General features: G+C 46.3%; 2 protein-coding genes across 2 annotated transcripts; both read right to left on the bottom strand.

The window, feature by feature from the left end:
• Positions 1 to 17,686: 17,686 nt before the first annotated feature.
• On the bottom strand, positions 17,687 to 67,801 carry SNX18 (sorting nexin 18). The gene is made up of 2 exons (XM_038765766.1): positions 66,272 to 67,801; positions 17,687 to 18,258 (listed from the first exon to the last, which is right to left on the bottom strand). The coding sequence occupies exons 1-2, from the start codon at positions 67,782 to 67,784 to the stop codon at positions 18,005 to 18,007; spliced, it is 1,767 nt and encodes a 588-aa protein (XP_038621694.1). The 5' UTR covers positions 67,785 to 67,801; the 3' UTR covers positions 17,687 to 18,004.
• Positions 67,802 to 67,826: 25 nt separating this feature from the next.
• Positions 67,827 to 71,759, bottom strand: LOC119944578 (keratin-associated protein 10-6-like). Its single transcript, XM_038765573.1, has 4 exons — positions 71,746 to 71,759; positions 69,486 to 69,904; positions 68,351 to 68,975; positions 67,827 to 68,247 (listed from the first exon to the last, which is right to left on the bottom strand). Exons 1-4 carry the CDS (start codon positions 71,757 to 71,759, stop codon positions 67,827 to 67,829), a joined length of 1,479 nt encoding a protein of 492 aa, XP_038621501.1.
• Between the last annotated feature and the right edge of the window lie 330 nt (positions 71,760 to 72,089).

Here is a 72,089-nt window from a genome sequence, read left to right as displayed (position 1 = left end):
TCTGATGATCTTGAATCTACCCTAGCGCTTACTACAGTGCTTGGTACACGATAGAGGATTAACAAATACCACAATTATTACTCTTAGGACAGATTCTCTAGTCATGAGGCTCAAACCCTTGAGGAACTATGATCCCATCTAAAGCACTGAGAATCCCAGCCTTTGCACTGTTTTAAGGTTGCTTAACTTGGAGATGATATTAAAGCACCACGGAATGTTTCGAAACAGCAATTTCTCTGCTGTCAGGGGAAGGGCTAAGTGATAGTAGTGCTTTTCCATCTCTGGTTGCCTTGGAGATCCAGCGCTTAGTACGGTGCCTGGCCCATTAGTTAGCACTTTACAAATACCATAATAATTATCAGTATTATTATCATCCATTTGCCATAGACCACCACCCTGCCTCCCTTGGATAGTCCAAAAAAGTCCATAAAAAGATGATAATAATAGTTATTATTATTATGGTATGTAAGAGCTTATTATGTGCTAGGCACTGTTCTAAGTGCTGGGGTAGATTTGAGATAATTGGGTTGGACACAGTCCCTGGCTCACAGGGGGGCTCACAGTCTTAATCCCCATTTTCCAGGTGAGGTAACTGAGGCCCAGAGAAGTGAAGTCACTTTCCCAAGGTCACACAGTAGAGAAGTGGTGGAGCCGTGACTAGAACCCAGGCCCGTGCTCTATCCACTAGGCCATGCCGAAGGGAGACGAGGAGGAGGAGAAGGAGGTAGAAGAGAGGTAAGAAGGAAACAAATAGACAAGAGGTAGGCAGGCAGAAGAGAAGTCCAAGGAGACTCAGACATAGAAAACACAAACACATTCACATCCTCACATGCTCAAACGTATGTACGGACACAATACCCACATATTATACACACAGAGGCTTCATTGGCAGTGGGTTGGGACCCAGACTGTAAGCCCGTTGTGGACATGGATTGTCTCTATTGCTGTATCGTACTTTTCAAGCACTTAGTACAGCGCTCTGCACAAAGTAAGCGCTCAATAAAAATGACTGAATGAATGAACCCTGACCTTTCTTTTTGAGATATTACTCAATTCACACCTCAACTCTCTTCAAAAACCACCACTGGCTTCCTGTGTTTCTCCAGATCAAATGAAAACTCACGACAGTCTTCAAGGCACCACCAACTGACCTTCCCTTCACTTGCAGCTCTAACTCCCTCTCATCGTTTCTCTGGAGCCAACCAACCTTCTAACTGTACCTTGTTCCTGGGCCTCTCGCCTCCTTCTCCTCACAGTTTCCCTGGCCAGTAACTTCCACCCTCTTCAATATCAACAGACCACAGCTCTCTGCACATTCAAAGCCTTCCTAAAGCTCCACCTCCTCCAGGAAGCCTTCCCTGAGGAACTGAATCAATCATATGTATTAATAGCATCATTACTGTTTAATAATCTTTATCAGTAATAAATATTCATTTTATTGAGCACTTACGCTGTGCAGAGCACCGTACTAAGTGCTGGGGAGAGGCCAGTGTAACAGAGTTGGTAGATACGTTTCCTGCCCACAGTGAGTTTACTGTCTTGACGGGTAAATGTTCATGCTATTTGATGCTATTGATGCCTGTCTACTTGTTTTGTTTTGTTGTCTGAGCCCCCCTTCAAGACTGTGAGCCTGTTGTTGAGTAGGATTGTCTCTGTTGCCAAATTGTACTTTCCAAGCGCTTAGCACAGCTCTCTGCACACAGTAAGGGCTCAATAAATATGATTGATTGATTGAATGAATGAATGATGGACATTAATATAAATAACTAAATTAGGGATATGTATATAGTTTCTGTGGGGCTGAGGGAGGGGTGAATAAAGGGTGCAAATCTAAGTGAAAGGGTGATGCAGAAGGGTGTGGAAGAAGAGGAAATGAGGGCTTTAGTTAGGGAAGGCCTTGGGATAGGTTTTTAATAAGGCTTGGAATCAATCAATGGTATTTAGTGAGCACTTATGTGCAAAACACCACACTAAGCGCTTGGGAGAACACAACAGAATTAGCAGACATGATCCATGCCCATAACGATCTTACAGTGGAGAGGGGGAGGCAGGCATTAATTTGAATACATAATTTCTAATATATAACTTAAAGATATGTACGTAAGGGCTGTGGGGCTAGGGTAAATATCAAATGTCCAAAGGTCACAGATCCAAGTGCATAGAAGATGTGGAAGGGAGAGCGAATTTGGGGGAAGAAGGGAATTTGGGGAGAGTGACTGTCTGTTGGTTATGAAGAGGGGAGGGCATTCCGAGCCAGAGAGGCAGGATGTGGGCAAGGGATCGGTGGCGAGGTAGATGAGATTGAGACATAGTGAGTAGGTTGGCATTAGAGTAATGAGGTATGTGGGCTGGGCTGTAGTAGGAGAGCAGTGAGGTGAGGTAATAATAACTATAATTCTGGTATTTGTTAAGTGCTTATTATGTGCCAGGCACCGTACTAAGTGCTGGGGTGGATACAAGTAAATTGGGTTGCACAGTCCCTGTCCCACATGGGGCTCACAGTCTTAATCCCCATTTTACTGATGAGGGAACTGAGGCCCAGAGAAATGAAGTGACTTGCCCACAGCAGACAAGTGGCTGAGCCAGGATTAGAATACATGACCTTCTCACTCTACACACTTTGCCACGTTGTTTATAATAATAATAATAATAATAACAGTATTTGTTAAGCACTTACTATGTGCTGAGTGCTGTTCTAAGTGCTGGGGTAGATACAAGGTAATCAGGTTGTCCCACATGAGGTTCACAGTCTTAATCCCCATTTTACAGATGAGGTAACAGGCACAGGGAAGTTAAGTGGCTTGCCCAAGGTCACGCAGCAGACAAGTGGCAGAGCCGGGATTAGAACCCATGTCCTGTGACTCCCAAGCCCGTGCTCTTTCCACCGAGCCACGGGACAAGGTGATTGAGTGTTTAAAAGCCAATGGTATGGAGTTTCCGTGTGATGGGCAACCCCGGGAGGCTCTTGAGGAGTGGGGAGAGCTGGACTGAATGCTTTTGTAGAAAAATGATCTGGGCCTCAGAGCGAAGTATGGGCTGGAGTGTGGAGAGCCAGGAAGCAAGGAGGTCAGCAAGGAGGCTGATGCAGTAATCAAGACAGGATAAGTGGGATGAGAAGCGACATGGCCTAGTGGATAGAGCACGAACCTGGGAGTCAAAAGGACCTCGGGAAAGTCACTTTTAACTTCTCTAAACCTCAGTTTTCTCCTCTGCAAAATGGGGATTATGACTGTGAAACCTATGTGGTTCAGGGACTGTGTCCAACCTGATTATCTTGTATCTCTCCTGGTGCTTAGAACAGTGCCTGGCACATAGAAAAGCACTTAACAAATGTCATACACACACACACACAAAAAGTGACGGAGCCGAGATTAGAACCCTGGTCTCCTATCTGGGCCATGCTCTTTCCACGACGACACACCCCCTTCACATTTCTACATTCACATTCATTTTCGGTGAGGTAGGCTTCTATGTTTTTATTGCTCTCCTCAAGGGGAGGGCGGCTCCGGCTGATAGGAGGGCTAAGTCTTCGGTGCAGTCGTGCCTGGCTGGGCTCCACAACTTCCAGAATTCTCCTCCAGCTTTTTGATTCCACAGGCAGCCATCTCTCCCCGCCGCCATCCAGAGATTAGCCCTCACAAAGGCCAGAGCCTTATACTAAGGGCTGAGGAGATAATGTGGTAATTGGCTAAGACCCACACGGAGCTCACAGGCCAAAGAGGAGGACAGGAGTGGAGAGTTATATACAAAAGTCAACAGCGAGAATTAATGAGAACTAAGACCGACAGGCAATTGAAAACAAAAAAGATCAACAGTCCAAAGTCTAGCAGTTTGTTGTTTGACAAGTCGATCTTCTGGCAGCGTTCCAACCAAACTCTCCTGAGAGAAATGGTGGCAAATTTCCTGACATAGTCCTAAATGCTGCCTGGCCCATGTAGCACACAAAGATTCTAGTATGAATAATAATGATGGTAATACTTGATTTCTCCTCCCCTCACCCTAAAGTGCATTCACATCAATTCATAATTTTAGCATAAGTTAAGCACTTACTATGTGTCCAGAACTGCTCTAAGCCCTGGGGCAGATACAAGTTAATCAGGTGGGATCCAGTCCCTGTCCCACTTGCGGCTTGCGGTCAGCATAGGAGCTAGGGAGGGGCAGGTGTGATTCTCTACATTTTACAGATAAACACATTGAGGTCCAGAGGAGTTAAGTGACATGGTCAAGGTCACACATTGTGCCAGTGGTGGGGTTAGACTCAAACCCAGGTCTCCTGACAAAGCCCTGTGCTCGTTCCATTAGGCCACAATGAACCCTAGACTGTAAACCCGTTGTTGGGTAGGGACCGTCTCTATGTATTGCCAATTTGTACTTCTGAAGCGCTTAGTAGAGTGCTCTGCACACAGTAAGCGCTCAATAAATATGATTGAATGAATGAATGAATGAATGAACTCCAGTGTCACCTAACCCTATTGGAGTCCTTGATGAAGTTATTGTTTCCATGGTGGAAGGGGCATTGCGACTCATAGAGACATTACATTGCTATATTCTACCCTCTTGAGCACTTAATACAGTGCTCTGCACACAGTAAGCTCTCAGTAAATATGACTGACTGACTAACTAGCAAAACAACATGGATTAGTGGGAAAAGCCAGGGCCTGTAGACAGGGGACCTGGGTTCTAATAATAATAATAAGAATGATAATAATAATAATAATAATAATAATAATGTATTTGGTGCTTACTATGTACTAAGCACTGTACTAAGCGTAGGGGTGGATGCAAGCAAATCAGGTTGGACACAGTCCCTGTCTAATGAGGGGCTCGCAGTCTCAATTCATTCATTCATTCAATCGTATTTATTGAGCGCTTACTGTGTGCAGAGCACTGTACTAAGCACTTGGGAAGTCCAAGTTGGCAACATATAGAGACGGTCCCTACCCAACAGCGGGTTCACAGTCTAGAAGGGGGAGACAGACAACAAAAAAAACCATATTAACAAAATAAAAAATAGAATAAATATATTCAAGTAAAATAAATAGAATAATAAATACGTACAAACAGATGAGGTAACTGAGTCCCAGAGAAGTTAAGTGACTTGCCCAAGGTCACACAGCAGACAAGCAGAAGAGCTGGAATTAGAACCAATGACCTTCTGACTCCCAGGCCCATGGGTTCAAATCCCGACTCTGCCATGTGTCAGCTGTGTGGCTTTGGGCAAATCACTTAACTTCTCTACCTCAGTTACCTCATCTGTAAAATGGGGATTAAGACTGTGAGCCCCACGTGGGACAACCTGATCACCTTGTATCCTCCCCAGCACTTAGAACAGTGCTTTGCACATAGTAAGTGCTTAACAAACGCCATCATCATCAATATACCCAACTCTTACCTGCTGTGTGACCTCTTCATCAATGGTATTTATTGAGCGAATACTGTATGCAGAGCACTGTACTAAGGGTCTGGGTGAGTACACTACGGAGTCGACAGACAAGTTCCCTGCCATCCACGGCTTACAGTCTACAGGGGAAGACAAACCTTCATATAAATACTCTGTAATATAGGGAAAAAGAAGTGAATCTCAGTACAGTGCCTGACAAACAAATACCATTAAAAAAAAGATCAATTGGTTACTGAGTGCCTGTTGTATGAAAAGCAATATATTAGGATTTTCTTCATCTTCCCATCCAAAACCTGTCCTCTTCAAGACTTATCCTCTCCTATCACTACTGTCCTCTCATTCATTCATTCAATTGTATTTATTGAGTGCTTACTGTGTGCAGAGCAATGTACTAAGCGCTTGGAAAGTACAATTTGGCAACAGATTAGAGATGATCCCTACCCACCAACGGGCTTACAGTCCAGACAATCACTGTAGTCTATCATTGTAGACAACACCACCATCACACTTGGTCTCACAAATCCCGAAACCTTGGCATTGCCACTGACTGATCTCTCTCATTCAACGCACACATTTAGTTTGTCACGAAACCCCATCGGTTCTATGTTCACAACAGCACCAAAATCCACCCTTTCCTCTCCTTCCAAACTGTTACTATGCTGATCCTAGTACATTTCGTATTCTACCCAACTACTGCATCAGCCTCTTCGCTGACCGCCCTTCTTCCCCATCTAGTCATACTTCATTCTGCTGTCCAGATCATTCACAACCAACCAATCACATCATATCTCCCCCTCCTCAAAAACCTCCAAGGGTTACCCATACACCTCCACACCAATCAGTGGTATTTATTGAGTGTCTACCATGCACAAAAGCAACATACTAAGTGCTTGGAAGACTACAATGCAACAGAGTTGGCAGACACGTTTTTTACCCACTAGACCTTTCCAGGCTAGGCGAGAAGGCAGACGTTTAAATAAATTAGTGATATGTACATAAATGCTGTGGAGATGGGGGTCAGGTGAATAGTAAATGCATAAACGGTAGGTATAAGGGCATAGGCAAGGCATAAGGGAGAGGGAGAGGGGGAAAAGCAGGTTTAGTAAGGAAAGACTTCTTGGAGGTGTGATTTTAGGGGAATTTTGATGGAGGGGAAAAGGTGGACTGTCATATATGAAGTGGGAGGGAGTTTTGGCCAGAGGGAGGTTGGCAGAGGGATAGACTATAAGCTTATTTTGGGCAAGGAATGGGTCTGTTTATTGTTATATTGTACTCTCTCAAGGGCTTAGTACAGTGAGAAGCAGTGTGGCTTAGAGGAAAGAGCACGGGCTTGGAATTCAGAGGTTGTGGGTTCTAATCCTGGCTCCACCACTTATCAGCTGTGTGACTTTGGGCAAGTCACTTTACTTCTCTGTGCCTCAGCTACCTTATCTGTAAAATGGGGATTAAGACTATGAGCCCCACATGAGACAACCTCATTTCCTTGTATCTACCTCAGCGCCTAGAACAGTGCTTGGCACATAGTGCTTAATGAATACCATCATTATTGTTATTATTATTATTATTACAGTGCTCTGCACACTGTAAGCACTCAACAAATACAATTGAATGAACGAATCAATGAATGAGATCGAGTCACACAAAGTAGCCTGGTGATGGAGAAGTGGAGTGTGCAGGCTAGCTTCTAGTAGGAAACTGGCAAGGTAAGGAAGGAGGGGAAGAGTTGATTACGTGCTTTAAAGCCGATGGCAAGGACTTTCTATTTGATGCTGAGGTGGATGGGAAACCACTCAAGGTTCTTGGGGAGTGGGGAAATGTGGACTGAACAATTTTTAGAAGACAGATCCAGGCAGCAGAGTGAGGTAAGGATTGGAGGGGGGCGAGAGACGGGAATATGGAAGTCAGTGAGGAGGCTGATGCAATAATCAAGGTGGGATAAGATAGAGCTTGGAATGGCTTGGTAGCAGTTAGAGCAGAGAGGAAGGAGCGATTCTACAGATGTGGTGAAGGTAGAACCAACATGATTTGGTGACACTGAATAAGTGAGTTTTATGAGAGAGATGAGTTGAGCAAAATGCCAACATTATGGGTTTGGGAAATGGAGGAGAGTGGTGTTGCCTACAGTAATGGGAAAGGAAGGAAAAGTCAGAGTTTGGGTGAGAAGATGAATTCTGTTCTGTTTTGGACATGGACATCATACAAACACCTCACCACCCGCTTTAAGGCACGGAATCAGCTCTCCCCCACCCACTTCACCTTACCTCACTGATCTACCACCACCCAATCCGCACATTTTATTCCTCTATCACCAACCTACTTTCTGCAACTCAGTCTTGTCTACAGCACTGCCCACCCCTTGCCCAAGTCCTTCCTTAGTCTGGAACTCCCCCCACCCCCCTTCATATATGACAACTCACCCCTCTCACCGCTTTCAAGACTCACCTAAAATCACCTCTTCTCCAAGAGGCCTTCTCCTACCTGCCCTCCTCTGTGTCATCTATAAACTAGGCTGTGTACCCCATGTGCATTTTGGAAATAATAATAATAATGGTATTTGTTAAGTTCTTACTATGTGCCAGGCACTGTACTAAGTGCTGGGGTGGATACAAGCAAATAGGGTTGCTTTCAACCCCCATATTCAGTCTGTCACCTAATCCTGTCTGTTCTTTCTTCACAACCATGTCCATAGTTTACTCATTCCTTCCTATCCAAAGTGCTATTATGCTGGTCTAAGCACTTGTTATATCCCAAATCAACTACTGCAGAAGCCTCTTCACAGACACCCCCTGCCTCCAGCCCAGTCCATTCTTCATTCTGCTGCCTGGATCATTTTTCTATGACATTATTTTATGCATTCATTCATTCATTCATTCAATCGTATTTATTGTGCACACCTCCCCAATTCTCAAAAACCTCCAATGGCTATCCATCCATCTCCACATCAAGGAAAAAACTCTTAACCATTAGCTGTGAGACACTCCATCTACTCCTCCTAACCGTAAATTATTTTGTGTCTCTTCCTGTTACATTGAAAGCTCATTGAAGGCAGGGATTATGTCTTCTACCTCTTTTGAACTCTCCCTAGCACTTAGTACAGTGCTCTAAAAATACTTTGGCTTGATCGCTTTGCTTTCTCCTTTCTTGAGAAGCAGCGTGGCTCAGTGGAAAGAGCACGGGCTTGGGAGTCAGAGGTCATGGGTTCAAATCCCTGCTCTGTGAACTGTCAGCTGTGTGACTTTGGGCAAGTCACTTCACTTCTCTATGCCTCAGTTACCTCATCTGTAAAATGGGGATTAAAACTGTGAGCCTCCCGTGGGACAACCTGATCACCTTGTAACCTCCCCAGTGCTTAGAACAGTGCTTGGCATATAGTAAGCGCTTAAATACCATCATTACTATAATTATTAATTTGAAAAATCTCATCCCTCAGCATAGAGGAGGCTTGAACAACGGAGTCAAATTATTTTCTCTTCTTGTAGATTTTCTTTTTCAAAGCCTAGATGACCTGCTACACTGAAGATGGAAATGCAGTATTCACTGAAAACCACATATTGTTTCAAGCCCCAGTTTCTCTTGCTTTCTTCTTTCAGTTGCCCACTTTATTTGTCTTTTTAACCACAAACAGGGTTACACAGACCTTTCCATGCAACTAACTATTCACTGTGTTGCCTGGGTACTTTATTGTCTTTCTGTCAGCATAAATGTTAAGCTGACTTTCCATATCAGTTATTTTCTTAATAGTATTTACATAGTTATATTAAAAGCATTAACCGCTTTACTAATTTCCTCATCACTATTTTTTAAGGTATTTGTTAAGCACTTACTATGTGCCCGGAAGTGCGCTAAATGCTAGGGTAGACACAAGGTGATCAGGTTGGGCACAGTCCATGTCCCATATGGGGCTCACAGTCAACCCCCATTTTACAGATGAGGAAACTGAGGCACAGAGAAGTAACATGACATACCTAAAGTCACTCAGTAGACAAGTGGCAGAGGCAGGACTAGAACCCAGGTCCTTCTGACTCCCAGGCCCAGGTGGATAAATTTAGTCAAATACAGTTCAAAAGCAAAAGGGAATCTGCATATTCATTGAATCACACACAGTCTATTGCATCACAAATTAGTAATCACCAGTCACTTTTATGCTCATGGAAAATGCTACTTAAATTCTGTAGTCACCATACAACCTTTGGTTGAAGACACGGCATCAGAGCAGAGAGTGAACCATCTGATAAATATACAGCACAATGCTGCTACTATTACTACTAATAATAATGATTAGTATTTGTCAAGTTGCCTCTCAGGGTAGCACCTGGAGAATTTCCAGTATTCTACCAGTCTTGACTACAGGAGGGAGAGTGAAGTACAGGCCTACCTACCCATTCCATCCCCAGCTTGGCCAGTGGCTAGCGAGTGGCAGGCAATCTGCTACAAGTCAAAACTCCCCTGCGCTGGGCAGCAGCGGCCTGGGACAGAGCCGAGGGCAGAGACTCATTTACCACGTAGGAGGAGGCAATGAAACCACTTCCAGATTTTTACCACAAAAACTCCATGGATCCACTAAGGGAATGATTACAGATGGAGGTGGGGTGTTCTGGGAGAGCTGTGTTCATGGCGTCGCTATGGGTCGAACCCGAGTCGACAGCATAAGACAACAACAACATATGTCAAGTGCTTGCTATGCGCCAGACACTGTTTTAAGCACTGGGGGGGGGGGGAGGGGAGGGGAAAGGGGGGACACACAGTCCCTGTCCCAAATAGGTCTCATCTTAATCCCCATTTTACAGATGAGGTAACCGAGGTACAGAAAAATTAAGTGACTTGCCCAAGCTCACAAACAGAAAAGTGGCGGAGCTGGATTAGAATCCAGGTCCTCTGACTCTCTCAGGCCTGTCCTCTACCCATTAGAAAATGCTGCTTCCCCAACCTGTGATGCTGAGCTAGAAGCAGCTGTTTTATCATTTCCCTGAGGGCAGAAATCCATTTTTCTGGCATTCATCCAACTTTCAAGATACTCTCTCACTCCTCCTCAGAGTCAACTCACATCTGCTAGTACACCATCTGGATTAGAAGGCCACGATTTGCTGTTACAAAAGCTTGAGTGGTTAAGAGGACTTCACCTAATCTGTCGTTCACAAAATAAATGAGCGTAATGAGATTCCATCCAAACGATCTGAGACAAAATTCTGCACAGCTGGGGATTCGTTAGAACTCCAGAAAACAATTGGCTCATAGGAAGAAACATTACTTGGCACCAAGCGAAACTATCTACAACCCGACGCCAGATATGAGGTGACCTGATGAATGAAAAGCGAGGCTTTTTTTTCATGGACCTTAGATATCTCATTGCCTTGCACCCGCATCTACTGGCCACAGATCTGCTTCCTGCTGATAAGTGCCATAATAAAGACCCAGCAATTTCTACTTGGCAGTCGCGGAGCCGATGTGAATCAGGTATTTTCATTCTACACGCCAGCCATTCCAAATAACAAACTCTTTTTCTAGTTCAAGTGAGACTGACATTCCACCTTCTTATAAAAGGGAACGGGCATTTGTCAGTCAGAAAAAGAAGTCAAATCCACTTTTTATTCATTCATTCAATCGTATGTATTAAGTGCTTACTGTGTGCAGAGCACTGTACTAAGCACTTGGAAAGTACAATTCGGTAACAGAGACAAACCCTGCCCAACACCAGGCTTTCAGTCAACCAAGTACAACACAGTCTCTGCCCCACGTGAGGCTCACAGTATAATTAGGAGGGAGAAACTCTTTTAATTCCTACTTTAATGATGAGGAAACTGAGCCTAGAGAATTGAAGTGACTTGGCCAAGCTCACGCAGCAAAGGGGTGGAACCGGGATTAGAACCTGGGTCCTCTGACTCCCACACTCATGCTATTTCCACGTGGCCACGGTGGCCCACCCCTGCTTCGGGTCCAATAACCAGAACCATCTGAATAACTTGACGCGGAGTGTCTTGTTGCCCTGTCGTTATTAAGTCTTACAGAAATACCTGCTCTCCCTCCCGCTTAGTCTGTGAGCCCCAAATGGCACAGGGACTGTCCCCAGCTATTGTAGCGGAATTGATTCAGCCATTTCCAGCACTTAGTACAGTGCCTGGCACGTAGTAAGCGCTGAACAAATACCACAGGTTTTTGTTTTTTTTTATGTTTCTGGCCTGGTTATCTTGTATCGACCCCAGTGGCTACCACCAAGTAAGTGCTTGACAAACACGATTATTAAGGCAGACTAACTTTCAATGGCAAAGCAGTCCAAAATGCTTGGCAGGGAGAGTCCTCTTTCTGTGACATAATGGAATTTGGAAACAAAAAAAAATAATAAAAGGAAGCAGGGCGGCGGGGGACGTTTGTTCGACTAGGCATTTCAGATAAGAGCGGAAAAACATTTAGAGCCAACCAGGAAATGACTTTCCACATGAAGTCAGAGAGGAGGTATGCCAGGGAGAGTGAGGTTTGAGTAGCATGCACCACCCAAGACTGAATTGTTTGCCACAAAGTGAAACTCAATTATTCTTCAATCACGAAAGGAACCCTGATTTGCTCCTGTGTCATTTCCAGGTGGATGGGAAAGGTAATCTAACATTGACTTCCAGGTTCCTTTTGCCCCATTTTTAAACACACCAATGAGACCCGCAAATAATCATGGATCTCTTTGAAGACAAGTCTGAAGTAAAAGGAAGTTATTTATCAGCCTACACCCTGAGAAAAAACGTGGCCTATAGGAAGGAGCCCAGGGCTGGGAGTCTGAGGGCCTGGGTTCCAATCCTGGCTCCGCCATTTACCTGCTGTGTGACCTTGAGCAATCAAATCAATTGTATTTATTGAGTGCTTACTGTGTGCAGAGCACTGTACTAAGGGCTCGGGAGAGTACAACCTAACAGATGGTCGACACATTCCCTCCCCACAATGAGTTTACAGTCTCCCCATTCAAGTCACTTCTCTATGCCTCAGTTTCCTCATCTGCAAAAATGGGGGTGTTAAATCATCTCCCTTCCCCATGTGAAGCAGTGTGGCTCAGTGGAAAGAGCACGGGCTTTGGAGTCAGAGGTCATGGGTTCAAATCCCAGCTCCACCAATTGTCAGCTGTGTGACTTTGGACAAGTCACTTAACTTCTCTGTACCTCAGTTACCTCATCTGGAAAACGGGGATTAAGACTGTGAGCCCCCCATGGGACAACCTGATCACCTTGTAACCTCTGCTGCGCTTAGAACAGTGCTTTGCACATAGTAAGTGCTTAATAAATGCCATTATTATTATGTGACTGTAAGCTCCATGTGGGACAGGGACTGTGCCTGAACTGATAACCCTGTACCTACATCTACCCAAGTGCTTAGTGCAGTCCTTAACAAAGAATAATCACCTAATATTATTATTATTATTATCATCATCATCAAATGCCATCGAAAAAACCCCCATACAACAAAAACAAAACAAAAAAACCCAAGGTCCTGGGATGTAACCAACTCACATCCACTGAAGTAATGCTCCCAGAAACACAGCTCCACTGGTTGAGATGCGAGAAAGGATAAAGGATAAAAATAGCTCCTTATTGAGAGCTTACCTCCTCCAAGAGGCCTTCTCAGACTGATTCTCTTTTCCTCTGCTTCTCACCATCCCCCCCGCCCTACCTCCTTCCCATCCCCACAGCACCTGTATATGTTTGTGCAGATTTATCACTCTATTTCACTTATACATATTTAATATTCTATTTATTTTGTTAATGATGTGCATTTAGCTTTAATTCTATTTGTTCTGACAACTTGACACCTGTCAACGTTTTGTTATGTTGTCTGTCTCCCCCTTCCAGACTGTGAGCCCGTTGTTGGGTACGGGCCGTCTCTATATGTTGCCAACTTGTACTTCCCAAGAGCTTAGTACAGTGCTCTGCACACAGTAAGTGCTCAATAAATAAGACTGAATGAATGAATAATAATAATGATGGTATTTGTTAAGTTCTTACTATGTGTCAAGAACTGTTATAAGCGCTGGGGTAAGTAAAAGCTAATCAGGTTGGACACAGTCTCCATCCCACATGGGACCCCCCATCTTAATCCCCATTTTATAGATAACTGAGGCCCAGAGAACTGAAATGACATGGCCAAGGTCACACAGCAGACGAGTGGCCGAGTCTGGATTAGAACTCAGGTCCTTTTGTCTCGAGGGCCATGCTCTATCCACTAGGCCACGCTGCTTCTTTGTTTGGGTACCCTGTGACAGCAGGATACCAAAGAGCTACTGAGTACGTCAAGACCTGAAAGGGACCTGAAACTTGAAGAGGGTAGAAGAATTATTTTGAAGACAAGATGAAGCACAGTTCCCAAAAAGGAGATATTTCTGTGGAAAACTGGGAGGCCACTGCAGCCAAAAAGCCCTCTTGTTGGGTAAGAATTGGGAGAGGGGGCTCGCCCAGAGCAAAGACTTTGTGAGGATTGAAAACACAAGGAGGTAACACATACCATAGTACTTATAAATTGTTATATTGATGCCTGTGCTCTGCACACAGTAAGCGCTCAATAAATACGATTGATTATAAATTGTTACATTGATGCCTATCTCCCCCTCTGGACTGTAAGCTCTTTGTGGGCTGGGAACGTGTCTGCCAACTCTTTTGTATTGTATTCTCCCAAGCGCTTAGTACAATGCTCTTACCCACAGTAAGCATTCAATAAATACCACTGATGGATTGATTAGGCAAGGAGGACAAGTGACCTTGAAAGGGGCAGTCTTGTTCATTCAATCGTATTTATTGTTGGATTTATTTTCCTCCCCCTGGCCTGGAATGCCCTCCCTCCGCTCATCCGCCAACCTAGCTCTCTTCCTCCCTTCAAAGCCCTATTGAGAGCTCACCTCCTCCAGGAGGCCTTCCCAGACTGAGACCCCCTTTTCCTCTCCTCCTTCCCCTCCCCCCAGCACCCATATATATGTTTGTACAGACTTATCACTCTATTTTACTTGTACATATTTACTATTCTATTTATTTTGTTAATGATGTGCATCTAGCTTTAATTCTATTTGCTCTGACGACTTGACCCCTGTTCACATGTTTTGTTGTTTGCCTCCCCCTTCTAGACTGTGAGCCCGTTGTTGGGTAAGGACCGTCTCTATATTTTGCCAACTTGTACTTCCGAAGCACTTAGTTCAGTGCTCTGCACTCAGTAAGCGCTCAATAAATATGACAATGAATGAATGAATGAGTGAAAAGGGCAGAAACTGGAATATAGCTGGTCAACAAGGGAGCTGAGGAGAGGAAGTAGAGGCAGTGAGAGGTCATGGGCTCCACACTGGCTTTTTTAGTCACACGTGGAACTTTCACCACCAGTGGTATTCCTTTCAAATATACACACATACCTTCATATTTGTCAAAAATCTGCTAAGTCTGCACTATTACAGTTCCTGTTCCTACAAAGCTAATCTTTTAAATTCAACGCACGTTGGAGTGGATTTGAATCAAACGATTAAAGCTGCTTTTATGTCTTACCTGTTTAAAGCCATTTCTGGGCAAAACAAAAGGATCGTTTTCTACAACTAGGTTCTAAACTTTGTTCAATGCCAAAGAAAAATGAGGGGGTGGAGGGCAGACACAGTTATCGCTTGAGAAGAGTTAAAACAGCAAGATAAGAACAACGATGAAGAACACAAATCAAAGGACATGATGGTTTATTTGAAGACATTGTACCACTCTGATTTGGGGTACCCAGCATACAGATGATAATGATATGGACATCTCTTGGATATGAACATTCCAGTAATAGCTGTTCCGGGAAACCCAGCTTTCCCAGAGGGCCGGGGTTTCACTCTTGCCGAATTCCGCCTTCAGGAAGACTCATGTGGTCTCGTACTCACCATGCCAAATGGTATCCCCATGGACACCATCTCTTCCAACACCTTGTCGTGCTGTAGACAGACGGGCTTGTGTTGTCTGAAGAACGTTCCCCTGATTCTCCTGTCGAGTTCCGGCTAAAACACGCAATCTGGCGGAACCAAGTGTACTGAAACATTTCAACAGGGCCAAGATCGTTATGGAAATAGAGATCTCCTGTCCCGTGGAAACGAAGGATGACAATTCTGGCATTTTATGCCCCATTACTAAATGAATTTAAATGCTTTAAGAACCACTGACCCAATAAGGTGAATAGACTTGTTAAAACCACCGACTTCTTTGTGAGAAGGCTCCACCTGAAATTACATGTCCTTGAACGGTCTAACGGCTTGAATATTTTACTATTCTTCAGGCTGTTTTCTTACTTGGCCGAGGAACAATCTTGCAACAGTCTGATAACTTCTGTGCTGATTATCAGTTTTGGTAATATTTTTGTTCAAAATTGTAAATGAAAAGGGTGGCAAGGTAAGGGGGTCCTTTCAAGTCGATTGGAAAGTGCTTGGAAAACACAGGACTTATTTGGTCAGTGTAGACAGCCTTAGAAATAAATACTTTCAACAATCTATCAAGATTATTTCTTTGGGTGCCTACTTTGTGCTAAGCACATTCATGGTCCTTTTAGAGAGCAGAGGTCCTTTATAATACATGTTTATGTGGAGTAATCAAGAATATATTATCTGCAAAATTCTTAGAAGAATGCAAAAAATCTGATCCTCTTCCACTGAAGTAATATGCATCCCTAGGTTCTACAATGCTCTCCATGTTAGAATGCCCAAGGCTCAACAGAGAATCAATTTAGCTCAGGAATCAAACAAAAATATTGTGGTCAAGCTCTCTGCCTTAACCTGGGTATGCCCTCTTTGGCTTATCTCTGTTTTGAATTTATCTGATATCTTCCTTCACTATCTGTCTCCCAGCAGGGATATTTGCAAATCACTCTTGGGAGCATCAAGCTTGTCGGCCTTGACTTTTCATTCGCTCCAGATGAGCAGATAGGGTTTTTGATAAACCCCGAGAAGAGGAGATTTCTAAACCAGCATAAACTGGACTTCAGAAACAGAGATTCTCATTTTTCAGGGACAAAGTTCATCTAGTTTCAAATTCATTAAGAAACAAGCCATTTCTCCAACCAAACCAACGTTACTGTTCAAACACTTCTACCTTTATTGTGCTTTGAAAGTTATGTCTCTTCAAAAACCCATTTTTTTTAGCAAGTTTTTCCACAACTGCAAACTAATAGAAAAATGGTCTTCATTTTTCAAGACCAATTTTCCTCTGTTCTTAAATTTCAGTAAAATACCTCAATTCTTTTATCCACCTGGGAAAATGATTCTTGGTCCCTTAATTCGGGCATTTATAGCACTGCTTCATCATTTTAAAAACTGAATTACACTGACATCCCTGAAAGTTTGTGATTAAATAAACCAGTGAATCACAGTGTTTCGTTGGTTTTGTTTTGATGGTATCTGTTAAGTGCTTACTTACTATGTGCCAGGCACTATATTAAGTGCTGGGGTAGATACAAGATAATCAGGTTGGACACAGTCCCTGTTCCACCTAAGGCTCACAATATTAATCCTCATTTTACAGATGAGGGAACTGAGGCCCAGAGAACTAAAGCGACTTGCCCCAGGTCACACAGAGGATAGAGTGGCGGAGCCAGGATTAGAACCCAGGTCTTCTAACTCCGAGGCCCAGGCTCTAGCCACTGGATGACCCTTCTACAGTGGCGCCTCAATTCTATCGGTTAACAGTGTAGATCCATTTTTTTAAAAAAAGAATCATACCATAACAATATCCAAATTATAAGAATATACTCTCAAAGGAACAAAGAAAAAAGACCCTACGAATTATTACAGACTCTGTATTTGTATTCTCCATTTTCTAAGACAAGTTCTTTACAACTTGACTGTCAGTCTGGTATCCTAATTTAGAGAAGGGCTTAAGAGAGGCAAGATTCTGATGCTGGTGCAGTGATTTAACTTGAACATTTACAGTTTTGCTCTGCATAATAAATAGTCTTCAATTCGCAGCTGGGGGCAACGATTTCAGATCCTGCATTATCAGCCAGCATTTTGGGAGGAGATAATACTTGCACAACTGATGACAATTGATTCTTTTCCAGTCAATATGAGGTTACCAGTTTGTCATTCCATGCACCCACACTTCATTTTTTCAATTGTAAAAATGTGGCTTACAAAACAAAGGGGGGAAAAAAAGAGTCTAAAGGCACAAAGTCGCATAGCTGCTCTAGTATTAGGAGTCTGTAAACAGAGAATGGGTTGAATTTCGGTAATCCAAATCTACAAGAATAAAAAGGCATCCCAAGCAGGCTTTCACCTAGCCAGTTTCTTTTTAAGACCCTTAATGGGTTCTGAGGTCTACAAAGTATGCACTAGAATACCATACTTGAAAAAGCAATAAGGCAAATAGTATAATCATTATTCCAAAAGAGTTACAATGGTAGTGTAGGCATACATAGTATAACTTAGTTACAATGGGTGGTACTGTTTCTATTACATAACCAGATTAACTGTGTCTTCCCTACATAATTATAGATTCAGCTGAGTTCCATTTGAACACAAAACCATCCTTGTATCACCCCAGAACCGTTGGCAATAGTTCTCTGACAGCAGTTAATCACACCCCTGCTGTTTTAAATCATCCTCCTTTGGAGAAAGGTCCCCAATTCCACGTCTGGAGATTAGACACTGTCATATTTGTGAAGCGCTTCTTCCAACTTTTGGGTCACTTTTTGGAAAAATATGATTTGCTGCTGTAAGAAATGCTGCATTTGGCATTTAAAGTCTCGCACTCGGATCTGATGGAAGTGGTGGATCTCGGCCAGGGTGGCAAAAGAAATAGTATTGCAACGATCCTGAATGCCATCTGCCTTCTGGACCTCCATCTTCCCTTCCTCTACGTGCCGCTTACTCTCCTTTACTTTGGTAAGAGCGCCTAGAGGAAAGGAAAAAAAAAGGAACATGAAACACAAAGGCGCCTTGGGACATAACGATTCTACGCAAGTCCTTTCCTTTAGAACGTCGCTATATTTCTAGAGCTGTCCATTCGGGCTTTGAGGTGGTCTGTGGTGGTTAAAGGACAATGGGCTGAAACCCTGCCGAAAAGTCACGTAAGTCAGAAAAATCTGAACAAAACCCTCTCATTGGCCAATTCTGGACAGAACAAGGTAGCTAGATTCCCATAGATATTACCCCAAAATTGTAGTGGTTTCCTTAGGGTCCTCACATCTCATGACATGGCCTTAAAGAATTCCTTGAAATATGACTACTATTTTTCCAGAAGAGAATGACAGAGGGAAAAGACTGGATGTGTCCCAAATTCCGGCAGTCTGTAATGTCCATTCTCCGTGCTTTACAGACATATGCCCAATGTAGACTTAAAAAAACACCCCTAAAATTAATTATAAATCACCGATTGGGAGAATAGAACTGAAGTCCTAAACACAAAGAAGATCAAGGAGGCAAACAGCAGAAGTAGCAATAGTAGACTGTAAGCTCATTGTGGGCAGGGAATGTGCCTACCCACTGTGTTGCATTGTACTCTCCCAAGTGCTTAGTACAGTGTTCTGTACACAGTAAGTGCTCAATGAAAACCTTGATTTCTATTACTATTACCACAGCGGTAATAGCATTAACTGAGCAATCACTAGGGCACAATGCATTGTACTAAGTGCCTGGAAAGTAACCACCAGCATATGACATTCCTTGCCCACAAGGAGCTAACATACAGAAAAGCAGTTAGAGTAATCCAAATGAATAATAATGATGGTATTTAAGTGCTTACTATGTGCCATGCAATAATTGAATGAACAATAATTGAATGGACAACTAAATACATACCTACCTATATCCATCTGAGATTCTCCAAGCACTCCAAATACACACAAAAAAATGTACAATGGATTATTGTAAACCCATCTGGAATGCCCAGAAGCCATACTCCAAACTTTGGATATACGAATATAAGGACCTGGGTCCTAATCGCAGCTCCACTACTTTCATTCATTCATTCATTCAATCGTATTTATGGAGAGCTTACTGTGTGCAGAGCACTGTACTAAGCGCTTGGGAAGTACAAATTGGCAACAGAGACAGTACCTATCCAACAACGGGCTCACAGTCTAGAAGGGGGAGATGGATAACAAAACAAAACAAGTAGACAGGTGTCAATACCATCAGAATAATTAGAATTACAGCTATATACACATCATTAATAAATATAGTAAATATGTACAAATAAAACATAGTAATAAACATATACAAGTGCTGTGGGGAGGGGAAGGGGGTACGGCGGAGGGAGTGGAAGCGATGGGGAGGAGGAGGAAAGGAAAAAGGGGGGGCTCATTCTGGGAAGGCCTCCTGGAGGAGGTGAGCTCTCAGTAGGGCTTTGAATGGAGGAGGAGAGCTAGTTTGGCAGCTGTGCGGAGGGAGGGCATTCCAGGCCAGAGGAAGGACGTGAGCCGGGGGCCAACAACGGGACAGGCGAGAACGAGGCCCAGTGAGGAGGTTAGTGACTGCAGAGGAGCGGAGTGTGTGGGATGGGCTGGAGAAGGAGAGAAGGGAGGGGAGGTAAGAGGGGGCGAGGGGATGGACAGCCTTGAAGCCGAGAGTGAGGAGTTTTTGCTTGATTCGTAGGTTGACAGGTAACCACTGGAGATTTTTGAGGAGGGGAGTGACATGCCCACAGCGTTTCTGTACAAAGATAATCCGAGCAGCAGAGTGAAGTATAGACTGAAGCAGGGAGAGACAGGAGGATGGGAGATCAGAGAGGATGCTGATGCAGTAATCCAGTCTGGATAGGATGAGAGATTGAATCAGCAAGGTAGCGGTTTGGATGGAGAGGAAAGGGTGGATCTTGGCCATGTTGTGGAGTTGAGACCAGCAGGTTTTGGTGACGGATTGCATGTGTGGGGTGAATGAGAGAGCGGAGTCAAGCTGTGTGACTTTGGGCAAGTCACTTAGTTTCTGTGGCCTCACTTCTTTCATCTGTAAAATGGGGATTAAGACTATGAGCCCCATGTTAAACTCTAAACTCGCTAGGGGCAGGGAACATGTCTGCTAATTCTGTTGTATTGTACTCTCCCAAGCATTCAGCATAGGCTCTGCACCTATTAAGCACTCAATAAATACAACTGATAGATAGACATGGACTACTTCCAACTTAACTCCCCCAGCGCTTAGTACAGTGCCTGGCATGTAGTAAATGCTTAACATTCATTCAATCGTATTTAATGAGGATTTACTCTATGCACAGCACCGTACTAAGTGCTTGGAAAAGTTCAATGCATTAATAAACAGACACATCCTGCCCACGATGAACTTACGGTCTAAAGTGTAACAAATACCATAAAAAAGGAATATCTGAAAATGACCTTAGATTGAAAATAAAAAATTAGTCAAAGAAACAAAAGACCTTAACTCCTTTAGGAGTTTTTCTGGAGGTCTTGGTCTCAACCTCCTCCTCCAGAGTTCTCCACAACTGAGGGCAATTCAATTCAATCATATTTATTGAGTGCTTTCTGTTTGCAAAGCACTGTACTAAGCAATTGGGAAAGTATAATATAACAACAAACAGATGAATTCCTGCCCACAACCAGAGGGAAGTGAAGGGTGCTGCTATTACTGTTCTGAAAAATTCCAGGTCGCCTTGGTTAAATTTTGGTTCCCAATTTGAGATGAGACTTCAAGTTGATTTCATTTAAAAAACAAACAAAATAAGTAAAACCTGTGTATTTTGGTCCAAGCAGACTTGAGCCTTTTCTGAAAGGTTTTAGTAAACCAAATGATTCACTCTTAACTGCTTTTCAAGAACCTTCTTTGAGAGTAGGGCTTTTTGCCCATCTTCCTCATCTCCTCATTCTTTGAGGATGCAGGAATAGTTCCCTTTGAATGGAAGTAAGGGAATCTGGGATGCATTTTCTGTGTGGTTGCTTGTGGCCCCTTTGGAGGCCAAATATTTAACACAGCCAAGCCAGGTAAGAAGATTTGTAAATATAAATTCTCTTTAAAAAGTTTTAGAAAAAAATGTTCTGACATTTCTAAAATTTAAAAGTCTAGAAGGCATTATTGCCCTTCAAAGCAACACTGGTGCAAAGTTGCGTTTTGTTCTAAAAGAAAACCAGAAAATTTCCACTTTGAAGAGAGTTTTTTGATGTCATTGATTCAGAAGAAACAGAACCACCCAGAACAGGTAACAATGAAGCCATAGAACATGAGGCCATTTGATTGGCAGCTCTGCCCTCCCTCTATTAATCCCCATGAAAGAAAACTGACCCTCTCTGACACAAGAGATTCATTTATACTCTCGGTGCTTTAAGGGTCCTCTTCTGAGGTGGCAAATTCCACTGCCCCTTGCTAAAAGAGAAGCAGCATGGCTCAGTGGAAAGAGCATGGGCTTTGGAGTCAGAGGTCATGGGTTCAAAACCCGGCTCTGCCACTTGTCAGCTGTGTGACTTTGGGCAAGTCACTTAACTTTTCTGTGCCTCAGTTACCTCACCTGTAAAATGGGGATTAAGACTGTGAGCCCCCCGTGGGACAACCTGACCACGTTGTAACCTTCCCAGCGCTTAGAACAGTGCTTTGCACACAGTAAGCACATGATAAATGCCATCATTAATTAATTAATTAAAAACAACCTGGCACATTAGGTTCTTCATTACTACTCTTTGTAATATCCCATCCAACTCACGGAAGCATGCAGAAGCATCCAGTGGCCTAAAAATTGACTTCATCATTTCCTTGCCTCATTTTTTGGCACAACGTTTGCAATCCTAAAGCTGGGGTGGGGCTATTACAAGGGGAATTGAGCCTAACAATAAGGGGAGAAGAAAAAAAAGAGAAAAGGAAGAAAGAGAGCACTTGAGAATGTTTCTTCCAAGTGCTGCATGCAATACACACTCAATGAATTACGGTAAATCCCCTTTTTTCCCCTTCCTATCCTGGAGTTCATACACACCCCAACCTGATACCTGCCAACATTCTAACCCTACTCATTCATTCATTCCTATTTACTGAGCGCCTACTGTGTGCAAAGCACTGTACTAAGTACTTGGGAGAGTACAACGTAACAAGAGACACATTCCCTGCCCACAATGAGCTCATCACCACAAGCACTGCTTACCAAAATAATCTCTTACTTCCTCCTCAAAATTGGAATGGGAAGGGAATTATTCAGGGGAGGCAATTATGCGAGTAATTTTGGTACCATCTTGGTATTCAAAAAAAACACAAGATAGTTCCCAAATCACGTTCCAAACTCTTCGGCTTATTCCTAAGAAAATAACAAAAGTGGGAAAATTCCACAGAAATAACTGTCAGAGAGTCTACCCAAGAAATACAAAGTCCTCAAGATGAGACAGAACTTGGTCCAATTTAAAAAAAAATCTTTCTAAAAACGCAAATCAGTAGGGTCCAAATTCTAAAAGTGTGTGCTTGGGTAGATGTGACAGCATGAACCTCTTAAGAGAGAGGTTCCAACTTGTTGCCAACTTGTACTTTCCAAGCGCTTAGTACAGTGCTCTGCACACAGTAAGCGCTCAATAAATACGATTCATTGATTGAGAGACAGGTATGAGAGGGTGAGAGAGGTTGTGTCTCTGTGAGAATGTCAGAGGATGTGTGTGAAAGTGTCTCTGGACATAGGATGCAATGAGAGATGAGGACTGGTAAGGGGCTGGCAAAGTGGCTAGAGCCTGGGCCTGAGAGTCAGAAAGTCATGGGTTCTAATCCCAGCTCCACCACTTGTCGACTGTGTGACCTTGGGCAAGTCTTTTCATTTCTCTGGGCCCCGGTTACCTCATCTATAACACGGGGATTGAGACTGTGAGCCCCATGTGGGACAGGGACTGGGTCCAACCCAGCGCTTACTACAGTGTGCAGCAATAGCAAGCGCTTAATGAATACCACAATTATTATTATGATCAAAGAGCTCACAGGCCAGAAGCTGCCATTTTAGGCCTTTTCAACCCTGAATGGAAATTCTCAAATCTTGATAGGGAGCTGGGAGGAGGCAAGATTGGAAATCTGGCTTCAACAGCTGTGGGGTGACCGTTCCCACTGCTCCACTGTTGTTGATGACTCTTTATATGACAGTGAATAAGAAATGCGGGATGGGAAGGGGAGGACAACTGTGAATGTGTGTTTTGCAGTTCTCCCTGTCACCCTCTGATCTCGGGAATCTCTAACGGGAACTCCCAGCTGTTAACACTGTAAATGCAAGTTTAAAGCAGTCTTCTTCACCAGTTGCATCTTAGGAAGTTGCCTCAAGTAGCCACGGTGGTCTTCCCTATTCCGGTTACGCCGCTGTTTTTTAGGATGCCTGCTGAGCCTATATTCAATCTATCACTAAATCCTGTCGGTCCCACCTTCACGACATCGCTAAAATCCATCCCTTTCCTCTCCATCCAAACTGCTGCCATGTTAATCCAAGCACTTATCCTACCCCTCCTAGATTACTATACATCAGCCTCTTTGCTGAACACCCTGCCTCCTGCCTCCCCCTACTCCAGTCCATACTCTGCTGTCCAGATCATTTTTCTACAAAATCTTTCAGTTCGTGTTTCCCCGCTCCTCAAGAATCTCCAGTGGTTTCCCATCCACATCTGCAACAAAGGCAAATTCCTCACCATCATCTTTAAAGCACTCAATCACTTTGCCCCCTCCTACCTCTCCATGCTACTCGCTTTCTCCAACCCAGGCCACACGCTTCACCCCTCTAATGCCAGCCTACTCACTGTACCTCCATCTCGTCTAACACGCGCCCACCCCTTGCTCACATTCTGCCTCTGGCTTTGAATGCCCTCCCTCCTCAAATCCCACAATGCCTCTCCCCACCCTTCAACGCCTCACTGCAGGCACATCTCCTCCAAGAGGCCTTCCCTGATTAAGCCCTCATTTCCTCTTTTCCCACCCCCTTCTGCGTCACTCTGACTTGTTTCCTCTGTTCACCCTTGCCCCACAGCACTTATGAACTTATCTTGAATCCTATGCACTTATCTTGTATCTACCCAAGCACTTAGAATAATGCTAGGCACATAACTCATTCAATCGTATTTATTGAGCACTTACTGTGTGCAGAGCACTGTACTAAGTGCTTGGAAAGTACAAATCAGCAACACATGGAGACAGTCCCTACCCAACAACGGGCTCACAGTCTAGAAAAAGGACAACCAATACCATAAAACTATTCTGGGGATACAGACAAAATAATTAGGTCAGACACAGTCACTGTCCCAAACGGGGCTCACAGTCTAAGCAGGAGGGATGAGAAGACTGAACAGGCCCAGAGAAGTTAGGTGATTTGTCCAAGAACACAAACAATACAGCAGGTAACTGGAGGAGGCGTAATTAGAATCCAGGCCTGGACTCTTTCCATTAGGCCACATCGCTTCCCACTCTCCCCACTTCTCTTTCCCTTTCCTCCTCTTACCATCCTTTCTTTTTTTTTACCCCTTTTCCTTCTCATCCTTGTTCTAGCCTTCTCCTTCACCCATCACCCTCCCTCACAGTCCCCACAATTTGGCCCAAAGCAAAAAGCTCACTGCTCTGTTGTTGTCACTAATGACATTGAGAAGTTCCTTTTTTAGGGATAAATCTCAACACAGCCACAAAGGAAGACAAACTTAATGCAAATACATTTGCGTTCAGCTATATCAGCTACCGAACTTAATTTTAAATCATACAAATGTAACAGGAACGCAATCACCTATTGTTAACATGCAAAATATTGGGGTGTATACTGAAAATGCAATTCTGGAATCTATTTCACATATTTCTAATATCAAGACCTCCAACATTAGAGTAGTATTTATTCGACAGGTTCGGCATCTGAACAGTGAGGGAGAAAAAAAAAAATCGATGGATGTTTAAAAGAAACACTTTTCAGTGTATCTGTATATTGTTCTACTGTATTCTCCCAAGTGCTTAATGCAGTGCTCTGCACACAGTGAGTGCTCAATACAATTGAATCAACTTTTGGAACTCGACAAACTCAAAGCAATCAATCAATGGCATTTACTGAGTGACTACTTTGTACCTCTTTAAAGCAGTGTGTACCTCTTTAAAAATCAGCTGCAGAGATGAGACAACTAACTGAAAAAATAAAACATAACATTACAACATCTTTCAAGAATCTTCTCTACTGCACTTTTCAGAAAATCCAAGAGGACTATAAACTAACTCAGTAAACTCAGGCTGGCGAACAATGGGCCACACACATTTCTATCACAACTTCCAGGGAGAAAAATTCAAAGCTTTCAAATGTTCTTTTTTAACCCACTTATTCTGAAAAAACAGAAACACTGTCACAGGGCTATGAAAACAGATGGAGGAAATGAAGGAATAAAAAGGAAGGCGTAGCTAACTGTTGGAATATATAAGGAAAAGTTCTAATCCCTGAAGATTAAAAAATCCAGTAAACAGTGACATCAAAATATAAATTACACAAGATAAATTGGTGACAGAGAAGGAGACTGCCCAAAGGGGACACAAAATAGACCCAGATGAAAACCTTTTCCCTACTGTTATAAAGTGGAGACAGATGGGACTTGTTCTATAAAATTACTACGAGCTTATTAAGAAAAGGATGTGATTTAAAGGCATTACTTAGACGGTTAGCCCCATGAGGGACAGGGACTGTGTCCAACCTGATTAACTCCTATCTACCCCAGGACTTAGAACAGGGCTTGGCACATAATAAGCACTTAACAAGGAACATAATAATAATATATTCTCAAATAATAATACTATGAGAAGCTGCCAAAATGGCTTTCAACTTGGGATGATCACAGCAGATCCATGTGTAAGGAGACCTGACGAAGATTGTAGTTGACCCATCTCAAATTTGGGGTCCATGAGGCTCCCACAACCCACTGACAGAACCAGTAAAGGGGGGGGGGGGGGCGAGGGAGAAGACAGATTGATGGAGCTGAGGCCACAGGGCCACGTTTCTCTCTCCCACCTCTGCTTCAGACTAAAGAGCCCACCACCACCACCACTGGCAGGGTCTGCCCCCCAAGGTCTCCCAAGGCCCTGGAGCCCACCATTCCCCTGCCCCAGGCACCACATTGAAAAATACCCAGTAGCATCTGCAGGCTGGAGCAAGAGCCAGCTGCAAGGAGAGTCACAGTCTAGGCTCCACATCCTCTTTTCTCTTCCAGACACTTCAATCAACTGCATTTACTGAATGTTTACTGGGTGCAGAGCATTCATTCATTCATTCAATTGTATTTATTGAGTGCTTACTGGGTGCAGAGCACTGTACTAAGCGCTTGGGAAGTACAAAGTGGCAACATATAGAGATGGTCCCTACCCAACAACGGGCTCACAGTCTAGAAGGGGGAGACAGACAACAAAACAAAACATGTGGACAGGTGTCAAGTCATCAGAATAAATAGAAATAAAGCTAGATGCACATCATTAACAAAATAAATAGAATAGTAAATATGTACAGTTAAAAATAAATAGAGTAATAAATCTGTACAAACATATATACAGGAGCTGTGGGGAGGGGAAGGAGGTAGGGCGGGGGGAGGGGGAGGAGGAGAGGAAAAAGGGGGCTCAGTCTGGGGCACTGCATTGCAAAATGGGGATTTAGACTGTGATCCCCATGTGGGACAGGGACTGTGTTCCAACTTCATTGCCTTGTTTCTGCCCCAGTGCTTAGAACAGTGATTGGCACATAGTAAGCGCTTAACAAATACTTTAATTAATACTATTACTTTTGTAAATACCCATAATTTACTTTGGTCTCCCTGTCTAGACTGTAAGATCCTTGTGAGCAGGGAACATGCCTCCCAACTCTATTGTATTGTACTTTCCCAAGTGCTTCGTACAGTGCTCTGCACACAGTAAAGTGCAAAGCACTGCATTAAACTCTTCAGAAAGTACAACGTGAGAAGACAGACCACGGGCCTGGGAGTCAGAAGGACCTGGGTTCTTATCCCGGCTCTGCCGCTTGTCTGCTGTGTGACCTTGGGCAAGTCACTTCACTGGGCCTCAGTGACCTCCTCTGTAAAATGGGGATTAAGACTGTCCCACCTGGGACAGGCACTGTGTCCAATTTGATGGTCTTGGATCTACCCCAGTGCTTTAGTACTGTGCCTGGCACATAGTAAGCGCTTAACAAACCCCATTAAAAAACTAAGTTGGTCAACACGTTCCCTGCCCGCAGCAAGTTTACAATCTTGCCAGTTGGCTGGAAGGGAAGACTATCTAGGTGAGTGTGTATGAATGTGAGGGGACACATGTGAGTGTGTGGGAGAGTATGTGTCACAGCATGTAGATAAAACATGTCCCTGGCCCTCTCTATAAATATTATTACTCCTAGTAATCAATCAATCAATCAATCGTATTTATTGAGCGCTTACTATGTGCAGAGCACTGTACTAAGCGCTTGGGAAGTACAAATTGGCATCACATAGAGACAGTCCCTACCCAACAGTGGGCTCACAGTCTAAAAGGGGGAGACAGAGAACAGAACCAAACATACCAACAAAATAAAATAAGTAGGATAGAAGTGTACAAGTAAAATAAATAAATAAATAGAGTAATAAATATGTACAACCATATATACATATATACAGGTGCTGTGGGGAAGGGAAGGAGGTAAGACGGGGGGATGGAGAGGGGGACGAGGGGGAGAGGAAAGAAGGGGCTCAGTCTGGGAAGGCCTCCTGGAGGTGAGCTCTCAGCAGGGCCTTGAAGGGAGGAAGAGAGCTAGCGCGGCGGATGGGCAGAGGGAGGGCATTCCAGGCCCGGGGGATGACGTGGGCCGGGGGTCGATGGCGGGACAGGCGAGAGCGAGGTACAGTGAGGAGATTAGTGGTGGAGGAGCGGAGGGTGCGGGCTGGGCAGTAGAAGGAGAGAAGGGAGGTGAGGTAGGAGGGGGCGAGGTGATGGACAGCCTTGAAGCCCAGGGTGAGGAGTTTCTGCTTGATGCGCAGATTGATCGGTAGCCATTGGAGGTTTTTGAGGAGGGGAGTAATATGTCCAGAGCGTTTCTGGACAAAGATAATCCGGGCAGCAGCATGAAGTATGGATTGAAGTGGAGAGAGACACGAGGATGGGAGATCAGAGAGAAGGCTAGTGCAGTAGTCCAGACGGGATAGGATGAGAGCTTGAATTAGCAGGGTAGCGGTTTGGATGGACTAGTACCCCTACTACTGCTAGTACTTCTACTATCAATCAATCAATGGTATTTATTGAGCACTTTACTGTGTGCAGAGCACTGTACGAAGCACTTGGGAAAGTACAAGAGAGTTGGGAGGCATGTTCCCTGCTCACAAGGATCTTACAGTCTAGACAGGGAGACCAAAGTAAATTACGGGTATTTACAAAAGTAATAATATTAATTATAGCATTTGTTAAGTGCTTACTATCATCATCATCATCAATCGTATTTATTGAGCGCTTACTATGTGCAGAGCACTGTACTAAGCGCTTGGGAAGTACAAATTGGCAACATATGCCAATCACTGTTCTAAGCACTGGGGCAGAAACAAGGCAATACAGTTGGACACAGTCCCTGTCCCACATGGCGATCACAGTCTAAATCCCCATTTTACAGATGAGGCAACTGAGGCCTGGAGAAGTGAAATGACTTGCCCAAGGTCACACAGCAGACAAGTGACAGGGCTGGGATTAGAACCCACAACCTCTGACTCTCAAGCCTGTGCTCCTGCCACTAGGCCATGCTGCTTCATGCCATGCAGCATGGAAAAGTGTTGTGGGGCTGAGGGTGGGGTGAATATCCACTGCTTAAAGGGGGCAGATCCAAGCGTGTAGGTGTCATAGTCCTACGAGAAGCAGCATGGCCAAGTGGCTACAGTCCAGGCCTGGGGGTCAGAAGGTCATGGGCTCTCATCCCAGCTTGGCCACTTGTCTGCTGTGTGACCTTGGGCAAGTCTCTTCACTTCTCTGGGCCTCAGTTACCTCATCTGTAAAATGGTGATTGAGCCTGTGAGCCCCATATGGGACACGGACTGTGTTCAACCCAATTTGCTTGTATCCACACCAGCGCTTAGTAGAGTGCCTGGCACATAGTTAAGCACTTAACAAACACCATTATTATAATTATTATCATTACTACAGACAAGAGAGGGAATGGGGGAAAAGAGGGATTAATCAGGGAAGGCCTCTTGGAGGAGATGGAATTTTAATAAGGCTTTAAAGGTGGGGGTGTGTCAAATAATAATTATAATAATGGAATTTATTAAGTGTTTACTATGTTCAAAGCACTGTTCTAAGCACTGGGGAGGTTACAAGGTGATCAGGTTGTCCAACAGGGGGCTCACAGTCTTAATCCCCATTTTACAGATGAGGTAACTGAGGCCCAGAGAAGTTAAGCGACTTGCCCAAAGTCACACAGCTGACAACTGGCAGGGCAGGGTTTTGAACCCATGACCTCTGACTCCAAAGCCCGTGCTCTTTCCACCGAGCCATGCTGCTTCTCTAAATGAGCCCATTGTTGGGTAGGGATTTTCTCTGTTGACAAATTGTACTTTCCAAGCGCTTAGTACAGTGCTCAGCACACAGTAAGTGCTCAATAAATACCACTGAATGAATATATGAAGGGGAGGGACATTCTCGCTAGTTCCCACTACCACCACCACGTCTGTTTACTGTTGCACTATACTCTCCCAAGTGCTTAGTACAGTGCTCTGCACATGGAAGCACTCAATAAATACCACTGAATGAGCTGAGTGAATGAATGAATACTACCATTCCACCACCCTGTCTCCTCTTCTCTCTCCCTATCTTTCCTGTCTTCTCCCCCTCATTAATCTTGGACCACTGTCCCAAACCTCCAAAGCCCTAATAATAATAATGGCATTTATTAAGCACTTACTATATGTAAAGCACTGTTCTAAGTGCTGGGGAGGTTACAAGGTGATCAGGTTGTCCCACAGGGGGCTCACAGTCTTCATCCCCATTTTATAGATGAGGTAACTGAGGCCCAGAGAAGTTAAGTGACTTGCCCAGAGTCACATGGCTAACAAATGGGAGCTGGAATTTGAACCCATAACCTCTGACTCCAAAGCCTGTGCTCTTTCCACTGAGCCACACTGCTTCCCGTACTACTTGCTACCATCTTATTTACCAGCCCTTAAGGAAGAGCACTGCCTTTCTCCTCTTCATTCAGTCGTATTTATTGAGCACTTACTGTGTGCAGAGCACTGTGCTAAGCGCTTGGAAAGTACAATTCAGCAAACTAACAATGATGCATTTAAGTTACTGACAACTTCACAGACGATCGACAGCTTTTGAAGTTCGGCTGCTATACGACTGGAGCCTCTCTGAGGCGGTTCTTGATGGATACAAAGGGAGACGGCCCCCACTGCCTTTTTCCGGTGAGGTAACAATGCCCCTCCCGACCACCACCAACTAGAGAACGTGACATCTTTCACTCCGCCATTCTACCCATCGCTACTGCTGAGAAGAAGCGTGGCCTAGTGGATACAGTGTGGGCCCGGACGTCAGATGGGCCTAATCCCGGCTCTGCCACTTGTGTGCTGGGTGATCTTGGGCAAGTAATTTCACTTCTCTGGACCTCAGTTACCTCCTCTGTCAAATGGGGATTCAGACTGTGAGCCTCATGTGGGACGGGGACTGTGTCCAACCTGATTTGCTTGTATTCACCCCAGTGCATTGAACATAGTGACCTCCAAATGGGTAGCCATTCCCTCTTCTATAGGCACTGGCCAACCTCTGAACATCACCTTAATTGACAATAATAGTAATGCTAGCATTTCTTAAGTCGGAAGATCATGGGCTCTAATCTGATCGCCTGATTACCTTGTATCGACTCTCGTGCTTAGAACAATGCTTGGCACATAGTAAGCGCTTAACAAATATTATTATTAATAATAATAATAATAATAATCCAGGCTCTACTAATCTGCTGTGTGACCTTGGTCAAGTAACTTCACTTCTGTGGGCCTCAGTTACTCCATCTGTCAAATGGGGATCGGTACTGTGAGCCCCACATAGGACAGGGACTGTGTCCAACCCAATTTGCTTGTGTCCACCCCAGTGCTTAGTACAGTGCCTGGCATTAGAATTTGGATTAGAATTCGGGGCGCTCGGGCTCTTTCCACTTTCACCTTCAACCTCTCACCATGGGCTCGTTTTCTTTCTAGCTGTAATCACGCAGAGAAAACATGGACTTTTCAAGAATTAGAACTTCCCCTTTTCTGGCTTCCTCTGGAATCATCTCCCTCCGGCCTATGACTTTCTCACCCCTTTCGCCCCTAAGCAGACTGCCTGCTTTTCCTTACACGCCACTTGCGACAGGATCCTTTTCAGTCGGCTTCCGCCCCCTCCATTCCCCAGAAACCGTCTCACCACCAGAATCATAAGAGATTACTCCCCGGAAATTTTCCTCACAACTTTGGAAGTGGATCAGGGCTGTCTTCTCAATATCCTCTCTGCCCTAGACTTCCGGGACATAACTGTGGCTTAATCTGCCTATCTCCTAGCTGCTCTCCGAAGCAAATTTATTAAATGTCCCTTTTGTCTTTTCAGCCTTTTTCTCAAGCCACGCTCTGTGTCTGGAATGTCCTCATTCCAACTCAGCAAATTCACATCCTCCCATTGTACAATATACTCCTGAAATTCCACCTACACCAAAACACAGCCTTAAATCATGTCTGTCGTAATTATTAATCTCCATGTTTTATCGTATCCTTCAAACATTTAGGCAGTTTTGGGGTCACCTGTCCTATCCCCTTCCCCATTCAGCAAGATCAACGGGGAACTGGCACAGGCTCTGTGGCTTGGCAGTCAGAGGATCTGCGTTTTACTTCCCTGCCTTGTGACCTTGGGCAAGTCATTTCATTTCGTCTGTTCCTCAGTTACCTCATCTGTCAAATGAAGATGAAATCAATCCTCTTCCCTCGATTTAGGCAGAGAACCCCATGTGAGTCTAGGACTGGGTCCAACCGGATTATCTTGCATAATAATAATGATAGCATTTATTAAGCGCTACGTGCAAAGCACTGTTCTAAGCGCTGGGGGGGGGATACAAGGTGATCAGGTTGTACCACGGGGGGCTCACAGTCTTCATCCCCATTTTACAGATGGGTAACTGAGGCCCACAGAAGTTAAGTGATTTGCCCGAAGTCACCCAGCTAACAAGCGGTGGAGCCGGAATTAGAACCCGTGACCTCTGACTCCCAAGCCTGGGCTCTTTCCACTGAGCCACGCTGCTTCACGCTGCTTGTATCTACCACAGTGCTTGGAAAGCTAAGTTTAGTTATCCAGCGCTTAGAACAGTGCTTGGCATATAGTAAGTGCTTAGCAAATGCCATTATTATTATTAAGCTAGTAAGCGTTTAATGAACATACTATAGTAGCAGTACTTGGTAAACCAGTTGTCTGTTCCTATGGGCAATGCTTTCTAGCTCCAGGGTTCCGGGAATGATGTCATTGCCTTTCTCATCCTTGGAATGCTTAGTTGAAGGAGGTACTCTTCAATTCATTCCATCGCATTTATTGGGCACTTACTGTGTACAGAGCACTGTACTAAGCGCTTGCACTGTACTAAGCACTTAAAAGAGAGGTGATACCTCATATTCAAAGTTCTCCCCTGAAGGCCTCCAACCTGTTAAGAGCATTCAATTCTTCCTGACACCCATTTTCCTTGCATTTCAAGAGAAATCACTAGCTTAATGGTTAGAGCACAGGCCTGGGATGGGAATCAGAAGGATCTGGGTTCTAATCCCAGCTCTGCCACTTGTCTGCTGTGTGACCAGCACTTGGTTTGATGTAATAATAATCATGATGGTGGGACTGGTTAAGTGCTTACTATGACGCAAAGCCTTATTGAAGGCACATCTAATAATAATACTAATAACACTGGTATTGGTTAAGCGCTTACTATATGCAAAGTGCTGTTCTAAGCACTGGGGTGATACAAGGGGATCAGGTTATCCCACGTGGGGTTCACAATCTTTATCCCCATTTTACAGATGAGGTAACTGAGGTACAGAGAAGTTAAGTGAATTGCCCAAAGTCACACAGCCGGCAATAATAATAATAATAATAATAATAATAATAATAATAATAATGATAGCATTTATTAAGTGCTTACTATGTGCCAAGCACTGTTCTAAGCGCTGGGGAGGATACAAGGTGATCAGGTTGTCCCACGGGAGGCTCACAGTCTTCATCCCCATTTTACAGATGAGGGAACTGAGGCCCAGAGAAGTCAAGTGACTTGCCCAAAGTCACAAAGCGGACAGTTGGCGGAGCCGGGATTTGAACCCACGACCTCTGACTCCAAAGCCTGCACTCTTTCCACTGAGCCACGCTGCTTCCCCTAATAATAATGATGGCACTTATTAAGCACTTACTATATGCCAAGCGCTGTTTTAAACACTGGAATAGATACAAGTTCATCATATTGGACTCAGTCCCCTGTCCCACATGGGGCTCACAGTCTTCACCCCCATTTTACAGATCGAGGTAACTGAGGCCAAGAAAAGTGATGTGACTTGCCCAAGGTCAAACAGCAGACAAGTGGCGAAGCTGTGGACAGGGACTGTCACTCTTTATTGCTGGATTGTACTTTCCAAGCACTTAGTGCAATGCTCTGCACACAGTAAGCACTCCATAAATACAACTGAATGAAGTCTTTTCACTTCCCTGGGCCTCAGCTTCCCCACCTTTAAAATGGGGATTCATTCATTCAATCATATTTATTGAGCGCTTACTGTGTGCAGAGCACTGTACTAAGTGCTTGGGAAGTACAAGTTGGCAACATATAGAGATGGTCCCTAACCAACAATGAGCTCACAATCTAGAAGGGGGAGACAGATGACAAAACAAAACATATGGACAGGTGTCAAGTCGACAGAACAAAGAGAATTAAAGCTAGATGCACATCATTAACAAAATAAATAGAACAGTACATATGTACAAGTAAAATAAATAGAGTAGTAAATCTGTACAAACATATATCCAGGTGCTGTGGGGAGGGGAAGAGGTAGGGCAGGGGGATAGGGAGGAGGAGAGGAAAAAGGGGGCTCAGTCTGGGAAGGCCTCTTGGAGGAGGTGAGCTCTCAGTAGGATGAAAACTGGGAGCCCCATACAGGACCTGAACCATGGACTTTGTCCAACCTGATTATACTCCAGTGCTTACTACAGTGCCAGGCACACAGTAAGTGCTTAACAAATATCACTTTTTTTAAAAAAGCTAGCTGCTTGGAGCTGTGGTCTAGAAACATTTATAATCATCATCATTATTATGGTATTTACTAAGCACTTACTATGTTCCAGGCGCTGTACTAGGCGCTGGGATGGATACAAGTAAATCAGGTTGGACATAGTCCCTATCCCACGTGGGGCTCACAGTCGTAATCCCCATTTGACAGATGAGATCACTGAGGCCCAGAGAAGTGAAGTGATTTGCCTGAATTCACACAGCTGATAAGTTGCAGAGCCGGGATTAGAACCCATGACCTCTGAATCCCAAACCCGTGCTCTTTCCACGGGGGAGACACACAACAAAATAAAACAAGTAGACAGGCATCAACAGCATGGCCTAGTGGATAGAGCATGGGCCTGGGAGTCAGAAGGAGCTGAGTTCTAATCCTGACTCCACCACTGGTCTGCTGTGGGACCTTGGCGGGTCTATTAACTTCTCTGTGCCTCAGTTCCTTCATCTGTAAAATGGGGATTACGTTTGTGAGCCCTGTGTGTGACAGGGATCGTGTCCAAACTGATTACCTTGTGATATACCCCATCGCTTAGTACAGTGGCTAGCACACAGTAAGCACTTAACAAATATAATACAAATAAATAGGATTCATACAACTGTTACAATTTTCTCGAGGGACAGCACTCAACAAAAATGCACTTTTTGAGGTTTTATTTAGTACAATACTACACCTTTCCAGAATCCAAGGAAAGGATTCAAATACATCAAACAACCTGAGGGGGAGATTCATTCATTCATTCATTTAATCGTATTTATTGAACGCTTACTGTGTGCAGAGCACTGTACTAAGAGATCTCAAAACATATTCCTTACTAGTATATTACTAGCTCATTTTCCTATTTATTCCTTGGCCTCTTCACCCCTGGCCCTCTACCTCTTCCATCAATGGGTTAGAGAAGCAGCGTGGCCTTGCAGTAAGTGCATGGGCTTGGGCACCAGAGGATGTGAGTTCTTATCCCAGCTCCGCCACTCACCTGCTGTGTGACCTTGGGCAAGTCCACTTAACTTCTCTGGACCTCAGTTACCTCCTCTGTAAAATGGGGATTAAGACTGTGAGCCCCACGTGGGACAGGGACTGTGTCCAACCTGATTATCTTGTATCCACCCCAATGCTTGGCATGTAGTAAGTGCTTAGCAAATACCACAATAACAATAATTGCTAATAGTATTATTATTACTAATGGGTTGCAAACTGTCTCAACAAAATCCCATTGGAATTTGGGCCATGCTGAATTTTGGGGTGTATCAAATGGCTACAATCTCAAAGCATCCGAATGGTGACTTATTTATAATACTTCTGTGCTTACTATTAGAAAATATTAAATGGGAAGTTGGAAAAATATCTTTAAATAGTAGCATGGGAGTGAAAAACGTTAAAAAAAACAGATTCTCACACACTCTAATAATGGAGAAAGGCAATATGGTTTACATGTACGAGAATGGGAAAATGAATAAGTGAATAAATACGTGCTTAAACATTAGGGTATGTGAAAGAGCATGATGTAAAAGAAAGAGAGGAGTCAGGAGACCTGGGAGTAAGGAGACCTGGGGTTCTGACCTTGGCTCAACTCCTTTCCTGCTATGTGACCTAGGATAAATCTCAAATTCTCTGTTCTAATAATAATAATAATTAATAATGACGGTATTTGTTAAGTGCTTACTATGTGCCAAGCACTGTTCTAAGCACTGGGGGAGATACAAGGTAATCAGGCTGTCCCATGTAGGGCTCACGGTCTTCATCATGGTGGTGGTCATGACTGACCACCATCTTCAACTGCTTACTCTCCAATGGCTCCTTCCTTCTGCTTTCAAACAGCCCACGTCTCCCCTAACCAAAAAAAAAAAAAACCAACAAAAAACCTCCTTTGGCACACTCCAGTAATTGCCCCATCTCCCTCCTACCATTCCTTTCCAAACCCCTCAAGCAAGTCGCCTACACCTGATACCTTCACTTGTTTTTCTTTTTTTTAATGGTATTTGTTAAGCACTCACTATGTACCAAGTACCACACTAAGCACTGGGGGAAGTAAAAGATAATATGTCTGGGCACAGTCCCTGTTCCACATGGGAGTCACAATCTAAGTATGAGGGAGTAGGAATTTAATCCCCATTTTAATAATAGTAATAATAATAATGATGGTATTTAAGCGCTTACAACGTGCCAAGCACTGTTCTAAGCACTGGTGTAGATACAAGGTAATCAGGTTGTCACATGGGGGGCTCCCAGTCTTAAATGCTTGCTACACCAAGGACTGTACTAAGCGCTGGGGTGGCTACAAGCAAATCAGGTTGGACACAGTCCCTGTCCCACGTGGGGATCACAGTCTCAATCCCCAGTTTACGGATGAGGGAACTGAGGCACAAGAGAAGAGAAGTGACTTGACGAAGGTCGCAAAGCTGGGAAGCGGCAGAGGCAGGATTTGAGCCCATGACCTACTGACTCCCAGTCCCTTGCTCAAGCCACTATGCCATGCTGCTTTGAGGTTATGTGTCTTGCCCAAGGTTACAAGCAGTCAAGCAGCGGAGCCGACATTAGAACCCAAGTCCTATGACTCTCCGGCCCATGGTCTTTCCCTAGGCCAAGCTGCTTCCACTTCTTCAATTCTCACCGTGATCTCTCATAATCTAGTTTACGCCCCTTCTGTTCTGCAGAAACTATGCTCTCTAAAATCACTCGTGACCTCCTGCTGGTCAAATCCAATGACCTCCACTCCATCCTAATCCTCCTTGACCCCTCAGCTGCCTTCTCCCCTGTGGACCAACCCCTTTCCAGGCCCGGTCTCTCTCAATCATTCGTTCGTATTTCTTGAGCACTCACTGTGTGCACAGCACTGTACTGTGCCCTTGGGAGAGTACAATGTAACAATAAACAGAAACACTCCCTAACCACAACGCGGCTTCTCCAGAGCCTGGCATTTTCTTCTGCCTCAGGACTCCTCTGCTTGGATGTCCTGAGGCCACTTCTAATTTATTATGTCTAAAACACCCCTCCTTACCTTCCCACCCAAACTCCATACTCTCCTATCCCCCATCAGAGAAGACACCACCGTCCGCCCTGTCTCAGAAGGCCGTAACTGTGGCACACCCTCGCCATCTCTTTCCATTCGACCCACGTATTCAATCTGTCACCAAATCCTGCTGGTTCTACCTTCCCCACATTGCTTAGATCCGCCCCTTTCCCTCTATCCTGCAACCACGCTGATCATCATCAATCGTATTTATTGAGTGCTTACTATGTGCAGAGCACTGTACTAAGCGCTTGGGAAGTACAAATTGGCAACATATAGAGACAGTCCCTACCCAACAGTGGGCTCACAGTCTTAAAGGGGGAGACAGAGAACAAAACCAAACATACTAACAAAATAAAATAAATAGAATAGATATGTACAAATAAAATAAATAAATAAATAGAGTAAAAAATATGTACAAACATATATACATATATACAGGTGCTGTGGGGAAGGGAAGGAGGTAAGATGGGGGGGATGGAGAGGGGGACGAGGGGGAGAGGAAGGAAGGGGCTCAGTCTGGGAAGGCCTCCTGGAGGAGGTGAGCTCTCAGCAGGGCCTTGTAGGGAGGAAGAGAGCTAGCTTGGCAGATGGGCAGAGGGAGGGCATTCCAGGCCCGGGGGATGACGTGGGCCGGGGGTCGATGGCGGGACAGGCGAGAGCGAGGTACGGTGAGGAGATCAGCGGTGGAGGAGCGGAGGGTGCGGACTGGGCTGTAGAAGGAGAGAAGGGAGGTGAGGTAGGAGGGGGCGAGGGGATGGAGAGCCTTGAAGCCCAGGGTGAGGAGTTTCTGCCTGATGCGCAGATTGATTGGTAGCCACTGGAGATTTTTGAGGAGGGGAGTGATATGCCCAGAGCGTTTCTGGACAAAGATAATCCGGGCCGCAGCATGACGTATGGATTGAAGTGGCGAGAGACACGAGGATGGGAGATCAGAGAGAAGGCTGATGCAGTAGTCCAGACGGGATAGAATGAGAGCTTGAATGAGCAGGTTAGCGGTTGGGATGGAGAGGAGAGGGCGGATCTTGGCAATGTTGTGGAGCTGAGACGGGCAGGTTTTGGTCACGGCTTGGATGTGAGGGGTGAATGAGAGAGCGGAGTCGAGGATGACACCAAGGTTGCGGGCTTGTGAGACGGGAAGGATGGTAGTGCCGTCAACAGAGACGGGAAAGTCAGGGAGAGGGCAAGGTTTGGGAGGGAAGACAAGGAGTTCAGTCTTCGACATGTTGAGCTTTAGGTGGCGGGCAGGCATCCAGATGGAGATGTCCTGAAGGCAGGAGGAGATGCGAGCCTGGAGAGAGGGGGAGAGAGCAGGGGCAGAGATGTAGATCTGGGTGTCATCAGCGTAGAGATGATAGTTGAAGCCGTGGGAGCGAATGAGGTCACCAAGGGAGTGCGTGTAGATCGAGAACAGAAGGGGACCAAGCACTGAACCTTGGGGAACCCCCACAGTGAGAGAATGGGAGGGGGAGGAGGAGCCTGCAAAAGAGACTGAGAAAGAACGATCGGAGAGGTAAGAGGAGAACCAGGAGAGGACGGAGTCTGTGAAGCCAAGGTCAGATAGCGTGTTGAGAAGAAGGGGGTGGTCCACAGTGTCAAATGCAGCTGAGAGGTCAAGGAGGATTAGGACAGAGTAGGAGCCGTTGGATTTGGCAAGCAGGAGGTCACTGGTGACCTTTGAGAGGGCAGTTTCCGTGGAATGTAGGGGACGAAAGCCAGACTGGAGGGGGTCGAGGAGAGAGTTGTTGTTGAGGAATTCTAGGCAGCGAGTGTAGACAACTCGTTCAAGGAGTTTGGAAAGGAATGGTAGGAGGGATATGGGATGATCCAAGCGCTTATACCTTACCTTGACTATTGTATCAACCTCCCAGCCTCCCACGTATCCCCTCTCCAGTCTATCCTCCCCTCTGCTGCGTGGATTGTTTTTCTAAACACTCAGCCCACACCTCCTCCTCAAAAGTCCACCCAGCTCTGTGGCAACTTGAAACAGCTCCTTACCACTGACTGAAGAGCACTCTATCAGCTCTCTGCTTTCCCCCTTACCCGCATCAGCTAGCGTGGCTCAGTGGAAAGAGTTGGAGTCAGAGGTCATGGGTTCAAATCCCAGCTCCACCAACTGTCAGCTGTGTGACTTTGGGCAAGTCACTGAACCTCTCTGTGACTCAGTTACCTCATCTGGAAAATGGGGATTAAAACTGTGAGCCCCCCCGGGGACAACCTGATTATCTTGTAACCTCGCCAGCGCTTAGAACAGTGCTTTGCACATAGTAAGCGCTTAACAAATACCATTATTATTATTATTATTATTATTGTTACTACAACCCAACCCATGCACTTCGCTCCTCTAATACCAACTGTCTCCAGCCACCTCAATCTCATCTGTCTTGCCACCAATCCTTAAGAATAATAATGATGGTATTTGTTAAGCGCTTACTATGTGCCGAGCGCTTAGAGTGTTCTAAGCGCTGGCCCACGTCCTCCCCTCTGGCTTGAAACTCCCTCTTCCTTCATACCCAACAATTCACCCCTCTCCCCATCTCTGAAGCCGTACTAAAATCACATCTCCTCCAAGAGGCCTTCCCCAAAGAAACCCTCTCTGGACACTTGGACACTTGAGTTTATATGCTTAAGCCCTTGGCTAGTCATCCCTCTTGCAGCCCCACAGCACTTACGAACATATCCACCTTACTCATTTTAACATTAGTCTCCCCTTTTAATCCCTTGAGGGACTGTCTACACCGTTGCTGTCTTGTATCCAAGTGCTTAGTATAGCACTCCACAGTCAGGGCTCAATAAATACCACTGATTGAGTGGGCAGGGCATATGTCTGTTATGTTGTTCTACTGTACTCTCCCAAGCATTTAGTGCAGTGCTCTGCACAGAGTAGGCGCTCAATAAATAACACTGAGGAGAAAGAGACAGGCAGAGGGGAAAAAAAAATCAAGAATGGAAGATGACATAAGAAGGGAAAACGGAAGAGGGAGCGTGAAGGAGGACAAATTAAGCAGCAAGCCAACTTGGTCAAAAAATGGATATTTCTCTGGTAACTTATAATTTTCTTAAACTGTGAGATACGCTTGGGATAAGCTTTCAGCTCAAAGGCATCTCACCACAGAGCCCCTACTGAACTGAGTTATTTGGCTGGCTCTTCAGGAGTTTGGATGGTAGCTCGCTGGAGAAATGTGGATTGCATTTCCAACTGAAAGCTGCCTTGTAATCCCTTATAAACACGTGGTTCACAGGACAACCGACCTTTTACACTTTCGAGAATTCCGATCTGTTAGAAGGACTTCCTTAAGGCCATATTTTAACCACGGAACCTAGCTGGAGATATTCTGGAGAATTAGAATGACAGGGAAAATCAAAATGCTAGAGATGAACTACTAGAAGAAGCAAATGAATGGATGAGGTGCCTACCTGGTGTATTACAGGAATTAAGTACACGTCTAAAAACTGTGGGCTTTGTGCAACAAAAAGATGGATTAAAAGGGGTGGGAAACATTTGTTTCAGCTAATCCTTTTTAATAAAATCATATTAGCTTTAGTTTTGCATTTAGCAGCATGGTTTAGTAGAGAGAGCACGGGCCTGGGAGTCAGAAGTTATGGGTTCTAATCTCCGCTCCGCCACTTATCAGCTTTGTGACTTTGGGCAAGTCACTTCACTTCTCTCTGCCTCAGTTACCTCATCTGTAAAATGGGGATTAAGACTGTGAGTACCACTTGGGACAACCTGATTACCTTGTATCTACCCAAGCGGTTAGAACAGTGTTTGGCACATAGTAAGTGCTTAACAAATACCACTAATATTAGTTTATTATTATTATTATTATTTAGCAACATGAGAGATACATTCAGTTCTGCCATAATGCATGTTTTTATTATGCATTAGGGAGTCAGAGGACCTTGGGTTCTAATACAGACCCCGCCACTTTCCCATTGTGTGGGAACCATTTGTTTCAGCTAATTCTTTTTAATCTCTAGTTTTGCATTTAGTAAAATGAGAAGTACATTCAGTTCTCTCATAATGCAAGTTTTTACTATGCATTTGGGAGTTAGAGGACCTTGGGTTCTAATCCAGGCTCCACCACTTTCCTGTTGTGTGACCTTGGGCAATGCACTTGACTTTTCTGTGCCTCAGTTTCCTCATTTGGAAAACGGGGATTCAAAATCTGTTCTCACTTTCCTTTAGACTGTAAGCCCAATGATGGACAGGGACTGTGTCTGACCTGATTATCCATATAATACCAGAATTTCTGTTGAGAAGCAGCACGGGAATCGCATGGGCTTGGCAATTAAAGGATTTGGATCTTAATCCTGGCTCTGCCAGTCGCCTGCTGTGTAACCTTGGGCAAATCACTTATCTTCTCAGTGCCTTAGTTTCCTCTGTTGTAAAATTCATACAGTCAACTGTATTTATTCAGCGCTGTGTGCAAAAGCACTGTATTAGGTGGGGCGGCGGGTGGGGGGAAGCAGCATGACAGCGGAAAGAGCACGGGCTTGAGAGTCAGAGATCGTGGGTTCTAATCCCAGCTCCGTTGCTTGTCAGCTGTGTGACTTTGGGCAAGTCACTTAACTTCTCTGTGTCTCAGTACTCTCATCTGTAAAATGGATATTAAGACTGTGAGCCCCGTGTGGGACAACCTGATTCCCTTGTATCTACTCCAGTGCTTAGAACAGTGCTTGGCACTTACTAAGCGCTTAACAAATACCAGAATTATTAGTAGTAGTATTACAATATAACTACAGACACATTCCCTGCTCATGATGGTCCAGGTTTAATGAAGCTCTCCGCTGACCGCCCTGTGGGCTTGGAGCTATAATCTTGCAGAGATGAGCTTCGATGGGAATTTCTTTCTAACCACAATTACGAGACACTGGGCTGCTCAGGGCTGACGGATCTGCACAACCCCAGGGACGAGAACACTGACAGACTGCAAGTACCCAGCTGACTTTACCCAAGAGATAGGCCAACTAGACAATTCAGGTCTACAGATTCATTTTATATTCCAAATTACGGAAACAGCAGAACCTAGTTGCTAGTGCACAGGCCTGGGAATGAAATACCTGTCCTTCCCCTCTCCTTAGACCGTGAACCCCATGTGAGACGAGAAGCAGTGTGGCCTAGTGGATAGAGCCCGGGCCTGGGAGTCAAAAGGACCTGGGTTCTAATCCCGGCTCCGCCACTGGTCTGCTGTGTGACCTTGGGAGAGTCACTTACCTTCTCTGTGCCTCAGTTACCTCATCTGTAAAATGGGGATTAAGACCATGAGCCCCACGTCAGTCAATCGTATTTATTGAGTGCTTATGCTGTGCAGAGTGGGACGTGGACTGTGACCACCCCAATTAGCTAATACCACACCCCTTCTTATCTCACCTCCCTTCTCTCCTTCTCCAGCCCAGCCCGCACACTCTGCTCCTCTGGTGCTGGCCTTCTCAGTGCTCCTCCATCTCACCTGGCCGCCGTTGACCCCTGGCCCACGTCCTACCTCTGGCCTGGAATGCCCTCTCTCCTCAATTCCCACAGACAATCATTCTTCCCACTTCAGAGCCCTACTGAAGGCTCACCTCCTCCAAGAGGCTTTCCCGGACTAAGCCCCCCTTTTCCTCAGCTCCCCCACCCTTCCACGTCATCTCGACTCGCTCCCTTTGTTCTTCCCCTCCTCTCTGCCCCACACCACTTCTATATATATATGCATATATTTATAATTCTATATATTTATATTGATGCCTGTTTACTTGTTTTGAGGTCTGTCACCCCCCTTTTAGAATTTAAGCTCGGTGTGGGCAGGGATTGTCTCTATTGCTGAATTGTACTTTCCAAGTGCCTAGTACAGTGCTCTGCACACAGTAAGCACTCAATAAATATGTGCTTAAGTACTGTGCCTGGCACATAATAAGCATTTAACAAATACCAATAAAACAATGACAACAAAAGAGACCATGTCTGACCTGCTTATCTTGTAGCTACCCCAGTGCTTGGCACATAGTAAGTGCTTAATAAATACCATAATAATACCAATGATTATTAGGGAATGTTCTTCTGGTAACATGAAACTATAAGCTTGTTGTGGGCCAGGAATATGTCTGTTGATTGTTTTATTGTACCCTCCCAAGCGCTTAGTACAGTGCTTTGTGCACGGTAAGGGCTCAATGAAGAAAGAGTTGCATGTAGTTGCACAGCATCCAAGTTGCTAATATGGCACAAACTTTCCCTAAAATGGGGCTCTGCAAGAACGCAACCCCCTCCTTCACTGAAGAACTTGGTGAACAGGAAATAAAACTCAGATTTTTTTTTGCCTTGCCTATTCTGGCTTTAGTTCCCGATTCAGAATCCTTTCCCATTTAGGGTTGTCAGCGGCATGCATCCTATAACCTTGAAGATCAATTACAGCAAACGCTCAATTCTGAATTCAAGTCTGGCTTGTAAAATCCTTTCATAGTGCAGATTTACTACGGGCTTGCGGGAACGCTGACAGTGCATGTGTTCCCTAAGTGTAGGCTTAGCTTCCTGATGTCAATGCTGTTTAGTCTCGTCTTTTTCCACTCCCTCTAAATCCGCTTAGCCCAGCTAGAAATTTGAGAAGGCTTTGTGCCCATTCTGTCTAGTTTTCATCTCGAGCAGTCCGTGGTATTTACCGAGCACTTACCGCTGTACTAAGCACCTGGGAGAGTATGATGACAGTTGGTAGGCCTGACCCTGCCCTCGAGGAGCTTACAACATAGTGGGAACTCCTTACTTACTCCTAGCTGCTTCCACCTCCTCGGACTCTTGCAACTAAGCTGAGGCCCAGGATAGAACAAACTATTTCTTCTTCGATCCCTACCTTCTTTGGGCACAGTGTGGCCTAATGGAGACAGGATGTGCCAGGGAGTCAGAAGGACCTGGGTTCTAATCACCTCCCGCCACTCTGTCCGCTGATTGACCTTGAGCAAGTCACTTCACTTCTGTGGGCCTCAGTTCCCTCATCTGTAAAATGGGGATGAAGACTGTGAGCCCCACGTGGAACAGGGACTGCCCCAACCCGATTTGCTCGTAACCGCAAAGCACTTAGTACAGTGCCTGGCACTTAAATACCACAATTATTATTACTATTGAATCTGGAGGTAAATAGATTCAATGGAGTAGCTGCCCTTTATTACTACTGGGCTCTCATGCATTCAGTTCAGTTTTTCCCTGCACACAGTAAGTGCTCAATAAATAGATTTTCACCCAACCATCCTCCCTCCCTATCTGAGGTCTCTCCAACTGCTCCTTCCCCTCTGTCTTTACACACAACCATGACTTTTCCCTTATCCAAAATAAATCTTCTCTGATCTTCCCTACACCCAATCAGTTAATCCATCTACCAACCAGCCATTCAGTTATCACCTCATCTCCCTCTTCCCAAGATTGTATGGGAGTCCCAGACTCCCCCAATTAGCTGTGCACACTCAATGCCTCCTCTTCTACACTCCATTCTTGATACTTCCTGCCCTCTTCACTCCCAGGTCACCAATTAAAGTATTTATTGAGTGCTTACTGTGTGGACTCAATCACCTTGTCCCCTCCTAATCAATCAATCAATCATATTTATTGAGCCCTTACTGTGTGCAGAGCACTGTACTAAGCACTTGGGAAGTACAAGTTGGCAACATATAGAGACAGTCCCTACCCAACAGTGGGCTCACAGTCTAAAAGGGGGAGACAGAGAACAAAACCAAACATACTAACAAAATAAAATAAATAGAATAGATATGTACAAATAAAATAAATAGAGTAATAAATATGTACAAACATATATACATAATACAGGTGCTGTGGGGAAGGGGAGGAGGTAAGATGAGGGGGATGGAGAGGGGGACGACGGGGAGAGGAAGGAAGGGGCTCAGTCTGGGAAGGCCTCCTGGAGGAGGTGAGCTCTCAGTAGGGCCTTGAAGGGAGGAAGAGAGCTACCTTGGCGGATTGGCAGAAGGAGGGCATTCCAGGCCCGGGGGGTGACATGGGCCGGGGGTCGATGGTGGGACAGGCAAGAACGAGGCACGGTGAGGAGATTAGCGGCAGAGGAGCAGAGGGTACGGGGTGGGCTGTAGCAGAAGAGAAGGGAGGTGAGGTAGGAGGGGGCGAGGTGATGGACAGCCTTGAAGCCGAGGGTGAGGAGTTTCTGCCTGATGCGCAGATTGATTGGTAGCCACTGGAGATTCCTAACTCACCTCGCTACTCTCCTACTACAACCCAGCCCACATACTTTGCTCGTTTTAATGCCAACCTTCTCACTCTGCAACAATCTCATCTATCTCGCTGCCAACCTCTTGCCCACATCCTGCCTCTGGCCTGGAATGCCCTCCGTCCTCACAGCCGACTGACAGCTAGTCTCCCCCGCTTCAAAGGCTCATCTCCTCCCAGAGGCCTTCCCTGACTAAGCCCCCTTTTCCTCTTCTCCCATTCCCTTCTGCATCACTCTGATTCACTCCCTTTATTCATCCCCCCTCCAAGCCCCACAGCACTTAAGTCCATATCTGTCATTTAATGATTTCTACTAATGTCTGTCTTCCCCTCTAGCCTGTAAGCTCAAAGTGGGCAGGGAATGTGTCTGTTTATTGTTGTACTGTACTTATAGCTTTATTTCTATTTGTTCTGACGACTTTGACACCTGTCTACATGTTTTGTTTTGTTGTCTGTCTCCCCCTGCTAGACTGTGAGCCTGTCGTTGGGTAGGGACTGTCTCTATATGTTGCCGACTTGTACTTCCCAAGCGCTTAGTACAGTGCTCTGCACACAGTAAGTGCTCAATAAATACGACAATGAATGAATGAATGTATGAGTATGAGGATATTTACATAGGTCATCTTGTGGGGCTGAGGTGAGTATCAAAGTACTATAGCCAAGTCCACGACTGACCAGCCAACTTGCTTACCTGTCCTCCCCACTGACTGGACCTACCGCTCCTTCCAGATTCCAAAGCCCTCAGCTCTCCCCATTTTCAAAACCATTCTGAAATGGCACCACCTCCAGGAGGACTTCCCTGACTAATCTCCAACCTCCCCTACTTCCTCCTCAGCACTTGTGCACAACCTAATCACTCACAACCTCCCAAAGCACTTTGTACAAATCTTGCACATAAACATTTCCCTTTCCTTCTCTTTTTTTTTTTTTAAATGGCATTTGTCAAGTGCTTACTATGTGCTGGGCACTGGACTAAACCTTGGGGTAGATCCAAGATAATAATAATAATAATCCCAGCTCCGCCACTTGTCAGCTGTGTGATTTTGGGCAAGTCACTTAACTTCTCTGGGCCTCAGTTCCCTCATCTGTAAAATGGGGATGAAAACTGTGAGCCCCACGTGGGACAACCTGATTACCTTGTATCTACCCCAGTGCTTAGAACGGTGCTTGGCACATAGTAAACGCTTAACAAATACCAACATTTGTATTGTATTGTTAAGTGCTTACTATGTGCCAAGCACTGTTCTAAGCGCTGGTGGGGGGGCCCACATGGGTCTCAGTCTTCATCCCCATTTTACAGATGAGGTAAATAAGGCCTAGAGAAGTTAAGTGACTTGCCCAAAGTCACACAGCTGACAAGTGGCGGAGCGGGATTAGAACCCATGACCTCTGACTCCCAAGCCCGTGCTCTTTCCACTGAGCCACGGTGCTTCCCAATCCCAATCTCCACTTTCCTAAATGCTTTCCTCTTCCTTTTATCAGCACTTTATCTTAGCAATCAATAAATCCTATTGATTAACTGATTGTCTAAAGACTTAAAGTGGCTGACTTGGCTTCTGGGAGGTTGAGAAACTGAACGGGGTAGAAACAAACCATCAGATTTTATGCCAGATTTGGGGAAGCAGTGTGACCCAAGTGGTGTCATGGGACCCGTGCAACAGATGACCTGGATTCCATTCCCAGTTATGGAACCCTGGGCAAACCACTGAACTTTTCTAGGCCTCAGTTTCCTTACCTGTTAAATGGATATGAATCGCCTGTTTTCTCTCCCTCAAACCGTGAGCCCCAAATGGGACAGGGACTATGTCTGATCCGACCATCTCATATCCACCCCAGTGCTTGGCACATAGTAAACACTTAAATACCCCAATTATTATTCATTCAAGCATATTTACTGAGCGCTTACTGTTTGCAGAACACTGTACTAAGTGCTTATTATTAATACCAATTGCAAGTCTTCAACGTGCCTTGTAGTCCTAGCTCGCATAAAGCCGCTTAGTATGTGCTCCCCACACAGAAGTGCTCAGTAAATACCACTGACTGATTATTTGAACTCCAACACCGTGCTGGGAGTCAGAAGGATCTGTTTTCTAATCCCGGATACGCCGCTTGTCTGCAGAGTGATTTTGGGCAAGTTACACCACTTCTCTGGGCCTCAGTTCCCCATCTGTAAAAAAGGTATGAAGACTGGGAGCCTTGTATGGGTCAGCGACTGTGTCCAATCTGATTAACCTGTACCTATTCCAGTGCTTAGTACAGTGCCTGGCACATAGTAAGAGCTTAACAAATCCTATTATTATTGTCTCTGGCACAGCTCCACACCAGAAGAGGGTTCATTCATTCGTTCATTCAATCGAATTTATTGAGCGCTTGCTATATGCAGAGCACTGTACTAAGCACTCGAGAGAGTACAACATAAGAGACATATTCCCCACCCACAATGAGCTTACAGTCTTGATCGTGGAAGACAGAAATGAGTAGAAATTAATAAATGACAGATATGGACATAAGTACTGTAGGGCTGGGAGCGGGGATGAGAAAAGGGAGAGAGTCAGGGGGACTCAGAAGGGGGTAGAAGAGGAAAGGACGGCTTTGTTGGGGAAGGCCTCCTGGAGATGTGCCTTAGAGATCCAGTGTGGCTCAGTGGCAAGAACCCGGGCTTGGGAGCCAGAGGTCATGGGTTCTAATCCCGGCTCCACCACTTGTCAGCTGTGTAACTTCGGGCAAGTCACTTAACTTCTCTGAGCCGCAGTTCCCTCATCTGTAAAATGGGGATGAAGACTGTGGGCCCCACGTGGGACAACCTGATCACCTTGTATCCTCCCCAGCGCTTAGAACAGTCCTTCGCACATAGTAAGTGCTTAACAAAAGCTATTATTATTATTATTATTATTCAAAAAGGCTTCAAGGGGTTGGAGAGCAATCGTCTGTCAGGTAGGAAGAGGGATACACAGATAATAATAATAATAATGATAATAATAATGATAATAATAATTATGGTGTTTATTAAGCACTTACTATGTGTCAGGCACTGTACCAAGCGCTGGGATAGTTATAAGCAGATCATGTTGGACACAGTCCCCGTCCCACATGGGGCTCACAGTCTCAGTCCCCATTTTACAGATGGGGGATTTTACTTCTGGACACTGAGCCCCAGAAGTAAAGTGACTTGCCCAAGGTCACCTAGCAGACAAGTGGCAGAGCTGGGATTAGAACCCGTGACCTTCTAACTCCCAGGCCTGGGTTCTAATAACTATACCCTGCTGCTTCCCTTGTCCAAGGTCACACAGCTAATCAACTTGTACTTCCCAAGCTCTTAGTACAGTGCTCTGCACACAGTAAGCGCTCAATAAATACAATTGAATGAATGAATGAATATACGGCGGAGCCGGGATTAGGACCCCTGGACCTTGAAGAAAGATGGATGGCCAGGCCGCCCACCCGAGCCCGTACTGGCCACTGGCAGTGCCATCTTTAAGCGTGGAACAACAGGCAGCCAGGGAACCCCATCCACCCTGGCTTCCTCTGGCTCTGGCCATGGAGTGGGCGCAGAGAAGTGTGGTGGCAGTGGAATGATGATAATGACTGCGGTATTCCTTAAGCACTTACTATGTGCCAAGCACTGTTCTAAGTGCTGGGGTAGATACAGGGTAGTCAGGTTGTCCCACGTGGGACTCACACTTTTAATCCCCATTTTACAGATGAGGTCACTGAGGCACAGAGAAGTTAAGCAACTTGCCCAAGGTCCCACAGCAGAGAAGTGGTGGAGCCAGGGTCAGAACCCATGTCCTGTTGTCATATGTTGCCAACTTGTACTTCCCAAGCACTTAGTACAGTGCTCTGCACACAGTAAGGGCTCAATAAATACGATTGATGATGATGATGATGATGATGTCCTATGACTCCCAAGCCCGGGCTCTTGCCACTAAGCCACACTGCTTCTCGAGCGTGGCATGCCCGGGACCTAGGTTAGAGGGGATTTGCTTCCCCCTGGAACATGTGGGAATGGTGACGCCTCCGTTCCTCGGTGGTCAGGGTCACCCGGGCCCTCCTGGGCACAATGGGCAAGGCTGCCAATTCCATGCAGGCTCTGCAGGCTCGTACTCTAGCTCGTGTCTCATATTCTTCTACTGTCCTCTCCCAGGCGCTTAGTACAGTGCTCTGCACTCAGGAAGCGCTCGGTAAATATGACTGATTGATGGATGAGCCGTGTGATTCTCCAACAGGAAAAACCAGAGCAAGCAATGGGCACAGAGACCTACTCTTTTTCTTCCCCTAGCCACAGCTCAGTGGATTACTCAGATTGCCCCAGAAAGGCAACAAGCCACGCAAAAGCATTGTCAGAGCCCTGGACAGTAAAGAAGCAGTGTGGCTTTAGTGATTAAAGCCCAGGCCTGGGAGTCAGAAAGACCTGGGTTCTAATCCCGGCTCTGCCATACCTCTGCTACGTGACCCTGGACAAGTCACTTCACTTCTCTGTGCCTCAGTTACCTCATCTGTAAAATGGAGATTAAAATCTACCCCAGCGCTTCTAACAGCACTCACATCCAATCCGTCACCAAATCCTGCCGGTCTCACCTCCGCAACATCGCCAAGATCCGCCCTTTCCTCTCCATCCAAACCGCTACCCTACTCATTCAATCTCTCATCCTATCCCGACTGGATTACTGCATCAGCCTCCTCTCCTATCTCCCATCCTCCTGTCTCTCCCTTCAATCCATACTTCATGCCGCTGCCCGGATCGTCTTTGCGCAGAAACGCTCTGGGCATGTTACTCCCCTCCTCAAAAATCTCCAGTGGCTACCAATCAACCTATGCATCAGGCGAAAACTCCTCACCCTTGGTTTCAGGGCTCTCCATCACCTCGCCTCCTCCTACCTCAACTCCCTTCTCTCCTTCTCCAGCCCAGCCTGCACCCTCCGCTCCTCTGCCACTAATCTCCTTATTGTGCCTCGTTCTTGCCTGTCCCGCCACCGACCCCCAGCCCACATCCTCCCCCTGGCCCGGAATGCACTCCCTCTGCCCATCCGCCAAGCTAGCTCTCTTCCTCCCTTCAAAGCCCTACTGAGAGCTCACCTCCTCCAGGAGGTCTTCCCAGACTGAGCCCCCTCCTTCCTCTCCCCTTACTCTCCCTCCCCATCCCCCCCCACCTTACCTCCTTCCCCTCCCCACAGCACTTATATATATGTATATATATTTGTACATATTTACTAATCTATTTATTTATTTTACTTGTATATGTTTATTCTTTTTATTTTATTTGGTTTATATGTTTTGTTGTCTGTCTCCCCCTTCTATACTGTGAGCCCACTGTTGGGTAGGGACCGTCTCTATATGTTGCAAACTAGCACTTCCCAAGCACTTAGTACAGTGCTCTACACACAGTAAGCGCTTAATAAATATGACTGAATGAATGAATGAATGAATGAATGAACAGTGCTTGGCAGTCATTCAATCGTATTTATTGAGCGCTTACTGTGTGCAGAGCACTATATTATGCGCTTGGCATATAGTAAGCACTTAACAAATACCATCATCATTATTATTACTATTCTCTGGGCCTCAGTTACCTCATTTGTAAAATGGGGATTAAGACTGTGAGCCCCACATAGGACAGGGACTGTGTCCAACCTGACTGACTTGTATCTACTCCAGCGCTTATAACAGTGCCAGGCACTTAGTAAACGCTTAACAAGTACCCTAATTATAATTATTAATATTACCAAGCAGGCACAGATTCTCAGCATCTGGAACCAGATGGTTCATGTCCTCACCTCAGAGGTCTTCTAAGGAGTCTCACTTTCTAGACTGTCGGCTCGTTATGGGCAGGGATCGCGCCTGCTAATTCTGTTCTGGTGTACTCTCCCAAATCCTTAGTACAGTGTTCTGCACTCAGTAAGCACTCAATAATAATAATCATAATGTTGATATCTGCTAAGCGCTTACTATGTGCCAAGCACTGTTCTAGGCGCTGGGGTGGATACAAGGTAATCAGGTTGCCGCTCGTGGGACTCACAGTCTCAATCCCCATTTTACAGATGAAGTCACTGAGGCCCAGAGAAGTGAAGTGACTTGCCCGAGGTCACACAGCAGAGAAGTGGTGGGGCCGGGATTAGAACCCACGACCTCAGGCTCCCAAGCCCATGGCTCCTGCCACTAGGACATGTGCTCAATAAATACCACAATGATTTCATTTGATTGGTATCTCAAAGGCACCAGAAGTCTTAATAAATGTCCACGGGCCGGCCAGAGAAATGAAGAAGAGTTACCTCAGGAGGACTCTGACTTAAAAAAGCCATCTCGGGACTCTTCAACTATGCAAGCACTATCTTTCCGGCCCATCTTACCCCAGATGAAAAAGAAAAGATGCTTTCAAATTCTGCCAAGGGGCTGAAGGAAAAGAAATGCTTCCCTAAAGTACTTCAGAAACAATGAAATGTCGTTAGTGCCATTGAATTCAGTGTGGCTTCGTGGAAAAAGCCCAGGTTTAGGAGTCAGAGGACGTGGGTTCTAATCCTGGCTCTGCCATTTGTCTGCTGTGTGACCTTGGGCAAGCCACTTGACTTCTCTGTGCCTCAGTTACCTCATCTGTAAAATGGGGATTAAGACTTGTGAGCCCCACATGGGACAACCTGTTTACCTTGTATTTACCCTAGCACTTAGAACAGTGCTTGGCACAGAGTAAGCACTTAACAAATACCATAATAATAATAATAAACTCCAGTTGGCCAATGTGCCACTACTTAGAGAAGCAGCGTGGCTTAGTGGAAAGAGCCCGGGCTTAGGAGTCAGAGGTCGTGGGTTCTTGTCAGCTGTGTAACTTTGGGCAAGTCACCTAACTTCTCTGTGCCTCAGTTAAAATGGGGATTAAGACTGTGAGCCCCACATGGGACAACCTGATTACCTGTATCTACCCCAGTGCTTAGAACAGTCCTTGACACATAGTAAGTGCTTAACAAAAGCCATTATTATTATTATTATTATTATTACTTTACAAATATATGTAAAATAATTGAGGCAGTAACTCAAAAACTATAACCTCCTTACACAATTCGATGGGGCTAAATTGAAAACACTCCCGGTAGAGAGCCAATTAGAGTCACTGACAATGTCTCACAAAAAAAGAAAAAACAAACTGAGAACTGCAAACTGCAACAACTTCTATACCATGAGCCCGTTGTTGGGTAGGGATTGTCTCTATCTCTTGCCGAATTGTACTTTCCAAGTGCTTAGTACAGTGCTCTGCACATAGTAAGCACTCAATAAATACGATTGAATGAGTGAATGAATGAACTGCAACAACTTTAAGAATCCAAGAGGTACTAAGAACACATCCATTGTTTTAGTTTGCATTTGCAGTCCTCTAGACTGTACTTTCATTGTGGGCAGGGAACAGGTCTACCAACTCTGTTATACTGTATGCTTCCAAGCGCTTAATACAGTGCTCTGCACAGAGTGAGTGCTCAAATACAACAGATCGCACCAATTTTCCTCAATCTTCTTTTCACAATAAGCACCAAACTGATACAAGCCTAGGGGTTCTGACAAATTGTCTATGTCCACACTACAAAGCAGCATGAAGACTAGATGAACATCTGCATTTTATCATCATATATATCCTCCCATTAATATTCCAAATAAGGGATTGTGTCTACCAACTCTATCGAATTGCTCTCTCCCAAGCACTCGCTACAGTGCTCTGCAGTCAGTCCTCAATAAATACCACTGATTGACTGGCCTTCTGATTGGCTTTGGGCAAGCCACTTAACTTCTCCGTGCCCCAGTGACCTCATCTGTAAAATGGGGATTAAGATTGTGAGCCCCACATAGGACAACCTCATTACCTTGTACCTATCCCAGCACTCAGAACAGTGCTTGACATATAGTATGCACTTAACAAATACCATTATTATTATTATTATTAGTGTCACTGAACTCATTTCCAGAGCAATTTATCTGCCAAGACTGGGACTGCCCTCACAAGAAGAAACACTAAAATAGGTTTAGGAGAAGCAGTGTGGTCTAGCGGATACAGCCCATGCCTGGAAGTCAGAAGGACCCGGGTTCTAATCCAGCACCTCCACGTGTCTGCTGCGCGACCCTGGGCAAATCACTTTACTTCTCTGTGCCTCAGTTCCTTCCTCTGTAAAATGGGGATGAAGACTGTGAGCCCCACATGGAACATGGACTGTGTCCAACCTGATTAAGTTCTATCTACCCCAGAGCACATAGTAAGCACTGAACAAATTCCATTACAAACTAAAACAAAAACCAACATCAGCGCACACCTTATCTCTTCCATTTGTCAGCTACAAACAGATTTAAAACCCAGAACAAGCCAAGCAACATCGAGACATAACCTGATGGGCAGAAGTTGGATTGCTCAGAACATTTTTTGGCTAAGTTTTGTTTTAATTATTATGGTATTTGTTAAGCGCCGGGGTAGATAGAAACTAATCAGGATGGATTCAGTCCCTGTCCCAATAAATATGATTGAATGGGTGAATGAATTAAAGGTCTCATGTGGGGCTTACAGTCTAAGTAGGAGGTACTGAATCACCATTTGGCAGATGAATGAACACATCCCACAGAGAAGTGAAGTGATTTGACCAAGGTCCCCCAGCAAGTGACCGGCAGAACCGGGATTAGACCTCAGGTCCCCTGACTCCCATGCCCATGCTCCTTCCACTAGGCCATGCTGTTTCTCACGCTGCTTGTGCCATCTCAACAGCTCCCTGGCACCCCTGTTTCCAACTGCTTGGTTTTCTTGCCTACTTTTGTTTGGATCAGTTGGTCCTCTGGGAGGTGTGCAATTTCCCCCTGCCGGTCTCTACCACACTGGATTGGGGCTCACGAGCAGGGTCGTGTTTCTATTTCAATCAATCTATCGTATTTACTGAGCGTTAGCTGTTTGCAGGGCACTGTAGTAAGCGCTTGGGAGTGTACGATATAACAGAAACCTCACAATTGCTTGCTTTTGGGAAACAGAAAAACGAAAATGGGCTAGACTTCAATGATCCACAGGAGGCCATCTGCCACGCTAAGGACTCTTGGTGGAGTATTAAGAATTTCTGGCAGCCCCAAGCCTCAGTTTCCCCATCCACAAAATGGGTCAGGGAGGGTTACCTCATCTGCAAAACAGATTGTGGGCACATTAGACTGTGGGCACATTCAGGGCAGGGATCTCTGGGCCAAGTTCCCCTTCTAGACTGTGAGCCTGTTGTTGGGTAGGGACCGCCTCTATATGTTGCCGACTTGTACTTTCCAAGAGCTTAGTTCACTGCTCTGCACACAGTAAGCACTCAATAATTACGATTGAATGAATGAGTGAAGGTTGATGCTGGACTGCCCTCCATCTGCCCATCCACCAAGCTAGCTCTCTTCCTCCCTTCAAGGCCCTACTGAGAGCTCACCTCCTCCAGGAGGCCTTCCCAGACTAAGCCCCTTCCTTCCTCTCCCCGTCCCCCCTCCATCCCCCCATCTTACCTCCTTCCCTTCCCCACAGCACCTGTATATATGTATATATGCTTGTACATATTTATTACTCTATTTATTTAACTTGTACATATCTATTCTATTTATTTTATTTTGTTAGTATGTTTGGTTTTGTTCTCTGTCTCCCCCTTTTAGACTGTTAGCCCACTGTTGGGTAGGGACTGTCTCTATATGTTGCCAGCTTGCACTTCCCAAGTGCTTAGTACAGTGCTCTGCACACAGTAAGCGCTCAATAAATACAATTGATGATGATGATGCTCTGGAATAAGCCGTGTTGTTGGGAAGCAGCGTGGCTTAGCAGCAAGCCCTACTGAGAACCCTACTGAGAGCTCACCTCCTCCAGGAGGCCTTCCCAGACTGAGCACCCTTTTTCCTCTCCTCCTCCCCATCCCCCCTGCCCTACCTCTTTCCTCTCCCCACAGAATTTGCATATGTTTGTACAGATTTATTACTCTATTTATTTTACTTGTACATATTCACTATTCTATTTATTTTGCTGATGTGCATTAGCTTTAATTCTATTTGTTCTGATGAAATTTGACACCTGTCTACATGTTTTGTTGCCTGTCTCCCCCTTCTAGACTGTGAGCCCCTTGTTGGGTAGGAACCGTCTCTATGTTGCCGACTTGTACTTCCCAAACGCTTAGTACAGTGCTCTGCACACAGCAAGCGCTCAATAAATACAATTGAATGAATGGATGAAAGAACCCGGGCTTGGGAGTCAGAGGACGTGGGTTCTAATCCTGACTCCACCACTTATCAGCTGTGTGACCTCGGGCAAGCCACTTCAATTCCCTGGGCCTCAGTGACCTCATCTGTAAAACTGGGGATGAAGACTGAGAGACACATGTGGGACTCCCTAATTACCTTGTCTCTCCCCCAGTGCTTAGGACAGTGCTTGAGTCCATTGTTGAGTAGGGACTGCTGCTATCTGTTGCCGAATTGTACTTTCCAAGCACTTAGTATAGTGCTCTGCACACAGCAAGCGCTCAATACAATTGAATGAATGAATGCTTGACACATAGTAAGCGCCTACCACACACCATAATGATGATGATGATTGTAAGCACTTAGTATAGTGCTTTGCATATGGTGAGAGCTCAAGAAATACGATAGAACGGAGTTAGTAGACACGTTCCCCTCCCAGGAAGCAGCTTGGCTCAGTGGAACGAGCCCAGGCTTGGGAGTCGGGAGGTCGTGGGTTCTAATCCTGCCTCTGCCACTTGTCTGCTGTGTGACTTTGGGCAAGTCACTTAACTTCTCTGGGCCTCAGTTACCTCATCTGTAAAATGGGGATGAAGAGTGTGAGCCCTATGTGGGACAACCTGTTCACCTTCTACCCTCCCCAGGGCTTAGAACAGTGCTTTGCACATAGTAAGCGCTTAACAAATGCCATCACTATTATTATTATTATTATTATTATTATTATTATGCACTTCTGGCCTCCGTGTGCCGAATGTTCCCGGCCATCCGATCTCCAGACCGGCCTCGCTGTATCCCACCAGCCGGAATCAGGCTGGGGAGGATGGAGGCAGGAGGCCGGGGACCCCCCCGCTCCTCTCCCCTCCTCCTCCAGCCCCAGCTACTCCGGAAGCTCGCAGGTGTTGGTGGGCAGACCGTGAGGCAGCGTGTGACTGACTGATTTCACAACTGCTGAGACGGCGAGCCCACGGTGGTCTGCCCAAGAAGGGGGTGGTGAGGACGCTTGCCGTCCCAACCACCACGCGTGGGCACCTAGTCTAACGAGGTTTCGACCAGCGGTGCGTCCTAGCGGAGGGCGCGGGGGCCTGGGCGTCGGAAGCACCTGGGTTCTAATCTGAGCTCTGCCTCTTGCCTGCTGTGTGACCTAGGGCAAGTCACTTCACTGAGCCCCGGTTTCCGTGTCGATTAAAAAGGGGGGCTACATACCTGCCCGCCCTCCCGCTTGGACTGTGAGTCCTGTGTGAAGGGGGGGGGGGGGGGGGCTGTGTCTACCTGATGATGATAATATTTAATAACAATAATGATGGTATTTGTTAAGCACTTACTATGTGCCGAGCACTGCTCTAAGCGCTGGGGTAGATGCAAAGTCATCAGGTTGTCCCACGTGGGGCTCGCAGTCTTAATCTCCATTTTACAGATGCGGTATAACTGAGGCACAGAGAAGTGAAGTGACTTGCCCAAAGTCATACAGCTGATTAGTGGCGGAGCCTGGATTGGAATCCACGACCTCTGACTCCCAAACCCGTGCTCTTTCCACTAAGCCACGCTGCTTCTCATAGGCACTTACCATGTGTCACGCACTGTTCTAAGCTCTGGGGTAGACAGAGAAGCAGCCTGGCATAATAATAATAATGGCATTTATTAAGCACTTACTAGTGCGATGCACTGTTCTAAGCGCTGGGGAGGTTTCAAGGTAATCAGGTTGTCCCATGGGGGGCTCACAGTCTTCATCTCCACTTTACAGATGAGGTAACTGAGGCACAGAGAACTTAAGTGACTTGGCGTAGTGGATAGAGCCCGGGACCGGGAGTCAGAAGGTCATGGGTTCTAATCCCGGCTCCACCACTTGTCTTCTGTGTGATCTTCGGCAAGTCACATTACTTTTCTGGGCCTCGGTTCCCTCATCTGTAAAATGGGAATGGAGACCGTGAAACCCAGGTGGGATTGTGTCCAACCCAATTTGCTTGTATCCACCCCAGCACTCAGTACAGTGCCTGGCACATAGTACGCTCTTAACAAATACCATAATCATTATTATTATTAGAAGCAAATTAGGCCAAAGGTGTTGTCTCTACCCCAGTGCTTAGTGCAGAGTGGGGCACTTTACAATACCGCGATAAGATTAAATTAAATATTGAGGGGGTGAAACTGTCATTTAGTGGTTTGCATTTCAGTGTTCTTATTTTATTTACTGCTACTTGGACGGTGAGGCACAAGGGAACTGTGTCTAATCTGTTTATTCATCCAACAGTAGCATTTATTGAGAGCTTAATCTCTGCAGAGCACTGTACTGAGTGCGCTTGAGAGAATACAAAATGTCTTCGAAACTTTACAATCGACTTCACCTTAAAGTTCTCCCAACACTTAGTGTTCAGTAAGTGCCTAATGGCTACCCTGATAATAATAATAATTATGGGATGTGTTAAGCACTTACTAGGTGCCAGGCACTGTACTAAGCACTGGGTGGATACCAGCAAATCGGGTTGGCCACGTTCCCTGACCCGCACAGGGCTCACAGTCTTCATCCCCATTTTATAGACGAGATAACTGAGGCTCAGAGAAGTGAAGTGACTTGCCCAATGCCACACAGCAGACAAGCGGTGGAGCCGGGATTAGAACCCATGACCACCTGAGTCGCAGGCCAGTGCTCTATCCACTATTCATTCATTCAATCGTATTTATTGAGCGCTTACTGTGTGCCAAGCACTGTACTAAGTGCTTGGGAGAGTACATTACGCCACACTGCCCCCCTACCATTATCCCCAAGTGCATAGCACAATGCTCTGCCCAGGCCGGTGCTCACTAAATACTGAGATGATGATGATGATATTTACTCTAATGTCTGTCTCCCCGACTAGACTGTAAAACTTCTAGAGAGCAGGGATCATGTCTACCAGAGAAGCAGCGTGGCTTAGTGACAAGAGCCCAGGCTTGGGAGTCAGAGGTCGTGGGTTCTAATCCCAGCTCCGCCACTTGTCAGCTGTGTGACTTCGGACAAGTCACCTTCACTTCTCCTTGCCTAAGTTCCCCCACCTGTAAAATGGGGATTAAGACTGTGAGCCCCATGTGGGACAACGTAACTGTCCTTGTATCTACCCCAGTGATTAGAACTGTAAGGGGAACTCGACTGTAAAGTTTCAAGGACATGTTGTATTCTCTCAAGGGTTTAGTACAGTGCTCTGCACAGATTAAGCTCTCAATAAATGCTACTGTTGGATGAATAAACAGATTAGACACAGTTCCCTTGTGCCTCACTGTCCAAGTAGCAGTAAATAGAACAAGAACACTGAAATGCAAACCACTAAATGACAGTTTCACCCCCTCAATATTTAATTAAATCTTATCACGGTATTGTAAAGTGCCCGACTCTGCACTAAGCACTGGGGTAGAGACAACACCTTTGGCCTAATTTGCTTCTAATAATAATAATGATTATAGCATTTGTTAAGAGTGTACTATGTGCCACTGCTTCGTACAGTGCCTGGTACACAGTAAGCGCTTAACAAATACCACTATTATTATTGTTAGAGTTGGTAGTAATAGCAATGATGGTATTTGTTAAGCGCTTACTGTGTACCAGGCACTGTATGAAGCAGTGGCACATAGTACACTCTTAACAAATGCTAAAGCACTTAAGTTTAACAAAAGCGCTTAACAAATACCACTATTATTATTGTTAGAGTTGGTAGTAATAGCAATGATGGTACTTGTTAAGCGCTTACTGTGTACCAGGCACTGTACGAAGAGCTGCGGTAGATACAAGCAAATCGGGTTGACACAGTCACTGTACTGTCCTCTTCCAAGTGCTTAGTACAGTGCTCAGCACACAGTAAATACCACTGACCGATTGAAAAGGGTAGGGCGGTCAGCTACATGACGTGCTTTCAGTGTGCAGAGTACTGTAGTAAGCGCTTGGGAGAGTACACTACAACAGACTTGGCAGACCCGTTCTCTGACCACAATAAGCTTCCAGTTACTATCTTTGACTCCTCTCGTTCTTTCAACTCCTATACTGGAGAAGCAGGACGACGTGATGGATAGAGTACAAGCCTGGAAGTCAGAAGGGCCTGGGTTCTAATCCTGCCTCTGTCACTTGTCTACTGTGTTACCATGGGCAAGCCGCTTCACTTCTCTGGGCCTCAGTTACCTCAGCTGTAAAATGGAGATCAAGACTCTGAGCCCCATGTGGGACAGGGACTATATGTTTAACCCAATTTGCTTGTATCCACCCCAGTGCTTAGTACAGTGCCTGGCTCATAATAAGTGCTTAATACCATAATAATAAATAATAATAATAATTCTCTGGGCCTCAGGTTACCTCAGCTTTAAAATGGGGATTGAGACCATGAGCCCCACAAGGAACAGGGACTATGTCCAACCCGCTTTGCTCGTATCCACCTGAATGCTTAGTACAGTGTCTGACACAGAGTAAGTGCTTAACAAATACCATAATAACAATTATCATTATAATAGTATTCGGTCAGTCACCAGATCTTGTCAATTCTTTCTACGTAATGTCTCCAGACCCACTTCTTCCACCCAAGCTTCCACATACTGGGCCTCCATTCCTTCGACCTCTCCCTCATCAACTGTCTTCCCCCGCAATCTCTAAATCGCTGATACCTCGTTCATTTTTCTCAAACAAAATTTGGAACCCATCTCCCCCCTCCTCCAAGGGTGGCCAATTCATCTCACCAGATCAAAAACTCCTGACAACTGGCCTTAGATCATTCAAATCTGATCTCTCCTCCATACCTATAACAAGAACAATAAAATAACAATGGTATACCTGTTTAACGCCTACTATGTGCCAAGCACTGTACTAAACGCAGGGGGGATACAAGAGAGCTTGTCGGTCCCATGTGGAGCTCACATTCTCAGTAGGAGGGAGAAATGGTAGTGAATCCCCATTTTGCAGATGAGGGAACTGAGGCACAGAGAAGTAACTTGTCCAGGGTCACGGGGTAGGTGAGCGGTGAAGTCGGAATTAGAACCCAGGTACTCCTCCAGGCCCGGGATCTTTCCACTGGGCCACACTGCTCATCCTCACTCCTCTCCTACTTTAAGGCCATGCACACACTTCACTCCTCTCAAAACAACCCGCCCAGTGTGACTCTCTTTTGCCACCTCTGGCCACGCTGACCTCTCACTCATATCCTCCTTTCTGTCTGGTTTCATCTTCAAAGCACTTCTAAGATCACATCTCCTCCAGGAGGTCTTCCCTGACTCATCTTTCACCTACTTACCCATTTCCCCTCCACTACCACCATCGACACTTCTGAGTCAATAAGCAGCCCTTCCCCACAGCAATTACGGGCCTATTTTTAAAGTCTTTCATTTCCCCCTACATGAAATTTAGATATCTGTCACCTGCTAGATCCTAAGCTCCCTGTAGGCCCACCTCCTCCAAGAAGCCCTCCCAAACTAAGCCCTGCTTTTCCTTATTCCCCGCTCCCTTCTGCATCTTCCCCCTGATTCGCTCCCTTTGCTCTTCCCCCCTCCCAGCCCCGCGTGACTTTTGTCCAGATGTCATTTATTTATTTGCATGGGTGTCCGTCTCCCCGCCTCAATGCTGTAAGCCCGTTGTGTGCAGGGAATGTGTCTGTTTCCTGTTGTACTGGACTCTCCCAAGCGCTTAGTACAGTGTTCTACACCCAAGTGCTCTTGTTTGTTTATAATGGTGTTGGGAAAGAGCTTGGTTTGATTCATTCCTTCATTCAATCGTATTTATTGAGCGCTTACTGTGTGCAGAGCACTGTACTAAGCACTTGGGAAGTACAAATTGGCAACATATAGAGACAGTCCCTCAATAATGATAATGATGATAGTGGGATTGGTTAAGCGCTTACTATGGTGCAAAGCCTTACTGAAGGCACATATAATAATAATAATAATAATAATAATAATAATAATAATAATGATAATAATAATAATAATAATGAAGAATAAATGGATGAATGAACTTGATTACACTCTCCAGAGCACTCAATGCAGAGCTTAGCCCGTGTGAGCCCGTGTTGGGTAGGGACCATGTCTATATGTTGCCAATTTGTACTTCCCAAGCACTTAGTACAGTGCTCTGCACACAGTAAGTGCTCAATAAATACGACTGAATGAATGAATGAATGAATGAATGAAAACGATTCGTCTGACGTAAACGCTTTTGAGAACTTAGAAACGTTAGTCATAGGAGCAACCATGTACTTTAAGCTAAATAAAATTCAATAAATTTGGATCCGCCAATTTCAGCAGTCTTGGGATTTCACTTTAATTCCTTGACCGGAATCACGGCCGGCCGGAAGCAGCCCTAGAACCTTTTCGGATTTTCCCAAAGAAATCGTGAACTCATGAGGGCAGGGGCAGGCAATGTGCTCTGATTCATACTAAAATTACCCTCTGGATAGATGCCTGGAAAGTTCTTGAAAATCTAGATCACTTGGCTAGGGACAGTCCTCTGTGGAAGAAGAAGAATAATAATGGTATTTGTTAAGGGTTTATACTATGTGCCAAACATTCCTTCAACTCTCCCTTACGGCTGAGAATTTACCACTTATTACCTACAGCAGGAAAATGGAAAGTCAAGAAAAAACACTCCCTGATAATAACGACCTCTTTCCTCAAATACACTCTCGATATTTTAGGTATTAGACATTTGACAACAATGAAACGTTTTTCCTTTTTCCTCCGCACTTTGCTCTATACTCTGTAAGCCCCTATGGGCAGGGATGGGGTCTACCAGTCCGATCAAACTGTACTCCTCCCAAGCGCTTAGTACAGTGCTCTGAACACGGTAAGCACTTGATAAATCCAACTGAATGAATTAGTGCTCAGGAAATGTCACTGATTGATTGAGTCCCTTTCCTACTATACACAAATACTTATGCACTCTACCGAATGCAGAACTTATTCTGACTCAAACATTTGGTTCAAACACTTATCAAGCAGTACCTACTAAGGGATTCATTCTATCATATTTATTAAGCGCTTACTGTGCGCAGAGCACTGTATTAAGCGCTAGGAAAGTACAATTCAGGTAAACACATGCAAGCCCTCTGTAAACTGCTTGCAGTTTGTTTTACTTCCAACCCTTCTTTCCAGAGGCCTTTTCCAAGCACCCTTTGATGGGATCACAAGCTTTTTCCAAGGTCATAAAGCAACCCCCCTCCCCAAATTTGCAGACAATAAGCGGTATTCTAAGAGTGCCTCTCCGTGTGAAAAAAACCCAGAAACTACTGTTGGGCCAAGGGCATTTGGAAAAACTAGATTTGAGTCTTTTCAAGCATATTAAGTATGGCTCCCCTCAGATTTCCTCCCAAATCACTCTAACATATGTTTCATTAATACCAGCTTCAAGGGAAGAGGGTCAGCCCATCTGGATGGCAAAGTGTGGCTCGGGGCAGAAAAATCTAAAACTATGTCATCTGAGGACAAGAAATAAAAAAATAAAAAGTGGAATATTTTTTTTTCCCTGAAATTGGCCATTCAAGTCTGCTACCCCTTCCCCCTACCATCACCAAATACGTGATACATCACGGATACGGGCTCCGTTCACAGCTGCGAGTTAGTGGTCTTGGTTTGGAAAAATGAAGCATTATCGTGGGCCAGAAACAACATCTTAGGGCCACAGCTTCTGCGCGTTGTGTGGTTCTTAAAGGACGCCCTGTTTCAAACTCTGGCTGCTATTGTGACAAGCGGTCAGCAGCCTAGCAGAAAGTAACCTTACAAGTGCTAACACATGGTTTTAGGGGGCTTTTTACCACGGGCTAGGTGATGCACAAAATAAGCCCAATTCACCTGGTTACTGCACTGGTGACTTAGATTTATGCTTTTACACGTCAAAGGAGGCCTAGGAATATTGTGAATCCTTCCTAAAGGATGGCGACGTGAGAAGCGTTTGTTTGTGGGGTTTTTTTTTTTTTTTGGTAATGCCCCTTTTGGACTGGAAACTAGGAAGTGACGGGGTCCCGATGTCATTCGGAGGAATTTCTTAGGGAATGGGGACGGGATACGTTTTCTTCACAGGGAGACAGGGAGCGTGAGCTGGGGGCGGCGGGGAAGGAGGAGTGTGGCCAAGGGAGGAGAACTGTTCCTGGAAAAGTGGCATGGCATAGGGGATAATAATAATGATGGTATCTGTTAAGCGCTTACTATGTGCAAAGCACTGTTCTAAGTGCTGGGATAGAGCACAGTTGGTAGGTATGCTCCCCGCCTGCAATGAGCTCTTCGAAGCAACCGTGGATTTTCATTCATTCATTCAATCGTATTTATTAAGCGCTTTCTGTGTGAAGAGCACTGTACTGAGCACTTGGGAAAGTACAATACAGCAAGGAAGAGAGACAGTACCCACCCACAATGAGCTCATATAGCTGGAAGTCCACCCGGGTTTACCCGGACCAAGGTGATCCAACCTGTTAAGGATCCTGAACTGTGAGCCCGTTGTTGGGTTGGGATTGTCTCTATCTGTTCCCGAATTGTACTTTCCAAGCGCTTAGTACAATGCTCTGCACACGGTAAGCGCTCAATATGCTTGAATGAATTAATTAATGCATTCTTAGACAGAGATGAGATACGAAACATCTCAAAACTGGGGGAAACTAAGATTCTTCGCATCCATCTTTCCTCTTGCCTCTGGACTGTAAACCCTTAGGTGCCTGCTAATTCAATTCAATCACATTTATTGAGCGCTTACTGTGTGCCGAGCACTGTACTAAGCACTTGGAAAGTACAATGTAGCAATAGAGTCAATCCCTGCCCACAAGAGGCTTACTAATTCTGTCGTACTGTATTCTCCCACAGTGCTTCGACACAAGAAGCGCTCAATAAATACCATCAAATGATCCATACAAAGAGCACTGACGCTGCTTTCCGTAGCGAGGAGACGTTCAGAACAGTACCATAATAGCCGGGCAACTACTCTTCAGCAACTCGAGCCAGTAAAATGGGGGCACCTGACCTATAAAGTGCTTGGCACACAGTAAGCGCTTAACAAAATATCATCATTATTATTAAATGTACTCCCAGAAGCGCCTTGACCTAGTGGAGAGAGGTCATCCTGGCTTCACGGCTGGGTCTTGATAATAATAATAATGATAATAATGGCATTTGTTAAGCGCTTACTATGTGCCAAGCACTGTTCTAAGCGCTGGGGGGTATACAAGGGCATCAGGTTGCCCCACATGGGGCTCACAGTCTTAATCCCCATTTTACAGATGAGGTAACTGAGGCCCAGAGAAGTTAAGTGACTTGCCCAAAGTCCCCCAGCTGACAAGCGGCGGGGCCGGGATTAGAACCCAGGATCTCTGACTCCCAAGCCTGTGCTCTTTCCACTGAGCCACGCTGCTTCTCTAATGTCTTTGATGTCATCCTCTGTACAATAGGTGAGGAGAGGGTGGAGGTGAGAGACCTGCTCCCCCCCATCCCCTCTCCCCCCCATTATATCCACAAGCCCCATTGGGCCCGGGGCCTTTCTCTGGCCTGATTACCTAGTGTCTCCCCCAACGCTTAGCACAGCGCTCCACACCGAGCATACGCCTAACAGACATTTTTTTCCTACGGTATTTGTTAAGCACTTACAATGTACCGGGCCCTGTACTGAGCGTTGGGATAGAAACAAGCTAAGCAGGGTGGACCTAGTCCCTGTCCCCAATGGGGCTCACAGTCTTCACCCCCATTTTACAGATGGGGGAGCTAAGGCCCAGAGGAATGAAGTGGTTTGCCCTGGGTCACCCAGCAGACAAGGGGCGGAGATGGGATTACAACCCAGATCCTTCTGACTTCTGGGCCCACGCTCTCTCCATTAGGCCATGCGGTCCTGTGAAGTGGAGTGACTTACCCTAGGTCACCCAGCAGACAAGGGGTGGAGCTGGGATTAATAATAATAATAATAATGATGATAGTATTTGTTAAGCGCTTACTATGTGCCAAGAACCGTTCTAAGCACTGGGGTAGATACAAGGTCTTCAGGTTGTCCCACGTGGGGTTCACAGCCTCAATCCCCATTTTACAGACGAGGCCACTGAGGCCCAGAGAAGTGAAGTGACTTGCCCAAGGTCACTCAGCAGTCAAGCGGCAGAGCTGGGATGAGAACCACGACCTCTGACTCCCAAGCCCGGGCTCCTGCCACTGAGCCACGCTGCTCATCCGGGATTGGACTCCAGATCCTTTCGACTCCCATGCCCACGCCCTCTCCACCGGGCATCGCGGCCCAGCGAAGTAACACACCCGAGGTCGGACGGGTGGCAGCGCCGGGATCGGAACCCAGGGCCGAGTTCGGAAACCGGGGGGCAGGAGGGGGACGCGAGAACAAGGGCCGGCCGGACTTTACCTTTCTGGACGTGGATGATGTCGGGGAAGTTGGCCAGGTGTCCCTGATAGAGGGCCAACAGATCCATGACGGGGTCTAGGTCCCGCCGGGGCTGGTCGGCGAAGAGCTCCCCGATGGCGTCGTAGGCGTCCCCGGTGAAGGCGATGGCCCGGTTCAGCCCGGCGGAGAAGGCCTGCTGGTCCATCTCGAAGGCCTGGCCCAGGCCCCGGAAGGACTGGCCCACCTTCTGGTACTCCTTCTTGAAGCCGGTCACCTGCTTGCGGGCGAACTCGTTGGCCGTGTGGTTGAGCTGCAGGGCGCTGTCGTCCATCTTCTTGGTGAAGGCCTTGAAGCCATCCACGCGGCCCTCCACCTCCTGCAGGTCCAGGGCGGCGGCGGGCGGAGTGCTGAGGGTGAGGAAGAAGTTGGCGCCCACCATCTCGTCCCGCTCGGCCTTGCGCTTGCCCTGCTTCCAGGCCTTCTCGTCGGCGCCGCAGGTGAGGAAGTGGGCGAAGGCATCGCACTGGGCCAGCACGGGGTGGCTGACCATGTGGTCCATCCACCAGATCAGGCCCTTGCGGCGCTTGGAGATGAAGTCCTCCTCGAAGCGGCCCGTGGCCTGCTTCTCGGGCAGGTGGGGCACGGAGATGACGGGGAACTTCTCGGCCAGGCGGGCGTAGAGCCAGTCGAAGTGCTTGTAGCGCCGGTGGACGGGCACCCGGGTGTGGGTGGGCACCAGCTTGTAGGCGATGTAGCTCTTCATGCCCTTGAACTTGGTCTGCTTGGTGGGGTCATCCACGGTGCAGCGGAAGGGGTAGGGGTTCTCCTGCCACTCGGGCCCGTGGGGGCCCAGCACCACGCACAACTTGTCGCCGTCCCGAACGAAGCCCGATGCCTCGCCCAGCACGAAGGCCTCGCCGCCGGACTTGACGAAGGTGGAGAAGCGGTTGAGGTTGCGGCCCACCGTGGCCGAGCCCCGGGCCCCGGCGCCCGGGCGGGCTGACGAAGCCGGGGGGACCGGGGCCGCGGGGACCCCCGCCTCGTCGGCCACCGTGGAGGCGTCATCCCACTCGTCGTCCCAGTAGTCGTCGTCGTCCTCGCTGCCCTGGCTGAGCTGCTGCTGCTGCGGGGGTGAGGGGTCGTAGCGGACACTCCCGGGGTGGGGCAGGACGCCCAGCAGGGGCCGGAAGGTGGGCAGCAGGTCGTTGGCCGCGGGAGGCGCGGGTGGCGGGTCAAAGCAGACCGGGGGCACGTTGGCGTAGCGGGCCGGGCCGGGCGCCGGGCCCGTTGGGCCTACCGGGCCTGTCGGGGCCTGCACGGCCGGCCCGGAGGCCTCCCCGGCGGGGGTGGCGCGGAGGACCTGCACGTAGGAGGCCGGGAAGAGGCCTCGCTGCCCGTGGCTGTTGACGCCCTCCAACCAGCCGTCGATGTCCTGCTCGCTGCACAGGCTGAGCACCTCGTGCTCCCGCAGGGAGATCTCCCCGGGGTTCTCAGATCGGAAGTCGTACAGCGCCAAGGCGCGCAGCGTGGACATCCTTGCGTCCCCGGGCACCCTCTGGGGACCCCCGGGGCACCCTCAAGGCAAGGGTACCACCCGGAGACACGCCCCAGGGTTCACACCCTGGGGACCGAGCACTGGAGCAGGTACCCAGGAGCACAGAGCAAAGGAGCACAGAGCAGTAAGCCAGGAGCTGAGAGTAAAGAGCAGGGAGCACGGGGCTAAGGGGCTGGGAGCACTGAGCCTGGAGCAGAGAGTATAGAGCAGGGAGCACAGAGCAAAGAGCACAGGGGCACAGAGCAAAGAAGTAGAGAACACAGGAGCAAAGAGCAAAGGAGCACAGAGCAAAGGAGCAGGGAGAACTGAGCCTGGAGCACGGGGCAGAGAGCACAGAACAGGGAGCACAGAAACTCGGGGCAAAGGAGCACAGGGCAAATAGAGCAGAGAGTACAGGGGCACAGAGCAAAGAAGCAGAGAACACAGGAGCAGGGAGCAAAGGGGCACAGAGCAAAGGAGCAGGGAGAACTCTGCCTGGAGCACGGAGCAGAGAGCACAGAAACACGGAGCAAAGAAGCACAGAGCAAAGAAGCAGACAACACAGGAGCAGGGAGAACTGAGCCTGGAGCACGGAATAGGGAGCACAGATACACGGAGCAAAGAAGCACAGAGCAAATAGAGCAGAGAGCACCGGGGCACAGAGCAAAGAAGCAGAGAACACAGGAGCACGGAGCAAAGGAGCACAGAGCAACCGAGCAGGGAGAACTGCGGCTGGAGCACGGAGCAGAGAGTACAGAAACACGGAGCAAAGAAGCACGCAGCAAAGGAACACAAGGCAAAGGAGCAGGGAGAACTGTGCCTGGAGCACGGAGCAAAGGAGCACAGAACAAATAGAGCAGAGAGCACAGGGGCACAGAGCAAAGAAGCAGAGAACACAGGAGTAAACGATCACTGAGCAAAGGAGCAGGGAGAACTGAGCCTGGAGCACGGAGCCAAGAGCACAGACCAGGAAGCAAAGAAGCACGGAGCAAATAGAGCAGAGAGCACCGGGGCACAGAGCAAAGAAGCAGAGAACACAGGAGCAGGGAGCAAAGGAGCACAGAGCAAATAGAGCAGAGGGCACAGGGCAAAGAACACAGGAGCAGGGAGCAAAGGAGCACAGGGCAAAGGAGCAGGGAGAACTGAGCCTGGAACACGGAGCACGGGAGCACAGAGCAAATAGAGCAGAGAACACAGGAGAAGGGAGCTAAGGAGCAGGGAGAACTGAGCCTGGAGCAGGGAGCACGGGAGCACGAAGCAAAGGGGCACAGAGCAAAGAAGCAGACAACACAGGAGCAGGGAGCAAAGGAGCAGGGAGAACTGAGCCTGGATCAGGGAGCACGGAGCAAAGGAGCACAGGGGCACAGAGCAAAGAAGCAGAGAACACAGGAGAAGGGAGCAAAGGAGCAGGGAGAACTGAGCCTGGAGCAGGGAGCACGGGAGCACAAAGCAAAGGGGCACAGAGCAAAGAAGCAGACAACACAGGAGCAGGGAGCAAAGGAGCAGGGAGAACTGAGCCTGGATCAGGGAGCACGGAGCAAAGGAGCACAGGGGCACAGAGCAAAGAAGCAGAGAACACAGGAGAAGGGAGCAAAGGAGCAGGGAGAACTGAGCCTGGAGCAGGGAGCACGGAGCAAAGGGGCACAGAGCAAAGAAGCAGACAACACAGGAGCAGGGAGCACGGGAGCACGGAGCAAAGGAGCACAGGGGCACAGAGCAAAGAAGCAGAGAACACAGGAGCAGGGAGCAAAGGAGCACAGGGCAAAGGAGCAGGGGAGCACGCAGCAAAGGAGCAGGGGGTCAGGGAGCGGAGGTCCCCGGAGCCCCTGGGAGGCGGCGGTGTGCGCGGTCCGCTGCGGCCCTGTGCGGTGCGCTGTGCTGCGCCGCGCTGCACCGCGCCGCGCTGCGGGCCCGGGAGCGGCGGCGGCGGCGGCGGGCGCGAGCACGGAGCGCGCGCGGCCGCGGGGGGGCGCGCGCACGCGCGGCCTCTCTCCCTCCCTCCTGGCGCCGGGAGCGCGCCCCAGGCGCCGCCAATGGAGCGCCGAGCCGCCCCGATCCCCAGGCGCCACCAATGGAGCGCCGAGACGCCCCGCGACCCCAGCCCGGACCCGACCCGCCCCCTGCTGGCCCCAACAGGAAACACACCATCATCATCATCATCAATCGTATTTATGGAGCGCTTACTATGTGCAGAGCACTGTACTAAGCGCTTGGGAAATCCAAGTTGGCAACATATAGAGACAGTCCCTACCCAACAGCGGGCTCACAGTCTAGAAGGGGGAGACAGACAACAAAACCAAACATACTAACAAAATAAAATAGAATAGCAAGCAGTCACCAAGCAGTTGACACCAACCAGTCAATCAATCAATCAATCGTATTTATTGAGCGCTTACTCATCATCATCATCAATCGTATTTATTGAGCGCTTACTGTGTGCACAGCACTGGGCTAAGCGCTTGGGAAGTACAAGTTGGCAACATCTAGAGACAGTCCCTACCCAACAGTGGGCTCACAGTCTAAAAGGGGGAGACAGAGAACAAAACCAAACATACTAACAAAATAAAATAAATAGAATAGATATGTACAAAATAAATAAATAAATAAATAAATAGACTAATAAATATGTACAAACGTATATACAGTGTGCAGAGCGCTGGACTAAGCGCTTGGGAAGTACAAGTTGGCCAGAGACACAGACAGATACAGAGACACAGAGACAGAGAGAGATGGGGGGAGGGGAGGGGTGGCCTTCTGCCCTGCATTCATTCATTCATTGTATGAATTTATTACTCTATTTATTCATTTATTTTATCTGTGCATATGTATTCTATTTATTTTATTTTGTTAATATGTTTTGTTTTGTTCTCTGTCTCCCCCTTCTAGACTGTGAGCCCGTTGTTGGGTAGGGCCCGTCTCTATGTGTTGCCGACTTGGACTTCCCAAGCGCTTAGTACAGTGCTCTGCACACAGTAAGCGCTCAATAAATACGATTGAATAAATTCATTCGTTCTTTCATTCATTCACTCACTCACTCACTCATTCACTCATTCATTCATTCATTTCTAGACTGTGAGCCCGCCTGACGGTTTTGACACCTGTCTCCATGTTTTGTTTCGTTGTCTGTCTCCCCCTTCTAGACTGTGAGCGCGCTGTTGGGGAGGGACCGTCTCTATATGTTGCCAACTTGGACTTCCCAAGCGCTTAGTACAGTGCTCTGCACACAGTAAGCGCTCAATAAATACGATTGAATGAATTCATTCGTTCGTTCCTACATTCACTCACTCACTCATTCATTCATTCACTCATTCATTTCTAGACTGTGAGCCGGCCTGACGGTTTTGACACCTGTCTACATGTTTTGTTTCGTTGTCTGTCTCCCCCTTCTATTCATTTATTCATTCAATCGTATTTATTGAGCGCTTACTGTGTACAGAGCACTGTACTAAGCGCTTGGGAAGTACAATTTGGCAACATATAGAGATGGTAGGGCCCTACCCAACAGTGGGCTCACAGTCTAGAAGGGGGAGACAGAAAACAAAACAAAATAAATAGAATTAATATGTACAAATTGAATAAATAAATAGAATAAAATAAATAAATAGACTGTGAGCCCGCTGTTGGGAAGGGACCATCTCTATATGTTGCCAACTTGGACTTCCCAAGCGCTTAGTACAGTGCTCTGTGTGCAGTAAGCGCCCAATAAATACGATTGAATGAATGAAATTCATTCATTCACTCCATCCGTCCATTCCTTCCTTCCTTCCTTCATTCATTCAATTGTATTTATTGAGTGCTTACTGTGTGCAGAGCACTGTACTAAGCGCTTGGGAAGTACAAGTTGGCAACATCTAGAGACGGTCCCTACCTAACAGTGGGCTCATCCGTCCATTCCTTCATTCGATCGTTAGTTCGTTCATTCATTCATTCTTCATTAGTTAATTTGTTCATTCATTCATGCATGCATGCATGCATTCTTGCATTCTTTCGTTCAGTCATTCGTTCCTTCATTTGTTCGTTCATTCATTCGTTCACTTATTCGTTCATTCATTCGTTCCATCCCTCCGTGCATTTATTCATCTGTCCATTCCTTCGTTCATTCATTCACTCGTTCTTCATTCGTTCATTTAATAATAATAATAATGATGGCATTTATTAAGCGCTTACTATGTGCAAGGCACTGGGGAGGTTACAAGGTGATCAGGTTGTCCCACGGGGGGCTCACAGTCTTAATCTCCATTTTACAGATGAGGTAACTGAGGCACAGAGATGTGAAGTGACTTACCCAAGTCACACAGCTGACAA

Source organism: Tachyglossus aculeatus, chromosome 23 (assembly GCF_015852505.1).
Source record: "Tachyglossus aculeatus isolate mTacAcu1 chromosome 23, mTacAcu1.pri, whole genome shotgun sequence".
Classification (NCBI taxonomy): Eukaryota; Metazoa; Chordata; class Mammalia; order Monotremata; family Tachyglossidae; genus Tachyglossus; species Tachyglossus aculeatus.
The sequence above is the reverse complement of the archived record's forward strand: the minus strand, read 5'-3'. Positions and strand labels throughout refer to the sequence as shown.

Coding starts and splice junctions, on each gene's coding strand:
- SNX18 (XM_038765766.1), bottom strand. CDS start 67,784: ATGTCCACGCTGCGCGCCTTGGCGCTGTACGACTTCCGATCTGAGAAC. Junction 18,259..66,271: donor CATCATCCACGTCCAGAAAG/GTAAAGTCCGGC, acceptor CCTTTCCTCTAG/GCGCTCTTACCAAAGTAAAG.
- LOC119944578 (XM_038765573.1), bottom strand. Junction 68,976..69,485: donor TTTGCTCTGTGCCCCTGTGC/TCCTTTGCTCCG, acceptor CTTCTCCTGTGT/TCTCTGCTCTATTTGCTCTG. Junction 68,248..68,350: donor CAGGCTCAGTTCTCCCTGCT/CCTGTGTTGTCT, acceptor TTGCTCTGTGCC/CCTTTGCTCCCTGCTCCTGT.